General features: G+C 44.0%; 1 protein-coding gene across 4 annotated transcripts; it reads right to left on the reverse strand.

The window, feature by feature from the left end:
- Positions 1-40433: 40433 nt before the first annotated feature.
- C1H12orf75 (chromosome 1 C12orf75 homolog) lies at positions 40434-60103 on the reverse strand. Of its 4 annotated transcripts, XR_008579762.1 has the most exons (7): positions 59956-60103; positions 53054-53078; positions 46733-46768; positions 45485-45574; positions 44659-44699; positions 42931-43338; positions 40434-41176 (listed from the first exon to the last, which is right to left on the reverse strand). XR_008579762.1 is itself a non-coding variant. In XM_054846580.1 (6 exons), the coding sequence occupies exons 1-6, from the start codon at positions 59996-59998 to the stop codon at positions 43328-43330; spliced, it is 231 nt and encodes a 76-aa protein (XP_054702555.1). In that variant the 5' UTR covers positions 59999-60103; the 3' UTR covers positions 42583-43327. The 4 variants fall into 4 exon arrangements, 3 of the variants coding, with proteins under 3 accessions (XP_054702555.1, XP_054702565.1, XP_054702547.1); XM_054846580.1 differs by lacking the exon at positions 40434-41176 and having other exon boundaries at positions 42583-43338; positions 44659-44694; positions 45495-45574; XM_054846590.1 differs by lacking the exon at positions 40434-41176 and having other exon boundaries at positions 42583-43338; positions 45495-45574.
- Between the last annotated feature and the right edge of the window lie 845 nt (positions 60104-60948).

The raw sequence follows: 60948 nt of genomic DNA on the forward strand, positions 1-60948 counted from the left end.
TGCTGTCTTCTCTGCGGTATGTTATGTCTGGCAAGAGTGCGAATGATGGAACTGAGGCTTGGAGCACCTTCTATCTTCACAGTGGGGAGGCTGAATTACTGCTAAAAGGAAAGCCTTTATTCATTTATTCATGTATTTTTGTCAGCTACAGCCAACCACAACTTGTCTTCTTAGACACGTACATGTGGAAATACTCTGTGCTCTGAATAGGCTTTCACATAACGTGTAAGTAACCCTGCACAAGTCCTAATAACCCAACCAGGAACCGGCTCCTACTTGCAGGTCTCTTTGGAAGGCCAGTTGCTGGTGTATGTTTTAATGCAATTTTCCCATTTACCAAGGGCGTTAAATAGAAAACTAATGTGTTGTAGCACTGAAAAGCCCAGGCTTCGATTTTTATGGTCCATCGGGCAGAGTATGGATTTGAGAAAGGAAATTGGTTTCAGCCAATTTCTCCTTTGACTGCAGACAGCTCCCTTGCTTCTCAGTCTCCGTGGGTTTAAATTGCAGATAATGAGTTGGTGAAGTTTTTTGATGCCATAGCATTTATGGTCAAGTTTGAAATGAGGGGTCAAGTCAAATGTCAGATTGGGTCAAAGTCAAGTTTGGGTTGGAAGGGACCTCAAAGATCATCTAGTTCCAACCCCCCTGCCATGGCGAGGGACACCCTCCACTAGATGATGTTGCCCAAAGCCCCATCCAACCTGGCCTTGAACATTTTCAGGGAGGGGGCCTCCACAACTTCTCTGGGCAACCTGATACAGTGTCTCACCACCCTCACAGTGAAGAATTTCTTCCTAATATCTAATCTAAACCTACGCTCCTTCAGCTTAAAGTCATTACCCCTTATACTATCACTCCATGCCCTTGTAAACAGTCCCTTTCCAGCTTTCCTGCAGGCCCCCTTTAGGTACTGGAAGGCTGCAGTAAGATCTCCCCGGAGCCTTCTCTTCTCCACTCTGAACAACCCCAACTCTGTCAGCTTGTCCTCATAGGAGAGGTGCTCCAGCCCTCTGATCAGCTTTGTGGCCCTCCTCTGGACTATCTCCAACAGTTCGATGTCTCTCTTGTACTGGGGATGCCAGTACTGCTGGATGCGGTACTCCAGGTGGGATCCCACAAAAGCAGAGTACAGGAGAAGAATCACCTCCCTCAACCTGCTAGTCATGCTTCTTTTGAAGGACACAGATTGAGAGTCAAAGATCAGAGAGTCAAGGGGCAAAGGTCATGGGTTTGTGTCAAAAGATCAAAGGTCATGGATCAGGATGAAAAAGATCAAAGGTCATGGATCATGTAGCGGTCAAAGGTCAGGGGTTGGGGGTAAGGGTCAAATGTTATGTATGGCCAAAGCTCACTGATCAAGTGCCAAAGGTTGCTGATAAGTAGTCAAAGGTAAAATTTCAGAGATTTGAGCCAAAAGTTGGGATACAGGTCAAAAGTCACAGATTGGGGTCAAAGGTTGTAATTAAAGTGAAAGGTTTGGGTCGGGTCAGGGGATGAAAGGTCATTAATGGGAGGGTCAAGAGGGTAAAGGTCAGGTTAAGGTCAACTACCACATGCTAGGTCAAAGGTCAGAGGTCATGGTTTGGGGTCAGGTGCTATGGGTCAGGGTCAGATTGGGGTTAACGGGTCAGGAGTCGGGGTCAGGGTCGGGGTCCGAGGCCTGGGGTAATGGGTCAGTCTTTTTTGGGGGGATCAAAGTTCAAGGTTAACATTTAGGGGTCAAGTGTTCAGTCAAAGGTCACAGGTAGGGCTCAGGGGTCAGGATCAAGGTCAAGGGTCAAGGGTTGGGGTACAATTGTCAGGGGTCAGGGTAACTGGTCAGGGGTCGGGGGGGGTTATGTCCTTGTGCAAAACTTCAAAGACACATTCTGATGGGTTTGCTGCTTGCCAGAACAATGATCGCTTTGCACAAAACGAAGGAAAGCCAGGCCAGACACTTTCTACTTTGACCAAAACTGTTGTTACAGGAGGACTGGCTTCTCAAGTGCTGTAAGGCAGCAAAGCTTTGCCGATATCTCCAAGAGTTGCTTTACTCCAGATGAGAATTTGGAGTAACATTTGGGAGCTAGAACATTTGGGGGCTTTCAGGTTGAGTTGGAAGAGTCTACCCGAGGAACAACCATCCATTTCATTAGCTATCAGTTTGATTAAACCCTCCAAAGACAGTCTGTTGGCCAGAAGTCTGACAGGAAGAGCTGAGTGAATGAAAAATCCACCAGAGCTGGAGAGCGAGAAGGGTTTTGTTCACTGGGATTTGCAAAGAAAGATTTAGAAAGAAACGTGGCTTGGGAAATTGCTCAGTAGAAAGTTAACTGCCTAGTGAAATCCATCTGAGAGACGTCTGTCACAGAGATCTAGAAGGATGTAAACCGAAAGTGAGAGAAAGAGATTAGGCCTAGAGATTCATCCCAAGTTCCATTTAAGTCAATGGAAAGACACACATTGGCTTCCCTGAGAGATGGCAAGAGCCCAAAGTATTTAAACATGACCAAGGGCTCTCAGCGGATAACCTTGGCTTTGGGACAAGCCTGGCTTCGGGACTGACTTCTCTGGCTCTGCCATGGTGCAGAGATCTCTTCCGTCGCACACACAGCCTGGGAGATCTGCTTACTCCTCTCGGCCTCCATGCGCTTGATCTAGTACTCGATGAGCACGCGAGCGTTAGGGACTCTGTGGTTGCTCCACCGAACGTTTGGCCCTCGACTGCTCCTTTCTCCTTCTCTTGAGCTTTTACATACAGGGTTCCAGCTCTCTCCTGCCCCTTCACAGCAAGACTCTACAGCGCTACAGGCTGATGATGGGAGCGCTTTGGTGGTCACCCTCTTTGGAGGCCAAATTCACTGTCTGTTTGTAAAACACTGCTGCGGCCAGTTGTGGAAACACAGCTTTTTATGATCCTTCTTCACTCCATTCCCCAGCCATCGATCAAGGGAGACTCAGTCTTTCTCTTTGCCTGTGCCATAGCTCCAGACAAAAGACTTGGAAATTTCCATCCATCTGCACTTGGAAATTGTGGAAATTGCCATTTTTGAAAGGGGTTAATAAAATCTCAAACAGAGAGTCCAGCAGAACATTTGGAACATTTGCCAAACCCTTGCAGGACGGCTGAAACACTAGCTGTCCCAGGGAAGTTTTTTTGCTGAATCTCTTCACGTCAAATAAAACACACCTCTGGGTAAGCTTGTGTTTCAGTATTTTTAATAAGAGAAGATATTATACCCCTGCTGAGGAAATAAGGATTTAGCGTTTCGGAACAGACTGCCAAAAAAAGGAAGGGTGGTATTAATAGAATCCTAGAATCCTCTTCAGGACAAAAACGAGGAGAACTTCATCAGAGTGAGAATTTTGGCAAATCTAGGAAAAGGACCGTCAGTCAGTAATGCGCATGGTTAGCTTGGGTGGCAGGAGTAGCAATGGTAGCCGAGCAAATTCCCATGAGGTTTGACTGGAATGAAAAGTTAGGAAAACATATTTAACTTGGCCTGAGCAATGATTTATTTTTTTCCCTGACTTGCTCATCCAGTTCCTCAAATGACTCTTGTCACCTTAACCAAAAGCGGAGGAGAAGGGAGCACCAGGAAAGCAGGGGCTGTGCCTTGGGATCTTTACATACAGAAAACCCTGAAAGCCTTACATCAGTCATCTTTTATTTGTCCTCCAGGGATCTTCTGGGGACTTCAGGTAGACTAATTGAACTGGCCTTATTCCCAAACCAGAATGGAGTCTCTGAACAGATCAGGTTGTGTCCGCCTGGGACGGGTGGAAAAAAGAGGGATGTGTGCAGGAAGACGTGGAAGGGCTGATGGTGTGGGTCTGCATTCCCACATCAGGGTGATAGGTGCCATTCTGAACAGAGGGCTAGGTGTGAAAAGGGGAAAGCCATCCTGGTCTGGGATGCAAGTAGAGTGTACGGAGAGCTGCTGGAACGTGCTCGAAGGTTAGATTTAAACAGTAAATCTGGGCGAAATGCTACCGTTCATGTTTCATCCTAAACGGCCTGCTTGAAGACCTTCAGGAGGTCACCAGTTTTGCCTCCTCTTCAAGCTACGCACCCATTGGACTCAAGACACAAATAAGCATCATCTGCTCCAGCTGAAATGCTGCCGTATGGGGTGTGCAAACACACTGTGCAAAGAGGCAATTTGCCCAACTGGTTCTGAAAACCCGCTCTATGAAGGCCGGGCCTCTGGGTCTGAATAAGCTGCACTTGAACTTGAGGGGCAAAATGATGGTTCTCCCGTGAAAAAGTGCCACGGGCCAGCAAGCCTCTCAGAGCATTTCAGAGAAGTCTTAGGGATTCTTGAGATTGTGCCTAAAAGCTTGTGGTTTTGCAAAGCCGTTGTAGGAGCCAGATACCACCGGAAGATGGAAGTGTGCTGGCCGCGGCCCTGTTCCTCCAGGAATTCCTCCTGGTCCAGCCACCCTGGCAGAGCCCCAGTGCCAGTGGGTCCTTGGGAAGTTGCACCAGCCTGGCCATGCAGAGAGCCTGTAAAATAAAGTGACAGCATTCCCAGCCATGGCAATGCCTTAGCAACACGTTTCAAGTATTTTCCAGTTCTTTCTACAGTTTTTCCTGAGACTGGAAACATTACAAATCTCCCTTTCAGATGCATTTTTCATGGCCGTGTGAAAAAAAATAATATCTAGTTAATGTGGTTTACATTTTTTTTTTTTTTTGTAATGAGCATACTACTGAGGTATGCATGTCTCAGAAGAGCATCGTGATCATCGGGGTTATTATTCAGAGACAGACAATAGCAATATTAATGAGGCTCAGACATCTGTCAAATTAATCTGTAGTTTAAAGTTCAGGAAACAAAGGCAGGATTTAGTTTTTGTAACTGTGATTTCCCATTTCTGTCAAAATCTGAGTGGCTCTGAGTTGCTGAAAAGAGATTAATTTGTATTTTTCAAGAGTTTATATAACCATAATAATGAGGAACTTAGAAAAGTTGATATAGTGGGTCTTTCGGGAAGACTCTCCCTGACCTTGCCACTTCGGCACACGTGAAATCCAGAGTGGTTCAAACAACGCAAGCGTGCAGCAGAAACGGGGGAAGTTGATTCCAGGAGCATGCACTAGTGTGTAGAAGAACTCACGTGCATTCAAAGTCAAGGCATATCCCCTGTTCCTCTCCCAGAAACAGGGATTCGCTCTTGCCATGCTATCAGGGCTGTCACTCTGTCCTCTTGCCAGAGCTCAGATGGTTGTGAGGGGAGAAGAACAGCCTGCGACTGGTTTCATGGCGTAGAGCAGAAGGCAAAATGTTCACCCTGTTGAGGCTGAAGCAGGGCATCAGCATACCGGGGTATTTTCTTTTCTTCCTCACGCATTCTCCAAGGATTTCTTCTCTTCACCGAGTTTCTGTAACTCTGCATCCTGCATGAGGGAGGATAAAGTCAGTATGGCTGTAGAGTTTAGGCTGAGCATGTCCATCTCCAGGGCCAGGAGAGGCTGCTGCAATGCACGTTAGCACTGCCCAGAGCAGCCTGGGGCTGCTGGAGCCGAGGGGATGCTCCTCTGATCCCCCAGCAGCCTTCTCACAGCCTCCTGGTGAAGTGGCTAAACGTGCCGTAAATGTACGCACTAGTCCCGTCCCACCGGAGCATTTAGGACAGATGGCTTGGAAACACGTTGCGTGCATAGAGCAGGTCCCATGCTTTGCCTGGAAGATTTGGGGCTGCCATTTGTTTGCAGTTTCCTCAGCAGGGTCTGCCCAGTGAGAGAGAAGCACAGGCCAAGCATCCCTTCTGAGAGGTGAAAGCTCATGGTGGGTGGGTCAGAGGCAGCGTGCCCAGTGTAAACAGTGTCCTGCTTTGCCCAGGACTAACGCTAAGTCAAAGCTGCCTGAGGGAATTCCCACTGGCTTTTGAAAGCTATCTCTTCGGTCTGGGTGAAAACAACTGGCCTACCTTAACCTCCAGATGTTTTGAAAAGATGATGCCATGAACAGGTTATTGGGATCATGGAAGAGAAGAAACCCACAGACTCTTTGCACAAAAAGTGCCTTCGTCTCCAACTCCTCTTTCATCCAGTGCTGCGTACCTGAAACAGCGGAATGCCGTAAGTCAATGAGCCTTTGAAAACTCTCCCGTTGCTGAGAGAAGAGTTTCCACCAGAGTACCTACCTCCATTACCACCAGTGAAATGCTGCCCACTTGAGCGTTGCGTCCTTTCAGCCTATTACAAGGATTTATGGGATTTGTGCTCTTTGATGGCGGCTGTCATTCTCTACATTCACTGCATGATGTAATTAATCTAGCTTTTTCATTTGTCTCCAATAAAAATAAGTGAAAAACCAAAGAGGTTCAAACGCAGCAAGTCAGAAAATCCTCGAGAGATTTCTTCAACAGCTGTGTCTTTCACAGGGTTGAGAGTCTGGTCACCAGAAGCGCTGTGGAAGAGTCTATGCAGACAATCAGCTCACAGGTATCACAGGTCTGGCACGCCTTTGGGATCAGTTTGAGCTTGCAGGGCATGTCTGCAGCCTGGCTGGGCTTTGGGCTTGAGCTCATTGGGAACACAGAAGAGGTTCTTCCAGCACTACGTGCAGTGCTCTGCCTCCAAAACAGGCCGTGGGCTGAGACGGCAGTGAGGCTTGCTGGAAAAGGCAATAAAATCGGTGCGTTGGGTTCTACACCCATCTTGTAGATTTTTCCTTTGGCATAGTGCAGGAGAATGGCTCCCCGTCTCGAGGAATGCAGTTGCTTGTACAGCCCTGGTTTGTGCGGCGTTGGCTTCTGCATTCAGTGTGGGCTGTTTGCTGTTGGGATATATTGCCACGAGCATCCATCAGACTGCCCGAGGCATTGAGGGAGAACGGAGATCGGTCACCGGGGCGGTCGGGCTGTAGCCAGGTGCTACCAGTGCCTCTCGCTGTGCTGTACAACACGAGTTTCTGGGAGCTTTCTAGCACATCTACTCATATGTCAGAAGATACAGGCTTATTGAAACAGTTTTGTTCACAGGGAAGACTTTCACAAGCAAAGCTCTTCTGGGGTTTAGGAATGGATTTTTACTCAAAAATCAGCAGCATGTTTTTTACTGGATAGTTAGCTGTTACCTCTTTAAGAAGCCAGATTTACCTGCTCGTCAGCAAAAAAAGATTTTTGAAAAATTGTGTCATCCACTTGGAAGAGTCTCAGGGGATTTTAAACTCTTCTTTACCTTCATTAATCTCTGCTAGCCATGCTCTTCATGTTGGCCATTTGGTTGCTGCTTATGTTCACAGGTGCATTCCTTGAATTATTATCAGACTTTTGCTAAGATTACCTGAAGAGATACAAGAAGTTGTAACTCTTCTGTAGTTTACATTTGGAGTATCTTTGAATTTGAAGCAAGATCCACTCAATCTACTTACAGATGTGGTTTCTCCTACGAAAAAGAACTGTGAAATCGAGTTCGAAGTACTGCTCGTAGTTCTGGAGTTCAGACTTCTGGAAATAAAGATAGTCCTGCTACGTCTCCTGCCATGGGAGAGCCGCTGTGGTGGACGAGTTTGGATAGAAATATTCTGAGAAGTTCAGGTCCTGTGTCCAGTGAACGTGTGGGGTTATATGGTAATGAGCACATTACTCTGACCGGCATTATTTTAGTGACGTAAGCTCAAGTACTTTGAGATCCCCTACTGACTTCCGAGTTGAGCAGCAGTAAGACAGCTGTCAGAAAGGGACGCCCGCTAGCTGCCATCATCCGCTCAACACTAGCCACCTAGAAGAGGAGATATCTGTGCTCCACTACTCATCAGCTCATTTTATTGGCCTTTTGTGGGTTTTTCAATTGTGTGGTACAAGTGAAGGAATAACAAAGAGCTTTGCCTAGCAGTCTCAACACAGAAGTTGGCAGCCAAGAGCTCTTGGGCTCTAGTCCCTCATCTGACACCCAGTGCATTTCTGTTTGAGCAAGTCACTCAGCTTCTTTGTGTGATGATTTCCCCTTCTGTGCAGCTCTGTGCACGAACGGGCTGGTTTATTAGTCATCTCCTATGGATGTTGGGAGGATTAGACTCATTTAGAGAAGAAATAGCTGAGCGGGGAAAATGCCTTCCTACTGCTGAACTTGATTAAAACTTTATTAGTCTATAAATTTTGTACAATTAGGAATATAGTATTCAGAAAGAGATACATCCCTCTTTCTTCTCTCTTTCTAAATTCTACAGGGAACAGTCCAATAGTAGCCACTTTTCTTGCTAAGCTGAACAAGCAAGTGCATTTTTTGAACATTGCTAAACAGTTTTTTCATACGTTCTGTCCTGCTTACCTTTGCTTATCATGGGTATATCATGGAAAAGAGCTAAGTTCGATGTTTAGAACAACTAGCATCAAAAAAGATGCTAATTGTAGATTCCAAATATTTCTCCAGTTAGGAAAATAAACAATCGTAAAGACGTGGTTGTATGTGAAGGAAACAATGAGACGGAAGAGGTGACTTGGAATTCAATAGTGTCTGAACGCAAGAAGTTACAGGAGTGGGAAAGGGTTTGGGAGTAGATGAATGCGTAATGGTCAATGCTTGGGAGAACAGAATTTGCAGCCATTTAAAGGGCCTATTGCAGTTAGGAACTTGCAGGGTGTTGTTAATTTTTCTGTTCTACAGTCTGCAGTTTGCACGGACAACACAGTGACTAAGTGACACACACTGTTTGTAAGCGTTCCTAAGCGGCCGTAGTGTCGATGAGGGTGGGTCAGATTTTGACAGGAATTTGAGTGCCTAAGATGCTGACAGGCACTTAATGCAGGACAAATATCAACACTGACTAGACCCCTGACTTACCTCAGAAGTGGATAGGTACGCATCAGTCAACAACTGGTGCGAATAGGCCTTGTTTTGATATCTCACGGTAAGGATTTCCACACTGGAATTTCTACCGCTGCACTCCATGTTCAGCACTGGAGGAGTCCACCTTGCGTGCGCTAATTCCTCCAGCTTGTACCGAGACCATCCTCGGCAATATTGGAGGAACGATTTAACCTAAGGCCAGCTGTGATGACCGTCAGTGCGAGAGCTGCCTCTTTTTCAGCCCTGCTCCTGCTTTGGCTCAACTCATAACGTCTATGGAGTACAGTGGATCACCCCAGGCCACAAGAGCATTTTGTAGATACAAGGAATTCTGCAAAAAAAATTTGTCAAGTTGATTCCAAACTAATTCGAAAGAACATACAAACAATCTAATAGTTATAGGAGTTGGAGGACTGCAATATTTGCAGTCAGACACAGTATCACCAGTTGAAAATAAATTCATTCCTTTTCTTAGTTTTCAGGCGCTCTTCTACACCAAGATCATCTGCCCGATTTTAACGTGATTTACTGAAGAGGGACACCTCCTTTACACCTTTCCCAGCTCTAGAAACAGTTAAAACGTAGTCCTCCTGACGAGCCAAAAGAGATAAAGATAACTCCTCGCTTGCTGAGTTGTTGCCAGCAATCGGTAGCTTGCCTCGACTTGGCAGTCAATGCAATTGTTACCTCAGCCTCCTTTTTAGCACATCCCCAGCTCCAGCTTTACCCTGCTAATGACATTAGAAGGTTGCGTGCTTACCGTATTCTTCTTCACAGAAATTATCTTTCAAAGAACACTTCTAAGGAACTTTCACAGCCAGGACTGGTGGATCCATCCCTGCTATTGATCCAATTGCAAAACCAGTTAAATAAAGATCCAGGAAGTTAGCAGTACCAAGGGATCCTCTTAGAACAACACTTACATGACTGCCTTAGACTTGAAATCATAGCTGTTTCTGAAAGTTTTACCACAGAGGAGGAGTCATGCCCTGGATTCAAAGCTTCAGAAAGCAGGATCTGGGTTCACGTAACTTTCCTCAATTACTTTAGTGTCTCTGGAAATATGAACTAGAGAAGCCTACTTGTCAGTGGAGGCATTTTCAGCAGAATTCAAAACGGGACAGCAGCGTTTCTGCTCAGGTCAGTCTTTTCAGGCGGGAATATTGTGAGATGTCTCTGAAATAACAAGGTGGTTATTTTCCCAGAATAGTCACTGCAGGCCTTAAGCTTATTGTGGTTGGCATTTACAAAGACTTTATTTTTAAATCGGTGCCACGAGTTATTATATGCTCTCCTTGGGCTGTGGGCTGGGCTGTGCTAAAAAAAGGACCCATGTTAGTGATAAAGCAGTGACTGCATGTGCCAGTGGCTTAACCTTGTCATTACAAATGATACAGTCTTTTGTAAACTATTTAAAAGCAGCTGCGGGTTGGATGCTTCTCTCAAGTACACTGCTGCATTAGTCTGAAACTCTAAAAAAGAAGGACTAGCCTCTCTCCCTGACGTGAGGTTGGGACTGCAGTCAATCCCCTTTACAAGGTGCCTTTAGATTTCACTGATGCAAGTCAAAAGAAGAAAAAATCCTCTTTTCTTTTTTTTTTTTTTTTTAAAGTTTCAGCAGAAACTTTGTGTTTTGTCACAGTAGTGCCTGGGCGCGTTGCTGGACAGTGTGTAAACATGCAGCTAGGCTAAAGCCCCTGGGCTGGGGTAAGTATTGGTGACTGCCTGCATACGGTGTCCCAGCCAGCTAGAGTTGCTAGAGGCTTTCATTGCTCTCCTATGGCAAAGGTGACCTTGAAGTAGAGAGGAAGAAGGAGGGCTTCAGGATGGCTCAGCTGTTCCTGTGGAGGAGGTTGCAGGCATCAAGCATGTTCCTGTGGAGAGACAATTGGGCACAGTCTGGTTCGGTGTCCTGGTCACGTGGAGGAAACTACGAGACATTGGTAGTTTGCTGCTGGAGTAATTCCCAACACGGCTAGGTAGAGAAACAGGAAGAAGTAGGAAATAGCCAGCGAGTACCTAAAATACCTGGTGCCAAAGTACCGGCTCTAAATCAAGGACTGGCAGTGGCCATTTCAAAGAGGTCTGAGGCGAGGGTAGACCACGGCAGAAAAAAATGTAACTCTCATCACTGTGAGTATGGTTTTATATGGCACTAGATCAGAGAGACCTGAAGTGATGTGTCCAAGGGGAAGTAATGCATAAGTTACAGGAGTCATCAATAAATCTGGCAGACAAATTCAAAGTCATCTGAAAACCCAGTACGGAAAAATCACGCCTGCTGGAGAACTTTCTATCTACAGGTGCTCACGAAAGTGCCCAGTCAAGAAATTGTTTTTACGGTCGTTTGGGACAAAGAAGGTGTATTGCATTTTAAACCCACTTCCTTCTGCCAGGTTACCTGACATCCACGTGGAAATCTTGCCTCAGGCACAGCAGATGTATTAATCTGGGAGACTATTTTGCCAGTGTGCTACTTTACTTAAAGTACAGAGATGGTTCTTATGTTTTGAAATATTTAAATATTTTGATATTGTAGTGACAATGTTGGAGCCAAGACAATCTGAGGATATAAATAAGGAAGAGTTTGTAGGAAGGGACATTATTAATTGGGATGAGAAAAGCTATCGCCTCTCTCCGTGGACCTTGCTTTGTTGAACGGCTTTCACTTTTGAGTTGTTCCCATATAGATATCTCAGGCATGATCTGTCCTCAAAAACAAGTCTGTAGAGCTATCGAGTGACACAGCCAGAAGACTGCACTCATTTCCCTGCTGACCTAAACCATATCGTCTTCCACACCACTCTACAAAGGATCATCTGTGACTAGCTGCTTTTCTGCTACCAGCCTGTACCAAAAGGTTAAGAAGGTGGCATTAAAGTGCCTAGAGCCCTAAGGAAAACACTCCCAATGGAAGCAGCCCTGTAGGTATTTTAAATGTCAGACACACAGGTGTGAATTATTTTCCAGTATAACATGCTTTGTTTTCTCCATCCATGTTATTTCATTTTGGTGGAAATCAGTCTGCTTCTTTCCCCCTCCCATGACATGCGACTTATCGCTGGTTGGCACCTACATGCCACATATCTGTGTGGCACAGTGCAAGAGCTTTTTTTAAGCGACCAAGATCATAATTCCCCTCAGGGAGTTGCCTGCACGCAGGCAGTCATCAGCCAGCCATGCTGGAGGAACTGGACATGTGCAGTTATGCTGTACAGGGAACTTCTTGTTACCTGCACCATTCACGCAGATTCAAGGGACTTCATCATTTGGTCACCTGACAATCTGAGGATCAAAGGGGAAGACAGAGTTTTCCAATTCCATCTTTTTGTCCTCCTTTGTCCGTAACCAGAAAAATAACCTGGGATCCCAGCTCTTACGGACTTGCAACGAGGCTCGTGCCCTTGTGCCACTAAGGGGCAGATCCACCCAGAAAATGCTTTAGTGAATCTTGTTGCCAGTGAGTTTTGATACGTCTCCCTCCATCTGTGTCCTTCAGTAATCCTTGGACGTTTAAAAACCTAACTGGATCACGAGCTCTTTGGTATCATCTATCTTGCTAATTGCTGCGATGAGGTGTCCTCAACCTCACGCCCTGCTGTGACCTTCTCAGACGTGTCCCACAATCCCGCGGGCTGATTCCCACGGTGCTTCAAAGTAAACATGCGGGAATGGCTACAGTGATTTATAGAGTGCTGCTGGGATCGGAGGAGGACTACTGGCAAGTGACTCAGCAGGTCTGTTTCAGTGGGAGACCAGAGACAGTGAAAGGGAATAGGTTTTCGACCCTCGGGCAATGAGTCATGACCTGTACTTTAAGACCTTCTGGCTTAAAATATCACTGGAATGTACAAGGTCTCAGTAGGTATGTTAAGAGATCGAAGATAGGAACATGTTCGCAACCAGCAAAGCAGACATTATTTCACCCTGGAAAACACACTGAAAAGAGAGAATACAACGCCTATGTGCACTGGAACTACTTTTGCTTCTTGAACCTGTCCTCAAGACTTCTGTTGCCTTCAGTGAGCTTTGGATCAGCTTCTTAGATAAGGATGCAAATCACCAGAGCTCAACGAGAACAAAAAGGGAATATTAGGACATGTGACATTCCTAGAAGTTCAAATACTGCAAAGAAAACAAGCAAACAAAAAAATTAAAATTCTGCTGTTAGTGATTGCACTGATAGCAAACTGGAGGTGAGCCTTATCTAGAATAGCAGCTATGATTCCTCATTTGTATGTGCCTTCCTGAACCGTGGTATTGTCTGCGTCTAGCTTTGAGCTGGACAGCCCAGGTGAATTTCCTATTGCGGGGACCCAATGGTTACAGGAAAACATGTCCACATAGCGCTGAAAGTGGGGAGCAGAGCACACCTTCATCGCACTGATGTGGAGGATTGGAATGTGCATGGTGCCTCTGTGTGATAAATACATATGCAAGCAGCGTTTAGCCTAAGTGCATTGAGGGAATCCTGTGAGGTCGAGTTTTGCCATTAAAGACTATGACAGGTCTTTTTCCTGGTTTACCTTCTACATTCCTGTGTGTTTAAAATGGGGAGTCCAAGGGGAAAAAGGTCAGGGACCCACAGGTGACCACAATTTCTCTGTGCTGGCGAAAGGAAACTCTGGGTCTTGCAACCAGATGCAGTGGCCTCACGCTTGCTTGATGTTGCACCATGAAGTCAAGCCAACCTCGGAAGACCTGTCATCAGTAGAACAAGCAGGGTGAAGATACACGTACTGCGGAGATCCTCCATGCCGAAGCCTAGCTGATGAGTACCATGGCATTGTGCTTTACACACTGTAACAGTCAGTGAAAACACAGTGCAAAACACAGCAATGAAGAATGGGAGATCTTTGTACCATCCAACTTGTGCTCAGATCCACTTGCTTGCATGCAGTTAGGGGGGCTAATTTATACATGATTTGTTGACAAGCCTGGGCTTCACTGGGGAGAAAGGGGAAGGGTAATAAATGAGCTCCCTATTGACCCTAATACTCACGTAATGCTTAAAGCCTTCCCGTGTTGAAGAGAAGTCCAGAACACCTCAGCCAGAGGGAAGATACTGTTTTTCATCGTCTATGTTTTGAGAAGTATTTTCTTTCCTTTTGAAGTGAAAACAATTCTACAGTATTTTTGCAAAATAAAAAAGTCTGTCTTTTGTCAATGTTTTATTGCTGCTGGGACTAGGGTAGAATGTAGGATGTGCAACCTCCCATCGCTGCGGGGTCTGATGCAGACCAGAGCTCAACAGAACATGGGACAGGGACTGGCACCGCTGCCCAGGCAGGTGCCGAGGCCTGGTACCAGTCAGCAAGGCGTGTTTTGTTTCCTTTACCTGGCCAAAAGAATCCTCCTAGCAAAACATAATGGCGTTGTAATGGGAAAAGAAGTCTGGTGACAATATTTTGACAGTTCTGAAAAAGTTCCTCTGAACTTCCAGAGACAGTATTATAGTGACGCTGATTCCAATCTGTATTTTTGGTTCTATGTTTTCATATTACCAGCAGAGTAATTAGCGAGAGATGGGAGAAAAGTTCCTTGGGCTGTGAAAGACTGCATTAATCTTCCTTCTATTTACCTCTTGACAGACTGTAACATCCATATTCAATTGTGAAGTGTTAAAATGCTTTTGTAATTTCTTTGTAATTTCATTTTGGCTTTGTAACTCCTTTGTTTTAAATTATCTTCTGGCTCACGGAATTTGCATGTCTGCCATAGCTCTCTGTGCACGGCTAATAAGCGACCTCCAAGGAGCCACGAGAAATTCTGTGGAAATAGACAGGAGAAATGTACTGTGAATAACCAACTAAATTAACATTAATTAGACAGATTATAAGATATGTTTTATAATGGGTCTTCTTTGCATAGCTTAGTGAGGATGTCTCTAGCAGGTTTTAGTGGGTTTTGTGTTTTCCACGGCACATAATTTTTCAGCCTCTTGCAAACTTAATGGGAATTGAATTTTTCCATACATGAACAATGAGACTGAAGTAAGAATGCACAAATTCATATTTATTAAGGTTTCCCCAGCCATGAAGAAAAGCTCTGGTTACTGTCTGTTCACTGAGATGCATTTAGAGTCACTCTTTCTTGAAACAGAGCATCTGCATTGGGAGTATGACCTAATTTGAAGCTCATAGAGATTGAGGAACGGCTTCATTCACTAACATGGAGTTTGAACCAGCAGCCTCCACACCCTCTGCCCTCCTGTTCACTACTGATCTTATGCTGGATTTTCTTTTTGTGGAATCACCATCTCTGGTGTCTTCAAAACAGCCTTGACTGCAGGAAATTCCTTCAGCAATTGGCAAGGTACTCCAAATCCCTGCACAGGTCCGTTATTAGTAGACCTAAATTATGATCAGCTCAGCTCTTATCTTTCCAGACCATTTAGTTTGAATATTTTTATGCTCCAGCCTGCTCCTGCTGCTTGCTGGTTGTTTGTTTCAATGGTTACCTCTTCTGTTGTGTTATGAAAGGCTGAAGACAAACAAATAGGTTGTCTCTTGCTACGATACACTTTCTCCCACAGCTTGGGGAAAAGGTACTGCAGTCTGAAAGCAAAGACAGGTTAAGAGCATTCTGCCATAACCAGTCTCTGGTTTTTGACTTGATAGGAACAACCCATGCTGACCACACTGAAATCTGGTTTAAATCCATTTAGGTTTTTTTGAGAGAGATCAAGGGGGCACAGCCATGTCTGCTGCTTCAGGAGACAGAGGAAATGACCAGAACTCCAAGGATGCCACGTCTCCTCATGCAACTGATTGACAGGTCTGTTTTCTGCATTTCATACACTGTACAAACATTGTAGCAGACCTGGGACTCATTCTTGCACTGAAAAAGAATTATGAACACCATACAATTCATGCAGATTTTAAAAGGCATGACTGGCACCCTATTAGCTTCACTAGATTGTCTTTATCTTCACAGGAATGTTCAGTAATTAAATCTTAAAAATAGAGAGCAGAACAAACACAAAAACCTGAAACACAAATCAAAAATGCTGATTTGAGTCAGTCAAGTAGATGTCTAAGTCCATGGCAACTTCATTAGCTTGTTTTGACTGGAGAAAAGCAGTGGGAAAAAATTCTAATTTTTTTAGAAACCACATAGTGTGGTTCTACTTTAAAACAATGTTTCATTGCTAAATTAAATGGAATTTGGCAAATAAATGTAAAAGAACCAAAAATGAAGGAAAATAAAAAAGTTTTTCTTGACCCATGGTAAGATTTTTTTAATCTGCTTTTTGGTTCAGAAAATGAAATAGCGTTCACCCCAGAACTCGACTCAAGCCTCCTTCTCTGGCTGGGATACTTTGCAAGTCTCCGTTCTGCATAGGGGGAGAATGAATCACTAAGCATCTTGAGCTTTTGCAGCCTGGATGGCTGCATAAGTCCCCACCAGGAAAGACTCCATATGTCCTATCAAGGAGAGAGACTACCCTCAACAGAACGTTCCAAACATCTCTTCTCCTACTTCATTCTGATCAATAGACATAGCAGGAGTTGAACACTCCTGTGGCACTCTGTCAATACAGCAACAAAGTGTTCCCCAGCTGCATAAAGGTTTGGAAAGGTCAGGAATAAGTGAGGAAAATAGACACTGATGCTGTAGTGGCACACTTGATGCTTCACCACAGGACTTACTCCCGAGCCTGTAAAGAAATGCCACCACATGCCCACAATCACAAAAATGACCAGACAGAGCTAAAGCTGAAACATTTCCCAGCCCTGAACTTATTGCTATTCTGATACATGCTGCTCAAGCTGATCTCAGAGGAGCTCTAACCTGCAAGTGCAGCACAGTTTTTGACCCATTCCTTTTCTGACTAGTCCTTACTAATCACAGGTAAAAGATGTGCTTTCCTTCACAAACTTCGGTTGAGCAAAAGAGCACGTGAAAGGGGGTATTAAGACTGGAAATATCTTGTAACAGGAATGTAAAAAGTTGTAGCACCAAGCAGACTTGCAAATGAATGCCAGTAGTAATTACTCTATGGTTGCATAAAATAACAGGTAGCCAAGTAAAGAATAGCAGGCTGAGGTAACGGGATGTCTTCACTGGTAGAGGGGAACAACAATCCCAGGACACATTCATCTGTGATCTCTTTGCTGCTCGCATCTTGAGCAGTTTGGCCACCCTTGAGCTACCCTAAGACTTCACTGGTGTTTACATGAAGTCTTCTGGGCATGCCTCAGGACTTCTGATCAGCATATTTAATAATTATACAATGTGATGAAAGACAGTTTACTTATAACTTCCTTAGGAAGAGTACAATTTTCTTTCCCGTATAGACCAACTTGAAGTTAAGAATTGTTCTAAAACACTGTGGTATCAAAAAACTTCACCAACTCATTATCTGCAATTTAAACCCACGGAGACTGAGAAGCAAGGGAGCTGTCTGCAGTCAAAGGAGAAATTGGCTGAAACCAATTTCCTTTCTCAAATCCATACTCTGCCCGATGGACCATAAAAATCGAAGCCTGGGCTTTTCAGTGCTACAACACATTAGTTTTCTATTTAACGCCCTTGGTAAATGGGAAAATTGCATTAAAACATACACCAGCAACTGGCCTTCCAAAGAGACCTGCAAGTAGGAGCCGGTTCCTGGTTGGGTTATTAGGACTTGTGCAGGGTTACTTACACGTTATGTGAAAGCCTATTCAGAGCACAGAGTATTTCCACATGTACGTGTCTAAGAAGACAAGTTGTGGTTGGCTGTAGCTGACAAAAATACATGAATAAATGAATAAAGGCTTTCCTTTTAGCAGTAATTCAGCCTCCCCACTGTGAAGATAGAAGGTGCTCCAAGCCTCAGTTCCATCATTCGCACTCTTGCCAGACATAACATACCGCAGAGAAGACAGCAGTTGTGTTATACCAAAGAAAGCAAACTCCCGCTAGACTAAAAGATCGAGAACAAAAACCCCCACTGCAGCTCCTGATTGTTTAGCCATAAGAGGAATGGTGAATTTTTGGCTTCGGATTCACAAGATCACAGGACCCAGCACATTTCCTTTCTGGATAGACTCTGAAGACCAGCCACCAAACCCTGCCCCTACAAAGTCAACAAGAGCTTTGCCATGAACCTACAAGATACAGGGTTCAGTCCTGCAAGGCCTCTTCCCAAATCAGTTTGGAAAGATACCAGATTAGGCCTTGAAAAAGAAGAAGAGTGGGAGGGGGCTTAAGGCCAAAGCACCACATTTCTTTCCAGGCACTGGTGGTGATAACATGCGCTAAAACTTCTCTGCCCGTGCCACCATTTTAAAGTTAGTTCTGCAAGGTGCTGAACAAGCGGGCCGCGGGCCAGCAGGACACTTAAACATGTGCTCGGCTTTAAGGATACAAGTAAATCCTCTTGAATGCGGAATGTTATGCTTTCCTGAACTAGAGCCAAAGTGCTCCATCCCTCGCCAGCTCTCAGGGTTAGCATCAAACAAGTCCCTCCTGGTAATGCTAAATAAAGCCCTTCATAGGAGAATGCACATAGTTCCACCAACTATATATATTATCTCATTCTTCTACATAGACATGAATGGGTCAGTTCAGGATATTCTGTTTCAAGCTCCTTCTAGTTTATGCCTACGCTTTATGACTTTGATCCAAGCACTTTGTTGCACAGAGAAGGCAGGCATTCAAAATGAACAGCATTGAGGATTCATTACCCCTAGTAATAGTATTAACCCTGTAGCTATAGTATGTTGGCTTTAACATTATCCCCATTGTGTTCTCTGGCTGGCATTTTCTCTGATATGTTTTGGTTTTCAGGCCTCCGTCAATTCTCTCATCCAACTGGGATAGCTCTTCTCATCCAACTGGAACAGATGCCAAAATGGCTTAGAAAACACTGTTCAGGTTCCATACAATAAAGCGAACCGCAGGAATGGTCTATTAGCATTAAAATTACAGAATCAGTGAAACGCATTAAAGATAAACATGCCGTCAATGTGAGTCGAGCAAGCATACCACTGCAACATCACTTTTTAATAGCCCAAGTTCGTACATTACATACAAACCTTTGATTATGTACACCACGCAACATGCCATACTATATTATTTATTCAGTGCGGTTCCCCTTTCTCTATTCACTTCTATTTTATCCCTAAGGATGCACGGCACATTCCAACAAGACAAAGCAATTCAAGCTTCTCTCCCCAGGCTAAAAGAAGAACCAATAGCTCTCTGTCTACTTCAGTCTACCAAAACAGGAGAGTATTTCATTAATCCTCCAAGTGGGCACCACTCTGATTTCACCAGTTAACCAGCCATTTCTGTATGTTATGGGTTTTAGAAGTTTTTGTATTTCAAAGAGTGTCCAAGAGCAACTGACAGCGATCCAGTTCCTGATATTCCCCAGCGCCTTTTAAAAATTACATTGCCAGGTTCCTGCACTCTCGACTGCCGTTCAAGTGTCACAGCCAACACCATGAGAACTCAGAAGTCTGAGCGCCCAACAGCTGATGAACACACCCACTACCTCTGTGCCCTCAAACTGTGGATGTGCCTACAGGTCTAAAACAGGCTTGAGGGATCGATCTCAAGAGTACTTCTGTCCGTAGGATCAAGACCTTTCTGTCCCGATAAACACTTTTTGTCTGCCCCTCAGATGTCTTATCAGGGGAGCTGGGCGAAGAAAGTGAGAAAAGGTCGATGCACCGGCTTGGAAGTTAAGAGGAAGAATCATACGAGGCCCCAGATTCCGTGAGAAAGGGGGTGTTACAGTTTTATAAAACTCTGCTTTTCCGGCAATTCCAGAGAAACTAGCAGAAAGCAGTTTGTAAAGACCCTATGGACACAGAGCGAGATCTACTGACATCAGTAGCAACCTTTCCATCTGTTACAGCGCAGTTCTGAGTCACCCCCGTGATGAAAGGGGAAGCCATGCATGAAGGGGAGGGATGTTTTGGAGGAGAATACTTTTTTGGCTATCAGAAGAGGTATTCCCAGATTTTGGTGTATTTCCTTCCATTCCTCAGACCAGGCCATTTATATGCTGCTGGCAGTCTGAGGAGAATTTCCCCCTGTTACATCAGATTTAGCATGGCTTAACAGTATATATCACTTTTCCACATAAGGAGCAGCTGCACTTTCAGCAGGGAAGTTGCAAATACCTGGTATTTGGCCACACATTTTGCAATGTTTTGCAGACTCAATACATTTGAAGATATGGGCAGCAGGGCATCGTCATACAGAGGTCTGCCTTATCCAGAAGAAAAAGTGGCACTGGTAACTGAAGCCTGTACGAGGCTTACCTAAACTTGTCTCTCTCCCCTCGTGTCATCTCAGGCTCATTTGCTAGGACACAGTTTGGCCTGTATTTCATCCACTAAGGCCACACTGCCAAGGCTATTTAGAGTGCTGTCCTACCAAGAATGACATCCTTCAAGAGACTACTTGTTCTTGCTCTCTCTGGCCCCCTCAAGGAAATTAACTCCTTGCCATAAATCTTTTTATATCGACGACACTATAGTGACGGCCGTGCCAAACAGGGCACGCGAGACAGAAGGGCATTTCCTCTTTCCTTTCCGCAGTGGATACCTCTTCAAACCAAACGAGGGCATTCCCCAAAGAAGTCACAACACATCTTACTCTTCTTTTAACAGGTATTAATAATCCCATTTGAATAACTCAAAATACAATGCAATTTGAATAACTGATTTTATTTTTATGGATAAGTATTCAGAACAGATAGCTAGAGGTTGAAGTCCTTTTCCTGCACACAGCGTTAGCCTGCGTTTCACCAGTTCCACAGCATTTGCTCTCTACTTTGTCGTCTGAGAAGACTGATGTGAGTCAGACAGCCCCAGACTTTCTCCTTCCTTTGTTGGAAAATGTATATGGACAGCCCTGTCTTCTGATGGGAGGGACAACTAGCCAGTAAATGTCCTACAGACTATGGCTATAAGGAACTTTTTTTCAACACAGAGGTGTTTCAAGACTCAGTGGGATGAGCGATTGCTGTCATCCGTAACCCTGCAATTCCAGTATACACAGCTTTCCACACAGATTTTCAGTGGAACCAAATACTGTCCACTATTTTCAGCGACACCGTAAGGATGTGGAGTGGTTTGCCATTTAATCTACTTTCCAGAAAGCCTTCCACAGAAGCATTAGAGCTGGAGGGAAACCTCTCTGCAGTTCTTTATTCCACACCCTTGCAGAACAAGCCTGTTCACCCATATTAAACCCACACTATACCTTAAAGATGAGTATGTCCAATGATGGTGACGTCACCACCTTACTCAGCAGACTGTCCCCGTGCCCAGTGTTGGGTTTGGGTTTTACTTAGGTTATGCAATCACAGAAACACGCATGCACAAAGGCACGAGTACAAGCCACCTGGCTCCTGCTCCAGCCAGGGCACGGCTTTCACCACATCTTACTGAAACGTAAAAATAAATGCAAGCAATTCATAAATGCATAAACTCCCAGCGGACAGCATTTTCAAAACTCTGTAAGCTAGTTAGCTTTGTTTTTAATGCTGGAGATGTATATGCTGGAGATATCCTCTGTTACTGATGCCTTTGAAAGGGCGGCAGGCAGTTCAGACAGGTCCAGCTGACTTCCAGGTTGCTCAGTCCTAGAAGATGAATCCCATGGAGTAAAAAAAGACTCCTTGGGAAGCACAGCTAAACTCACAGTGTCTACACCAGGCAAAATAGAAGCAAGCCGGGTCTGTAGAGGCATCAGTAGCAATTGAGCCACACTTTCTAGGACATGTATGATTCCAAAAACAACTCTAGCCTACCCTTTTTGAAGCTGAATCCTTGGAAAGACTTCAAAGCACCCACAGAGAGCAACCTTCAATGCTGGCCGGCCAAGTTGATCCGTCTCTATGGTTTCCCAAACCTGGTGAAGCTCTGAGCTCATGCAGCGAAGCATGCGGCAGCTGACTGCGTACCAAGCTATCTGAAAAGAGAGGAAAGCATCACCTAACTTTCAACACTCAGCTCCGTGCTTAGCAAACTGGTTGCCATTTGCCCCTTGAAGAAGGCAGGTTGCTCTGAGAGACTGATCCAGCACAGGAATCGTTCAGGAGCTTCAGCTCTCCCTCTCTGCAGACCCCTTTGCCCCTCACGTTTTAAGAGCCCCGAGGCATTAGCTTGCTCACTTCATTCTTAAAGACAGGCAATGTGTGTTTTTCTCTTAACAGCCCCAAGATAAGCAGTCAACGGAAGGGCTGTAAAATCAGCATCATATTGAACCAATCTTTATATTTTGTATAACTTTCCTTTATATATATATTTACAGAGAGGTTTGTCTCGCTGCTGGCTTCTTATCAATAGGGGGAAGCTCCCAGCTCTCTATACCTCAAATCTACTGGTTTTAATTATGAAAGCTTTTATTATTTTTACGGCTCTCCTCTGCATTCCCCCCCAATTTGTCAGCTTTGCTTTCGTAACATTTGTGGTTGCAGATGACCAGCACCACAGTAACTCCCGCTTGCAGTTTCCTTCCAAAAAGACCAGTCCCGAGACCTGAACAAGTTGAATGTACTGACACGTATCTGCTTGCACAATGCCCAGCTTCAGGAAAGCCAAAGCTGTCAGGACACATTGCCACCGCAATGTGGACCAAGTGTCAAAAGATCAGATCCGTGTATGTCACAGCCCTTTGGGTGGCCTTCCAGTGTGACAGATCCCGGAGAGGATCCATTTCAAAACAAACAACAAAGGGAAGAGGTAGATGGGAGTTCAAGGCTTTGAAATAAAAGCCATGCAGCCACCAATGGGTCACAGGATTTGTGAGCTATTTTACCTCTCAACCCTTGCCTGCAAGGGAACATACATGTACGCTGTACGAAGACCCGGAGCACTGGGAGCCTGAAGGCACAGTAGGAACCCCAAAGTCAGATGAATACAGCAGCTTTGAGAAAGATGTGAGAAATCCAAACATGGAATAAACAAAGAAAGCCTCCGATTACGGTCCAGGTACAGCTGGAAGGCTACTGCTTGAAACCCTTACATTCTTGCCTGGAAAACATGAAGAGAACTTGAAAGAAAAGGCATCTCTTTTCTGAGGCTATGGTGTTTCTAATATTCAGGCAGAGAAAGATTCAAATGGGAAAACCGTGGCTAATTAGCTGAGCCACATCCTGAGGATGTATAAAAATATAAATCTACCTTATCTGTGCCCCAACTCAGGTGTCCACCCACATTTCCAAAGCTGCGCTCACTGAACAACACAGAAGAAAAACAGAGCCTCATCAGCGCTCTTCCCCTTCCTTTTGAGGGGCCACATACCCAGATGTGCCTCTCCGGGAACCAGGGAGCATTAGCAAAGGTACCAGCAATAATTAGCAAGTCAGCCAGTATCGAGGTAAAGAGGAGAATCTGCAAGGATGAAAGAGGCGACTGGTGACTTATGGGGCTGCAGACCAGAGTTTCGGGGAGGTATTTAGGTTTGGGTTTGTTCTAGCCCTCCCTTCCTCCCCCTTCCTTCCAAATCTGGAAACATCAGACTACAGGGACAAGCAAGTCACCTTGGAGACGCCTCACATCTAGCTCTGACCTCAGAGCTTTGCTGCACAGGGGAACGCAGAACTCTAGCCATGAGCAGGCCCAGGGAGAACAAGTGGCCTTGAAGAGCTCTCGCAGAGCAGATCGCTCGCTGCTTTTCTTCTTCCCCATGGCACAAGCCTTTCTAGTAGATCTGATAGCTTACCTATTTAACCAGTCTCACAACCACAGATGCAAGGGAAGCAAAAGTGAGTCTGTGATGCTGGGCTGTCCTTTTGACTACAGAACTTAATGCAGAAAGGAACAGAGGTGTCCTGGGTAATTGCACATTACTGTCACAGAACACTTTCTCAAAGGAAATCTGCGCATCTGCAAAGACCTGTTACCACAGCAGATTTGTACCAGGGCTGGAGAACTGACATTTTAGATGCTCTCATCTAACATTGCACAGAGCTGGCTTTCTTGACACCATCCTTGAATAGAGAGACTTTCCGGGACCCACCAACAGTCTGTTTGGAATTGGTCCCAGACCAACAGGATTGAAGAAGTGCCAATAGACATAGGAATTTCTTGCAAAGTATTCTGAGTTCTTTCTAGAGTAGTTGTGAGGAAGACTGTCATGTAAAGACCTGATCTGAGACGGCAAAAATGTTCAGCTATGTCTCAATTCAAGCCAACAGCAACACTGACTGAAAGCACTTCTGAGTGAGGTCTGCACCTGAACAGAGTTTAGCACAGAGTTGTACTCTTTGGCTTGACTTGACTATCCACCAGCTGCAAGATGGAGGTAGAGGCCTTTGCTTGCACAGACTGGTGTCGTGATTTAGACTGGTGTCATGATTTAGACTGGTGTCGTGATTTAGCCCCAGCTGGCAACTAAGCACTGTGCAGCCACTCACTCACTCACTCCTCCCCTAACCCCCGTGGGATGGGGAGGAGAATTGGAAGAAAAAGATAAAACTTATGGATTGGGATAAGGACAGTTTAATAGGAGAGCAAAGGAAGAGGAAAATAACAACAACACTACTAATAAAAGAATATACAAAGCAGGTGATACACAATGTAATTTGCTCACTGCTGAGAACCCGATGTCCAGCCCATCCCTGAGCAGCTCCCCCACGTATACTGGGCATGATGTCATATGGTATGGAATATACCTTTGGCTAGTTTGGGTCAGCTGTGCTGGCTGTGTCCCCTCCCAGCTTCTTGTAAAAATTAACTCTATCCCAGCTGAAAACCAGGACAACTGGGTAAATCCATACCATGCAACACAGTGCTGTCCAGGCATGCCAACCTGGGCCTACAATGATGTATTCGTGGAACAGAAATCCCTGTGCCATGTTGCTTAGCATAGCTGATCTGGGATTAACTTTTGTGCAGACCTGGCCCAGAGGACTCGACATTGCTCTCCCTAGCTCTGGTGGTAGTTCACACACAACCACTTGAAACAGTTCTGCTCCTGGGACATAGCATACAAAGTCTCAGGTAGTCTCTGTCACTGTGCAGGTAGTTCATAACAAAACAAGATGTTTTCAGAGGTATGATAGGACTCTTCCTCCTGTACTGTATAGGTCTCAAATAGTAAATATTAGGGGTGACATTTCAGGGCACCAATATCTTGTCACTATAGACAAGTAAAGGTAGCAAGATTCACAAGCCTTGAATATCGATTGCTTAGGTATATGCAAATGGCTAAGCTATACATGTGGTTACATTAATTGGAACCCAAATTCAAACACCTCTATGGACTTGTTAACATTTAACTTGTGTCAGAGCACAAAAAGCTGTGATGTTCCCTTTGCAGCATCAAATCAGGCCCATTAATTAGTCCTTATTAATACACAATCCCTGGGTGTCATTAGCATATTTCTATTGGCAATTTATTCACAGCAAAAGTTCACTTATTCTAATTGCTCAAGTTGTCTTTGTCAGAAATCTAACAGTTGCTTTTGGGTAGAAATAGTAGTCCAAAACCACAAGTAAATAAAATAAAAAATATACCAGCTTTAGCACAGAACTTGGAGTGTGATCCAAAGGTCATGGAAGTCAGGAAACCACTACAATTGTGTTCCATGGGCTTTGGATCAGGCTCCTGAAGAACAAATTTTTGCTACAGTTTCAGCCTTTTAGAGGGTTTGCTCAGCTACTTCATGTCCACTCTAATTTAACATACATAGAGAGCAATTCTCCAGTCCTTTCTTGCATGAAACAGCTTGGTCCCATTAATTGGAATAGTTCTCACCAGCAAGTGCTCCTTTCTACACAGGCTACATACCAAAGTCAGCAGTGTCTAAACAACAGCTCAGGAAGAGGGAAGAAGTAATTTCTAATAAGGACACTTCCCCCTAAAGCTACACCCAGTTAGACCACATTGGTGCCAGTATTTCATATTCTGTTATCATCTCCATCTCTCTCTTTTTTCACTTCTTCTAAAAATGCTTCTCTGTTCAATTTCTTGCAGATGCCTGCAAGAACAATGGGAGGAACCGTGGCCCTGATTTTTCCTTATTACGTTTCAGAAAGTTTTACCCTTCCAAGGTTAAATACCGAGAGATCTGCCTACTAAGAGATAACAGTGGCAACACCCTCCCATGTACGGAGGAGAGGGAAGGTTTCTCACATGTTTCTCTGGCTCAGCAGCACAGCACTCTCAAAGACAATTGGCTCTACAGACAGAGAAGCAATGTCAGACTCAGCACAATTTTGCTGCCATCTGCAAAGCAGTTCATTTCATGAGGGCGGAATCTGGTCTACAGATTGTAAAATGCTGCAGTAGCTTAATTTACAAAAGTCGTGGTGATGAGCAGTCCGACTTGGAAAACAGGCAGCAAATGCAGTAAGCATGACTGCACCTCCACAAACACAGGAGAATTATTCTCAAGCCCCCCAAAAGAACCCAAATAAGATCACAATGATTCGAAAAAAGGCTAGGCCTATTAATCAAGCCTTAATTTAAAATCAGCAAAATTACATCACTCACTGGCACGTTAATGAATTCATTTCCCAAGGTTTTACGCTACATGCTCTTTCATGACCCTGAATCTCTCCCATTCAGCACACTGCATGTTTTTTAAGACCTCTTCATAAAAATACAACATATACCTGACGATCGAAAGAGAGGGGAGCACTCTCTTTCCTGAAGGAATAGCACAACACTAGTCAGCAGCCAAGGAACTTTTAAAAAGCCAAGATTTTATTCAAAGTTGTTACTGAAATTCAGGGTGGTCCCCCTTGACCAAATTTTTCCCATTTTAGCTCCAGTCTAGTGTGCTCACGATATTCTGCAGACCAACAGCAACATGGGAATGGTTAGACAGAGTCACACTGCTGCTTTAGCATCCCGTCTCTGAAGGAGACAAGGCCCAGCTGCTTTCAGGAAATGGCATACAGCTCCTAATGACTTTGCTTTATTTTAAGTGCATTTAGCACAAGTTTCAAACTAATTTAGAAGCCTACTCATCAGCGACCCCTGAGAAGAGCACACCAAAGCAGAACCGCTAAAGCTACCATGGCAGAGGCTGGAGACCATCCATTTCCACCTGCAGCAGCTCCGGACCTCTCAGCAGCATAGACTTCATCACCTCACGGACGGGGCCAGGAGACTTTCCCACAGCGACAAAAACACAGCAAGGGGCAAAGGAACGGCACGAGGGCAGCTCAGAGGGACTGGAAGGAGGGAGGGCAGGATCCGCTGCTGTGAAGGACCACCCGTCCCCCGGCCAAGCAGCGCTGCTCTACAGTCACTTCCATCTCTGCCGTAGCACCAGGCTTGGCTCTCCAGGAGTCTGGAAATAGCACATGAGGCCATAGCCTTGCATACCCAGGTTGCTTCCAAGTTTCACAGTGAGCAAGAGCAATGTTGCCGAGGGCTTGAGCCAAACCTAGCAAAATCCATTTAAAAAAAAAAAAAAAAAATGAGCTGCATCAATTTTAATAGGCTTTGCAACAGGTCTCAGCTATTTCAAGGGTAACAGTGCTCCATCCCTACAGCCACAGCATTGGCAGGAGGAGGACAGCACGTTGGCCAAATGGCAGGAAGGTGTAGGGCCCTGCCCCGGGGAGTGACCAGTGGATCTCAGCAGGAATTCCTCATTCCGGTAGTTAAAACTGAGCTACTGCTGCAGCGTGCAGCCTGTCAGCAGGGGAATTATCACTGTCGTGACACCAGAGCTGTTATCTCAGTTGGATTTTAGAGAGTGGAGTAGCTTACGTGGTACAGGCTCAGAGTCACTAGGCACAGAGCCGTTGCTATTTCCCTCAGGACTGGTGTAGCACGAATGCATTTCATTTCCACAGTTCCGTAAGGGGTGGGGGGGCAGGGAGAAGTAGGGGGGAAGTCTAAGAACCAAGTCTTTGGTGATCATTGATCATATCCCAGGTTATCAGAGGGGGAAAGACCTTCTTAATCCTTCTTCCCCGTTGTCCCTCTGCGGCTGTAGTAGCAGCCCTTCCTTCATTAGACAGCAGACATCTACATGGGACACAGCCACTGCTAATGTCACAGGCATGAGAAAAGCTCCAAGCAGGTTTCATGTCTTATTAGGAAGCGAAAAAACCCAGAGGCACAAACTCAGAGGAGATTGAGCATCCCTGAAATATGCTGCTCCCCAGAGGAACTGGCTGCTGGTGTGGAATTCTCCTGCTGGTGTATTTATTTTTCCTAATACCACTAAATACATACGGAAAACTGACTATATACTGAAACCTGGCTGAAACAACCCAGCTTCCTGAAGAGACTAGATGTCAGAGGCGATGGGAAGTGTCAGAAGGAGGAACACTCCTTGGGCTACCAAGCAGAGCTGAGTGGGGGTCAGAGAGCCAAGGCTGTCGGGTTCTTTTGCTTCAAGATGCCATTTCAAGTCTAGCCCAAATGAAGAACGAGCCTTAATAACTGTCCGTGAGAAATGAGCTGGCAACGTGCACTAGCTAATAGCTGAGAGGTGCTTACAGCACAAAGCACATGACAGTTTACATTGATTTGTAACTTTTCTGTCTTCCAGCAGGCAAAAATGGGTCTGCTGCCAAAACACCACACTCATGAGCACATCTGGTTTTCCCAGTGCTCTGCTACCTTGCTGCTGGCCTGATTAACAAATCCACTGGTTCTGGCAATCCAGGACATTGCCTAAGGAAGTGCTACTATGAGGTAAGGCAGGGCAACAAAAGTACTAGCTCCCATCCCAAACACTACAGCCTGACCCATCACTCGGTTGTACCAAGGACCGCAGAGCCCAAAATTCAAAGTGCCACTTCGGAACAGGACCGATTCCTCAAGAGCGCTCAGCTCCATGCACAAGAAGAGGACAACAACATGATTTTCATCCCTTCCCCACTGGCAGAAGGTTCATATTTCAGCAGGTATAATTGGTGCAGACATTTCAGAGCTGCAAAAGAGCAGGGAAACGTCAGCAGAGAAGCCCCAACAAGCCAGCAGGGAGATGCACCATGCGGACATCAGTGGGACACAGGCTGGCCAAAGGCAGCACCCTGCCAGGGAGCCACACAGGGCTGCCACAGGAGCGAGGACGAGCTGGACATCAAGGGTGGCCCTGTGCAGGCTGGTCCCTCACAGAGGGCTGCAGCCCCAAAGGGCTGAACATGGATGCAAGGCTGGTAAGATGGTCCTTTGACAGCACTGCAAGGGGCAAGCCTGAAATTGGATCCCAAGTCCATGGTGCGGCTGGGGGGCCCAGGCAGAGCCAGCCAGGGCCATTAAGACCCACTAGTGCCCTCAGGGTCCCCCTCAGGTCTTTTTTGTGGTTGCTTCTGACTGCGGTGGGTAACTGGGCTCCAGTGCACGTCTCACCAGCGGGCCATGCAGCAGAAAAGCAGTCATACAGCCCTTCAGGCTGACCACCCTCTGACAGTAGCGGGGCTGCCCCAAAGGGACCGATCCTGCCCTAGGAGACAGTTCTTGCTTTTCTCCCCACAGCAAAAAAAAAACCCCACAAAAAACCCACCCAACCAGCCAACAAACCCAAAATCAGCTCTGCCTGACATTTCAGCCTCTGGAGGAGAGGGAAGCATGGGCTGTGAAGGAAACATTGACTGTGCACTCACTGAGCATACCTTCACTGGCCCCTTGGGAAAAGTAACTTTGCCAGTTCACAGCATGTGGGATCAGCAGCCAGCTTAAAGCAGGTCCAGTTCAGACTCACTCTGACCAACCACATGGTCTCAAGGCCTTTTGCTGGCCAGGCTCTGAAATAGCACTCCCTTTGGGTGGGTTACCTCCATTTGAGCCCTTAATTGGAGGCAGCAGGTCATGCCAGTCTCAGTGACCCTGACCCCAGCTGGGCTCAATTACATTTGTAGGTGACCTGCACCTCTGATGGTCAGGCCCAAGTGCCTACATTAGGCATTGAAATGAGTACATCCCACTGCTTGCAGGACTACAAGTTTTAAATCTTCTGACAGAAAGCCCACGAGATAATGAAGTCTAATTTTCCCATGCTGTGGGTGACCCTAGAATGAAAGAAGCTCTGACCTTCACGAGTGAGTTTGCTTTACGCTTCCCCTCCCTTGCACACAGACCGAGAGCTTTGCATTCTTGCTATAGATTGTCTTTTCTGCCGTTAAATGCTCTCCATACAGCGGATTTTTTGAACTTTGCCGTTCCGCGGCCGCCCTGAGAAAACGGGTGCTCCGTGTGGTGGTTCCCCCGCAGCCCCGCCGCCCCTCACCGCAGCCCCGCAGCGCTGCCAGCGCCGCGTCCCGCAGCCAGAACCCAACGGGACCGCTCAGTGCTGGAGCAACGCTGCTCTCTGCTGGGGAGCCGATGACGTGCATGCCGCTGCCTTCGCAGCGTCATCCTGCTGCGCTTTGGTTGTTGGGTCGGAAGAGCGTACCTAGCCCGGGCCAATCCCTTTTTTACGTTTACCAAGTCAAGTCGTGCTCGTCTGTAAGGGGCAACCGGACACAGAGCGTTCGTACAAACATACGTACGTGCACAATCACCTTGCAACCCTTGCGCGCTGGGCAGGAGAGATCAAGCGCAGTTTTCCCCACGTAGAGACGTTCACCCTTTAATACAGCTCCAGCGTGCCGCTGGTTTGCCTCCCACGCATGTACACACAGAGGAGACAAATGGCCCGAGCCTCCTTCCTTGCCCCAAGGGCTTTATTCACTTGTTCTCAGAGTCTTCATCCCCCCTGTGGCTCCCATTACAAGCAGGACCAGGTCTCTAACTTCCTCCCAGCTGGATTTCTGCTCCATCTGGACAGCCTTTGGCCCACCTCGTCCTCCAACAGCTCCCACTATCTCTTTGGGTTTTGGCATTTTAGTACAAAGTAGTGTCCTGAGGCAAGGCAGGAGCCCCCAGACCTTTCTCACTCTACTGCTCATCAGCCCTGGGCACCTACGATGGTCTCCGGGAGGGGGTCAACTTCACAGGCACCCACCGTTACTTGCAGTGCGTTATGCAGTTACAGTTGGATCTGGTCCCCGAATAGGATGTGTCCCTTTCAAGCACCTCAGGCCTTTCATGGTTTCTCCACATCCCAGCAAAACTCTTCAGTTTTCCCCTAACTGCTAGTTTCAGTAGGTACCCCTGGAGGTCTGAATTTTTCCCATTTTTCCCAGCAATTCCCTGGATGAGGTACATACAGGCCACATCCAGGAGTCAGTAAGATTTCCATGTCTTCATGGCAAGAGTCTTGTGACTCTTGCTCTGACCCTCACCTCTGCTTTCACTGCACAGGAAACCCGCCTGCAGCCAGTCCCTGTGCAGTGAGGGGGTCTACAGCACAGAGGCCCCACTTCCCGTCTCTAGTTCCTTTTCCCTGGCCAGAAAGCCGCTCTGATACCATATCCTCTGTCAGCTGCCATCCCCTGAATCCCCTGCTCCGTACACCTGTAATGTGTCCCCTGTAGAACCAAGTCCAGGATTTTGCTGACAAAGATCAATGTCAAAGCATGAAGTTGCAGAGCCTGCAAACATCCTGAGGTGAAAGCCGCTTAAATTGTTTTTTCCACAATGTCTGTCCCAGGTCCCTTCCCTGGCATCTGCACCTAAAACCCTGCTGCAGGTTTCTGGTTCCCTTTTACAAATTCAGATGGCCACAGCGTGCCCCTGATTTTCCCATTTCCCCTCACAGGCCATGAACTCAGCCACATACCTTCAAACTGCCTGATGCTCTCTGGTGTTTGCTTGCCACCTTTCTACTGCCACGTACTCTCTGCCTCCTCATGTGGTGCTTTTCCCCCACGCCCCCAACACCTTTCTCAGGGGGGGTCCCCAGGAGAGGAGAGAGCTGGCTTTGTCTCTCCAATCTTCGTGCTGTGCCATGTGCTGACCCCAACTGTCCAGTCTTTGGGGAATGCCACAGCATCCTCCCCTTTCGAGTACTTTGGGAAAGGAAATCTTTCCAGGCAGTAATGGCCTCATCAAGGCTGGTCATCATGGGTGACTTCATGAAAAGGTTTTGGCTCCTACTGCTCAGCTGCTGTTCAACAAGCCATGGTCCCACACTGGAGTCTGATGGGTCCCATAAAAAAAACACAGTGTGGGAGCACACTGGGATCTCTCCTGTCTTTGCCACCTCTGTGGAAGAGCTTCTCCTGCCCAAGGCTGCAGCTGCATGCAGTAGGGGAGTTTGGGCCCTGGAGAGAGGACTGCTCCCGGTGCCCCGGGGAAGCCCAGTTCCACCACCTCCTCAAGCGTCTTCAGGGCCCTGAGACAAGCAAGAGCTGGTGGCTCCCTTGCAGCAGTGACACCTGCAATTTTATCAGCTGGAGGGTGTGAATGCAAGAAGAAAAACCTCTAATGCTAAATCGAGGACCAAAGTGATCCCAGGCTGGACATAAGGGAAACACTGAAATACCTCTTTCTTACCTCTACCATTGATCCTTTCCCCGGTCACAGTGGAGAGTAAACATGATTTTTGTCCAAATTTCTCTTCTGAACAAAAGCTGGTCACAAAATTGACACATTTTCTTGGGCAAAACAAGGTTAAATCTAGCTTTTTGTGTCTCTAGAGGTTTTTTTCTCAGGCTGGACCTCTGCAGAGCTGTCCGGTCTGTCCAAACAGTTTGGGAGCAATGACGAGTTTAACACTTGCCTGTAGAGTCAGAAGAGACTCATGTGTCACTCGGAAGTACATCTAATATGGGGGGCAGTGACATTCTCAGACGAGATAAAAATAGCTGTTTATCAGTCATATCTCAGTGTGTGAAAAACTCACTCCGGGTCCTTGCAATGTTTGGATCTTTGCCTAAAGCCATAGGGAGAAGATGCGAGCGTGCTGCTGCCAGGGCTTTCTGTACAGGTGCACTGGTGGCTGTTTAACCCAGAGAGTGGGCGCCGTCGGAATGAACGCTGACAGATGAAAAGAAACACACAAACACAGAGACATCCTCCCCCGAGCCAAAAAAGCATTGTCCACAATTCGGGGCTCCTGCACGAGGTGCAGGTCAGCTTGCACAGTTTGCAGTGCCTGCTGCTCTGACCCCAGCCAAGCTGTGAACATGGTGGGAGAATTCATGAGAGGATCCATACTGTTGCATCTGAGCAGGGAATGAAATCAGGGATTATTTGGTTTTCCTACTTTAAAAAAAAAAAAAATCTCATTTCCAAGCTATTACTAGAAACAGTAACAGGTTCTGAGGCTTTTAAAGAGAAAACAAGACAGAACAAAAAGCTGTTTTGCTAACATGAGTAATGTTTTTCGGCATTTGTAATGAAGTTAAGCTACTGATTGTTTCTCCATCTAGAAAAGAGTAATTTCCTCTGAAGAAGTGCAGGGAGCAGCATTTCAACAAACAGCAATTCATCAACATCACTAACATGCTCTTGCCTTTCTCCTCACCTCCGAACCCCCTTCTCCTTCCTTCATCGCACGCGTCAGCGGTGCTAAATCCTTATTCTCCAGCTGCTGTAAAACCCGTTGGGGCTGCGTTTCTCAGGCAGAGAAACTTCTGCGAGGTGGCAGAAAGGAAGGAGAGGGCAGAGAGGGAGATTGAGCCCCCCGCTAGCCTGCCTGCTGGCAACGTGCGGGCTCCTCATGGCGTCACCCAGCCTCGACGGCGGTCCCAAGAGCCTCAGAAAAACACGCTCACCACTACAAACTCCTCGCAGCTCTCCCTGGAGGAGTGCCGAGGTGTTATGAGAACAAAAGCCCTTTGCTTGGGCATTGAAGTCTAAAAACTGTTTCTGAAGGATTCCACCGAAGGGGTTTAGCCAAGAGTAATAAGCGCGTGGCGTAAGGAAGGCTGGAGGTTCTGATTCCCGGCCCCTCGTGTCTATTTTTAGCTCTGAAATCAGATAAACAATGAAAATCAAAACTGACCAGGCAAACAGACAACCTGCTGAAAAATAGCAGTTGTGTGCTTTTGGCTTTCTTCCACAGGTAACTAGCTTTAAATGATAAAAATAATGTAAAGACACAGAGAGAAAAAAATGAGTGAGTAACTGTTTTTACAGGCTCAGCATCTGGGTGGTTAGGAAAACTTTACACTTTTGCATCATGCTCCCAAAGAGTGACTCTCCACCCAAAGGCAGGGGCTGGGCTTTCTTTTCAGATGCCTCTTATCCCTTGCTGTACCTACACTAGTTTTCAAGAAACAGAAAGTGTACCAGCCCACTTGTTCTTTTGAAGTTTATTTGAACCCATTCAGCAACACGATGAAAACTTTTGACTTCCCAGTAAATTACTGTAAAGGCAAAACAAAATAATTTGGAATTTATCGAGCTGAAAGTTTGACATTTTTATTCTGAAATTTAAACAGCAAGTGACAATCCTTAGCAGGTGTTGCCCTTGGTAATAAGACTACCTTTGGGTAGCCAAGAACCAGCTTTCAGTAGTTCAAAGAGAAGTGCTTACCTTGAATGAGAGAAAAGTTTATATTTTTATTGTCTAACTTGCGCAGGCAGTACAAGAAAGCATATTCCTGAGCAACAAATTGGCCCAAAGGAATGATAAAACAATGATAAAATGAATAAACAAATATTTGCAAAATTTCAAGGGAAAGTATACTTTTTCATACATATCTAATTAGGTTAGTCTATTTTAGCATGTATGCCGTAAAAAAATAATATTTGATCAAATGGTCAAAAAAATGCATCATAATGCAAATGTATCAAGAAGCTTAATTTTGGCATTCTTTAATTTTTTAATGTTTGAGTATTTTAGGTTTTTGACCATGAGAGAGTGAATGTTTTGATCTTATTTATAGTTTAGTAGTACCCAAAGTGCACTGGAGGTCATAAAAACACAGCAAGATGCAAACATTTATTTTAAGCTATCTTGCTTTTAAAACTTTACAGAGCACCCAGAAATGGCTGGTTGCCGTTTTTTTCATTGCAGAATAATAGTAGCATCAGCAGAGAGGCTAGAACAGAGCTAAAATGAATCACCTTGAAACTGGACAACAGCAGATTTCATTATAGAAAAAACCTCAGAGACATATTTTTATGGCTTAGAGGGCAATCTGAAGTAGCCCAGATGCAACGTTTTTTACAGAGTCCATTATCTTTCAGACTTGACCTAAAAGCTCCATAAGAAGCACAGCTATTTAAATTAATTTGATTTTTAAATTACGTCCATAAACTCTAACTTTGCCACAGGCGGTGGCAAAGTGACAAGCAATACTGTTAGCACTGTCATTGCTAAATAGTTTGTAAAATGAGGTAACTCCTCATCTTAATACCAGCGCTTGAGTCCATATATTAAAACTAAACCCTAGAGTGAAAAATAAATAGCCACAAGCTGTAGAACTGATTACTTAATTGGGGCAATTTCCTGGATAACAGAATGATATACATAGAGTAACTTTTTTCAAAATTTGAAATAAGTGTTTTGAAAAAGGTAAACTTTTAACTGCTCAAATTATATGCATAGATACTATGAAATCAAAGCTTAAGACATTTGTGGCTTTTAAGGAGAAATCAGTTGAATGTAACAGAAATGAGAGCAGCCGAGGTGTATCAAAGCTCTTCACAGAAGATCCTTATGCATTTTTAGGTTGGGTTGTTTTTTTTTTCAACAAGTGTTTGAGATTCTTTCTCTTCAGAACATTTTTTCTCTTAAGTTTGCCAGAGGGTTCAGGCTCCAGGGAAGCGGTGTTGCCATCCGGGTCTGTAGGATTCTTTCCCACGAAAGACATTTGAAGAAAACGATCCCCAGCAATACCAAGAAAGAAATTTGCTGTCTCTGAACAAAGCCATTTCTGGAGGCCGGGCAGGGTTTGCTGACCTACTTTGGACAAGGATTTATTCCAACATCCCAAGCTACAGCCCGCCTCCTCTGAGGCTGCCGGGAGAGCCCGACATGCAGCTGCCGATGGGACAGTGATTAATTTGATTGTCACCAGCACAGCTCTGAACGTAAGGCTTGTTCAGGAGGCACATAAAAGGCAACTCAGCGCAGTCACTTGGGTTTTGCTGCTAGGGGAGCGATGGAAGCAGAAAAAACAAATCCCAGCTCTATTTAAGATTTCAACCAGCCGACGACAAGGCCAACCCCTCCAGCACAGCAGTGTTACTTGCACTGGTCTGCTGTCATGGGGTGGCTATGGCATGGTACAGCTGGCCTGGGGAGCATCACTGATAATACATGGTTGGTCCTTCAGTGGGTGTGAAGCCACCATAGCTCACTCAGAGGACCAAAAAAACAGTAGGATTAACAGAGGGAGTATGTCATGGAGGTGTCCTCCTGCCCCACCAGTCTACCAGCTGGTTCTTCAAACCACTTTTGACTATTTACACTGGTAGACACCATGAAGGTGCGCTGCAGAGCCGCGTGGCAAAACCAGCAGGCTGCAAAGTCGGAGTTTTCTGATTATGATGAGCTACACTCTGCACATCAGCCAGACTCTGTGACCTAGGCGAGAAAACCTATGGGTCAAATGGTCAGCCACTCTCAACTCGATGTGCAGGTGAAATTATGACAAGACTGCAACTACTTTGTGGCAACCACGATGACAGTGCAAGGGATACCACTATAACTTGTAACATCTACTACAGGCATTTGATATTGAATCACAGGACCTGATTCCTTATGTCGTTTTTCCAAGATGCTCCAAAGAGACTGTGCAATGTTGCAAAGTCATCTCTCCAGCTAATTTACCGGTAATGTTTACTCTTGTTTTGCACATCGCTGCTCAAACCGGAATGTGATGGAGACACTTTAACATCACTCTGTGCCTTCCACCTGTGTAGCACAAAGCTGCTTGTCCACAGATGTATCTGAAGGAGATGTCATGCAGGAGGTAAGATGAAGTTTCAAGACCCTACAGTGAGGAGTGGAAGACTCCTATAACCGTGTCAGTCCAAATTCAAAGATGATACAGTCACATGTGCAGTAAACGCTCCTCCTGGAGAACAATCAGGCAACATTATCCATGTTTCAACTGAAGTTGAAAAAACCAGCTGAGTAGAAAGTGTTCAGAATAAAATGTCCTTTAGTGGTACCTACTTGGAGTGCTCACTTGAGCAAAGGTGTGAACCTAGCCCTTTGGGTAAAACCTAGTCTGTGGCAGAGTTTTATGCCAGAGAGTGTATTCGAGATAAAAATGGGAAATAGTGCAAGAAGTTTTGAAAATTATAACAAAGTACACATTCTTATAACAAATATAGAATAAATACTTTTGCCAGGGATTATTTCAGCCAAAAGGAAAAAATAAAGGAATAATATAATGTTTCAGTAAAAATGCCTGAAAGGAGGAAACATGAAATCAAGTCCAATGTAATTTGTTAAAGATTGGGATTAATTTCAAGTGTGTGAACATATATGTCTCTATGATAGAGCTAGTTAATACCATTTATCTTTTTTCCTGTACTCTGAATGAGAATTGCCTGCACTTGTTTGCAGGCAAGGAGAGGTTGACTGTTTACCTTACTGGTTCAGATGAGAATTTGGCTTCCTCTTAAAATTCAAAGGGAAAATTATAATGCTGCTTTTGACAAATTATTATCAGAAATCAAAAATTATTTTCCAAGTAGTGATTTTCAGGGTTCTTTTCACTGGAAATCTCGGGTTTCTCAAGAAGCAATTGTTACACAAGCAATGATGTCTTGAACAAAGACCCTTTAATAGTGCTGTCTAAGTTCTCCAACCATTATTCAATCTATTAAAAAGAATTTGGAATTTATAGAAGCTCCATCTCCCCTGGCTGGCACAGTTTCCTTATTACAAATTAATTCCTTGCCAAAAATGGTTTGTTTTTATCTGATGATCCAAACCAGTTTCTTTGATAGAATGGTAAAAAAAAATTAATCGTTTATTTATTAAAGTAACCCACAATTTGGAAGAAGAAAAAGAAGTAGGCAACTGGTTTCTTGTGAGATTAAGTACATTGTTATAATAACCAGATACTTGGAATTTGCTCAACTGATACTATTTATACATTAAGATCTAATTAAATCTTTTAATTTTAAAGAAAATCTCTTGGCTGAGCATGTAAGGCTCCTATGGACAAACCAGGTAATGGAAATCCTTTCAAGATTTTTCCTTACAGCAAAATCATTTTGGGAATGCAAACCTAGCTGTGGAAAAATATTCACAAAGTTATGGTCAGTGTCCAGGAATATATAGCCATAAATGTGATGTTAGATATAAGCTGAAAGCTGTGCATTACCTCCCTGATTTTATTTATTTATGCACGTGGTGTTATGTTTGTGTTCTGTCAAGTAGAGTTTGGTAGTGATGCAATGTGGACTGTCTCCAAAGTCTGAATACCTCCCTAACTCCAATAAACACTCTTACATTTTCCTGCAGTCTGGTATCCCCCACAGAACAGCTATTGAATATGACTTGCCTCCAATTAACGTGTCGCTCTGCATCATAGCCTCACAGTAAGAATCCCGTGAGCTCAGCTTTTATGGAGCTGAAGCCATCCTGCAGACAACACTGAGATCTGGCCAACATAAAAAGGGGGCAATGAAGGCTAAGGGTGGAATTGCGTATTTCACATTACTGCCATCTCCTATAACGTCAGAATCAAAGACTATAAACAAAACGCTGTAAGTGGACTGCTAATTCCCAGAGCACCGATAAGGGTGCTGTGATCCAAACTAATGACTTGCACAGTGACCCATTAGTTATGAGAAATGTAAAATAGATGGCATAAGTAAACCAAAGCTTTGGGTCTAACTCTACTCTGTTTTTCAGATTAAGCTCTTGCTTCCTTTTCGCACGTTCTATAACCTTTCCTCGTACTGTGCCTGTTAATGATTTTTACATCTTGTGTATTTTCCAGTCTACTAAATTGTTTTTCAAGCATGATGTAAACTTCCAAAGTAATTAGAAGTTTCAGTCTGCATAGAGAGACATAAACAAAGGGAACACCAACACACTTTGAAAGAGAAGGCAGGGTATTTATATATCCTGGTAACACCCAAAAGGACATATAAGGTTCATGGGCTCATTACACTGAGCATTAAGCAAATAAAAATGAGATAAGTTGTCTCCCAAAAGGTTTGCGATCTCAAACATCTGAGGGGTGGAATGAACCAATAAGCCAATCCCCATTTCTCTGCAGTCTTGGCAGTGGTCTACTTCTTGCTCTATTTTCGAGAGATTAGAATCACAGAGAAATGGAGCAGATACTTAATTAAACTATTTCATTTTTATGTCATTTTCAGTTCCTAACCTCCTTCTGCATCTATCTTTACTGCATAGTATCATAATCCTCATTCTCCTACATATTTCCTCCTTTCTGGCACACGAAGTCCCTTTCATCCAGGCTCCATCCCATAGTATCTTTCTAATTCTTTCTCAGTACAGTTCAGCTAATGAGTTTCACCGCACTTCATGGAGAGCAGGGTCCTATCTTCAGCTATAGGTATTTTAATAATGACCAGGTAAGTGCCCACTACACAGAAGTTCCCACAAGAAGGATGACAGCCATTCTAAGCACCCACAAGCACGGTTCTGCTGGCTGGGAAATACTCCTATGTTTGAAAACCCGAGGGTTACAGTAAAAATTGTCAGATTATGTAAAATGAAATCATTCCTATTATGATAAATCTAAGTTCTGTGCACGTCTGTTATTAAAACAAGGGTTGAATCATTTAGCCCAGGCTCAAAAGATTTCCCGCAATACTGGCACACCATTGCTCTATGGAAAGCTTACAGAGCTGTTATTTTCTTGTTTTTTTCTAAATGCATTGCACAAAAAAACCCCCCCAAAACCAACAACACTCCACAAATCACCCTCCTCCAGCGTGTTCTCCACAAAGCCAATTCATCTGAAGTGTTCAAATTGCTGTCCATAGGAAGGGATGACGATGTACTGCAAAACTGCAAGGAACTATAACTAGATAGGAGCTTCTTTTAGTGGGTACACGCAACTGAGGAACTGTAGTAGCAGTCTGTAATAATTGTCACTTCTGATCACCATGGGAACCAAACGGAGGTCTACTTTGCAGAAAACAGATCAGCAGTGACTCACCGACTGCTTGGGAAGCATGATTATTGAGAATCACTAGACTTGTGTGGGTGATGGGGAACAATACGCTAGTGATGCCATTTCAACCATAGTCCGATACAGCAGAGACTCCTCTGCTAGACATGCAGGATGAAATCAAGTAAATTAATACTTTGCCTTTGTGTTCATTAGAGATAAACTTCGCCTTTATGTTCTTCTGCAGCTTCAGCCTTGTGTGGACTCTTTGCTGTGAGAGGATTTCACTTCTAGTGAATGAAGTCCTGACTGAGCTTACACCAGGCTTTACCAGGTCTTCTGCAACCCTCTTAGTGACAGATTTAACCCTTAAGTGACACAGAGGTTTAAAGCTATGTTATATCCTCTGAACTGCACTGCGATGTGGTTAGCACACATGAGATGGGCAGTATCTCTGTCTGGACTACCCAGATACCAAGAAGTCGGGTCCTTACAACTAAGCTCCAAGTTCTGCATTAAGAAGAAAGCAAAATAAATGCACTGTCTCATCAGTGTAATCCAAAGGAGCAGCTGTCTTCAAGGTGAAATAGGTTGTACAACTAGAACAAAATTTGCAACCCAACAAGATACTTGGATTGTTTTTCAGCTAATCACAAACTGTAATTACAGTCCTATGCTTTGATACTCCAGAATTTTTCAAGATTCAGTTGTCTGTTATGTGAATTCAAACACAGTATTTCTGAGCTGTCAAAGAATTCCAAATTGGAGATTCTGAGATTATAAAGTCTGAATCCACTGTCTTTGCTAAACTGTTTTAACTGTCTCCTCTGCTCTGGCTGGAGAAAGAGTGACTACTGCAAAGGAGATGGTATCACAGCTCCAAGATTTCAGTGCTGCTTCTTTACAAATGTTAATTCAAGATGTTTTGACAAAACCAAAGTATATCTCTTAATAACAACTCTGCCATTCAATGGCTTCTTGTGTTCTGTTGTCAATTCTCACACTGAACCATCATTTGAGTGCCTAAATATCCTCCGAGGATGCCATCAAATGCACAGCCGGCATCTGGCATACAGGGCTTCTTTTGTGTTCCTCCTCCTAACAGAAATATCCATAGATTCTAAGTTTTGAAAGAGCAGATATACCCATTTCTCCACGAAATGTCATGTGCGTTTATTACCAGAGGCTTAAGAAATGCTACTCACCATAGGGGAATTTTGATGAGCAGAAAATCGGTTCCCTAAGGGGAATTTGGCCAAGACTGCATGCAGTGTCCTGTCACACAGTTTCTAGACCTGTGGGTCCTTGGGAAACCACAAGACAAGTGTCTGCAAATCTAAGACAAGGACATGGCCCTAGCTCTTCTGTTTGATGGGTACAGACTCGTGTGGCATAAATGAATGTGTATCTACTGCAGAGGCTCCGGCCCATGACACTGAAACGTTTGTCAGTTGATCAGTGAGCTTTTGAGATTAAAAGATGCAGAGGAACAAAAATATTAAGAAACCACCATACCTCCCACACATTCAGAGGATGAATCATTAAGAGGCCAATTCTGCAAAGTGCTCCACACTTCTCTGCAGCTCTGCACGGGAAAAATTAAGCAATGATGTAAAACAAGAAAAAGTACCCTTTGCAACTGTCCCACCACCAACTGCTAGGAGCTATTTAGTAACGATCACCTCCTCCTTTCCTCAGCCCATGGGGGTTCAGATGTCAGTAGCAGAACAAGTGATGTTCGAATTTAGCCCTGTCCACATCTTTGATGATTCTTCCTAGCAACTGAGGGATGGAAGTGGACAAATACCTGGGGAGATTACTGGCATCTGCTGTTGGCTTTTCAAGCACTAGCCAAACTACGATGTATCCTAGGATGACCAGTGTTTTTTCTGCTTTGGGAAAGGTAATCATGATCAGGTCAGGCATGGGCCTACTTGCTGTGTACTAAATAAACGTGCTGTGCAAACTGTTTAGACCATTTGTGGAACATGTGATGTGGATACTATACTCGTATGCTATGGGAAGCAACCCTGCATGTTTATTGCTCACTACTATTTGAGTTATCAGCCTGGCATGCAAGAACAAGGCTTTGCAGATGTAACCCCCACACATTCATTCATACTGAGATATTTTAACACTGCCTCTTAATCTTCAAGCTTATTTCATCTCAGTTTGAGGTTGAAGGGGTCAAGCATGAGATGTATATTTGTATTCAGGAGCTGGAAGCCTGAAATCATTGATATCCCAAGTAGCAGATTTCTAGAGAATAGCCATAAATAATGTCAGAAATACTTGAAAGAGGACAAGAAATATTTTTAAATTCTTTTACAGGCCTCACACCAAACAAACTACCACTTATTTTAAAGCCAGAGCTGCAAGTTTCTGGAAATCATAGTCAATAGTTGCTCATTGGTCTTAATAGATATTGGTGAAATGGACAGTAATTTCAGGGTTCACAGTATTTCACTTCATGTCCAAATTTTATGTTTTCCTTTTTTCTTTTAATTTTAAAAGTGGTCACTGATCTACAGTAGTTCATTAATGTGCTGTGGATTGGGGGGGGTTGGTTTGTTTGTTTGTTTAAAGTATATGGAATATTGTATCCTATTAAAAAAGTTTGACTGAAGTATTATGCAAAAGGCTTTAATAGTTTAAATACTTGTTCAGCCATATGGAAACGTACAATCTGTTTTATGTTCTGTGAGAAACCTACAGCTGCTATAAACTTAACGTATTTTAAAACCTCCCATCCGTTATTTAAGACAACAATTTGCTAAAGTAATAATAATACTCGTTGTGTTACAATTTGCCAAACTGGAGATGCTTAGAGATGAGTCAGGGATACAAAACTCTAACAGTGATCAAAAATCATCTGCAGTTTAGGAGGATGCAGCACTGGAGTTTAGTCCCACTATCTCTGAAAATACTAATCACTTCATTCTTACTTGAGGAAATGTCATTGTAATATTCCACAGAACGGAAGACATAACATAATAGTTTGGTTCATTAGTATTTTTTTCCATGTAATGCTTTATAAAAGAAATAAAGCTGAAGAAAATAAAACCAGACATGTAAATATTACAATTAAGTACATTGTTCTTATTTAAATAAATTTCCTTGAGCAGTATCTTCTTAAAAGGTGAAAATTAACCACTAACATTTGTCTCACTGTATAAAAGTGATGGTAGTAATTATAAAGAACCCGATGGTCTTATGCTTATTTCATCCTATTAAGTTTTCACAGCAAAAATATTAAAATTTGCAATATTACCAAAAAGATGCAAACCTCTCAAATATATTACTCTGAAGTAAATTAACAATTAATTTATAGGAACCTACCATAGGAACTATTAAGTGGACAGTAGTAATGGTTTTCTATATAAAATCTATCAAAAATTGTTGGAGAAAATATACGAAGCGTAGCTGATAGCTGATGAAATCTGCAATATGGCCACAGAGAAATAAGTTGCAGATCATCAAAGTTAGCTCTTGTGCAGAAACATCCACGATGAGTTCATTAATTTCACTTTTCACTGGAGAAGAGCAGGAGGTTTCCATAATGCAACCATTGTAGGAAACTGATTCAATGCTGTACTTTAAGCTTTACCCGTAGTTGGAACTTGCAACAGTTTAGATCTTTTGGTGCTCTGATCTCTCTTGCTCTCCAGAAGGCTACGTAAATATAAAAATCTTCAGCAGAAAGACAACTCTCTCTCTAAAGCACTGGCAAGTGGTCTCAGTAGAAGACTGTTCAAAAAAAGAAAGAACAAAACAGACTTAGCTGGACTGGTAAAGCAATATCAGTAAAGCAATACAGTAACACTCTATACATAAACCACCAAACTAGGTCATCGTTAGAAACCGAGAGATTTGTGGTCTATGCCCTCCAGACGCACATGCCCATGAACTCGTGGAGCTCAGAGGACCCTTTGCAAATTTAAAGGTGCTCATCTGTCTAAGCGTTTTTCAGCTGTAGTCAGCAGCCACGCCCTGATCTTGCAACAGTGAAGGCAAAGTGCACTTTCAACTATTTTGAATATCAAAAACGTCAAGTGATTGATTCTACCCAACCTCAGGCATTTAACTAAAGCACCTAGACAAGGACCTAATTAACCCAGGCTCTGGTCATCAACTGCAGATGGAAAGCTGCAACCTCAGGAAGGTGTTTCAGTCTTGCCCAGGTCAAGCATGATGGTCTTCCTAGCTTAGACATCTCAGCCAGGTTATTGAAATTAGATGTGATGACCAACTGCAGGTGTCCCTGTATATAACCAGTGTATGTGTGTTCTGCTTTAGTGGGCCTGCGTTCAGTACCAGGACTAGCCAGAACTGTTTCTGGCTCTTCAACAAAATTGCTAAACACCAAAACTGTTCCCTTTTGAAATTTGTCAATGTTTATTCAGTTCAAATTCTGAACAGAAACTTAGCTTGGTTTATTTTTCTTCAGACATGAATTTGTAAAAGACTTTTTTTTTTTTTTTTTCTTAGTTAGTTGAGACTCTTAAGTCAGGATTATAAATTTTCATTGTCCTATTCTGGCTGGTGGAGAACGAAGCCCCACAGATTCTCCCATAGCATGAGGAAAGCTCCATTAATTTACTTAGTGGGTACCTCACTTTGGTCCTCAAGGTCCTCCCCAAAATGGAGATGTTTTCTAACCAAAACCTACTTATTCCTGGGAAAAGCTTTGTCTCTACAGATGTTGGTCTACGTACTGCTGATACACCTCACCTCTCATGGGAGGTCTTAGTACTACTGCATGATTAGCTGTGGTGTGGTTGAAGGTAAATACAAGGACATTTTATTTTTATTCATTCCCAAACAGGGTAATATGGAGTTTCCTTGCTTCTCCCTTCTCACCAAGAAGGTGACTTTACCCTGTTTTAATTTACATCTGCACCACTGAGAACTGGCCCTTGGTCCAACCTTTGGAAGAGTTATGCTGCAGCTGGAGAAGTAACTGGACGATTCCCAGATCACCTGAGAGCAGCACAGGGAGCATTGCCACCCTGTTTCCATTCAACAAATGCATGCCAAGCACATAACATTAATTAAGACATACTGTACCTCCAGCTGCTTGGATCTTGATGTGTTTATTTCCTTCTAATCTTAATTAGAAAACAAAAGGTAAAGATGGTTAAAACGTAACATATCACTAGATTACTGGTTAAAAAAAGCATGCAACAAAGGTACTACTGTTCAAAAACCAGCTACTATTATTATGGTTAATAGTGTTATTTTTCTTCATTTTTCTCGTTTTGTGGTAAATTTTGGAAGCACCAGTCAGTGACTAAACTCTGTGGTGTATGTATGTGACAGCAGCATTTTGTTGTACTAAATCTAAACAATTGTTACATGATTTCATAAATATATGTTTATAACTTGTCTATTAAATACCTATAAACCAAATGCTTTTTCCCACTGTTCAAAAACATCACATGGAAAAGAAACAGTTTGCACTGGGTTTCATATAAGAACAGAAATAAACCTGAAAGCAAGCACTTACTAACTGTTATTACTGGAATTCACCATGATGCAAGTAAACACCTTCAAAACTAAAAATAGCGCTGAGGCTCTGCAAGTGCATCTATCACAGCCTCTTAGTCCTAACAGGGTTTTGTTTTCTTTGAATTTGCAGAGCACTCAGAGAGTGGAGAAGCTGTTCAGAAGACAATGTACCATGTTGTCAGCATCTGCTCTAGGATCCTTCTGCAAAAGTGCGTTAAGATTTAAATAAACGGGAACAATCACTTTAACGATTATAAATAGCCCCCACTGCCTTAAGAGGCTCCAAGGCTAGCCAGTCTGTCTGAAATAATAATTGATTTTTAAAGGAAATACATCCTACTAGATAAAATTAAACTGAGAAAGCAAGAGAAATGCAATACACAACCTTCCGATACCTTTCGGTGCAGCTTTCGTCTGACTGGAAACCATGGCAGCCGCGTCCGACGGCAGGCCAACGTACACGCCGCCATAGTTCCTGATTTAAAGAAACAATTAAAGAGACATCAGAGTTTAATGGAAACACTTCTCCCTATAATGTCGACATCACGCAGCAGCACCACAAAGACCACGGATGGTCAGAGAGGAGGGCACCTCTGCACCAGCGCCCTCGGAGGAGCCCTCCCTTCCAACAGCTATGGGAAAAGTCCATATGAAGCACCACGTGCTTGCTAATACGGTGCCAGGCAAAAAAACCTTGAGGCTGACTGTTACTCTTAAGTGGGGCCCAAGCCTGTGAAAGGAGCTATTTTTCACTCAAGTTCCTAATATTTCTCATTAAATCCCAGCTGCATTGTGACAATAAACCCCACCTGCCCAGCTTCTAGACACCGAATATATCCAACTGAGGACAGAGCCAACCTGATAGTAATGTTTGACACTGGGACCACTGAAGGACCTCACTTCAAACAACGCACGCCAATTAAACAGCACTTTGACCTCTGCTTGTTAACAATTAGGACATGCATCCTCCTGCTTAGGGCCACACTTGGAGAAAACTTAGTAGGAAGGAGCACAAGGTTGTTAGGTACTTTCATATCCCAACCCTCTCCCCGTCATGGCCTTGCAGAGTGTTTTTTCTGGCTCCAAGGCCTGTATGAAAAGCAGGGACTGATGCGAGGAGGTGAAAAACTGGGACCTTAAGAGCCTTTGCTATGCCTGGAGCTATTTGCAGACGCTCCCATTACACTGCTCTGTCCCATCAGGTGCCAAATTAATCACACCTTGTCCAGCCCCTGGGGCCCTGAGTTGATTTCTGATTTGTTTGATGATAGTCACACTTCCTTCGTTTTCCAGCCCAGCGGAGATCTCCCACAAGTGCTAATGCCATTGTCTGTGGTTGGGGCTGGTGTGAAGGCAGAGGTCACTGGCCCTTATTGAGCACATCACCTACAGCTGTGAGGTAATGCACTCTTCTTGCTGCAAAGTTCCCCCCTCCCCAGGTCACTAATGGGGCGATGGACTCATCAATACTGGGCTCTGTGAGTGATTTCCTACTCTCTTTTTTTTTTTTTTTTCTTCCCTCTGCTTTGGTGGTGTTGGTGGCAGTCAGGAAGAGGAAAGGAAGGATGTACATCTGGTGGCAGAACTCACTGCAGCCTATTGCAAACAAAGCCAGTCCCAGTAGAGCACCTACCTCCTTTTGTCATCATCTGATACGGATTCTTCTGCTCTGTAACGTCAAAAGATATAAAGCACATTAGCAGATTGTGTCTTTCAGATACTCCATTACCATCTGGGTAGATTCAGGAGCAAGGGAAGAGGGGGATTATTACTGATCCCAGTTTAATTCAGGTCATCCACAAATCAATAAAGTATTCAAACAGGCACAAAAAGAGTGACAATTTTCCAATCTAATGTACAGAAGAAAGAAAAGGATTGAGAATAAATGCAGCTTAGTTTTCATGACCCCTGCCAGTGATGCCTGAAAGTAGGTTTGGGAGCTGACACGGGTAAATTAACACTTTTTCTGAGTGAATGCCCACACTGCTCCACACATAACAGGAACGTAAAGGCTCTGCACATAACAGGAACAAGTCTGGGCTGCTATTCCACCCAAAGAGGACTGGAAGGGACTGGACATCCATGCTAGTATGGGAATGAGGATGAAGAAAGAAAAACTTTCGCAGCAGCTGTGCCAAAAGATGTTACAGAGCCTCTCCGTAAAATGAGGTGCTGCAATTCCTGAAGCCAGAGTTGTTTGCAAACCAAATAACTGTTACTAATCCTTTACAAATGGGCAATTACTTCTTTTTTACCTTTAGGGTAAAATCACAGGTCAGTCTGTAGGTCAATAGGGAGTCACTGAGGTTTGACTGAAATACTCTCCAGTGTAGCAGGGGGGTAAAGCAATCGTCATCCATGTGAAGACAAATGTAGTACAGAAAAGATAAAAATTTTATTCTTAATCCCTGAGGGTATAGTGCCTGTGCTGCAGTCTCAGTCCATGCCCCAGCGTCAGCCTTCACACAAATCACTCACCCACCTTTGATTAAATATTTGGACTTTGAGCTCTGCTTGCATGGCACGGATCAGGGCAGCAGCTGCACTTTAGCTTGGTCTGCAACCTACCAACCTAGCAATAAAAACAGAGGCAAGATAGCTTGAGTGCTGTTAAATCCACAGACGTCCTTCACCCCTTCCCTGGGGGGCAACTGTGACAACTGCCCGAGAAGGAGTCCCGCACCGTTTGGAAGGTTGCAGACAGCGAAGGGGGCACCATGACCCAAGGAGGGCTCCGCTGTGAAAAATGTTCATGCACAGACTGTTCACTCATATATCCTCACCTGAATATTCCCATTGAAGGACCAATTGCCTGGACGATGGGGGCAACACAAAGATATTCCCCATCATGAGCTGATCCATGAATTTTGGATCTGCTCCCTAGGTGATATAACTGAGAGCTGGCCTTTACCCAGTGTTAGGGCTAAATCCATTCTGTAGCCTTGAAAGGCTTTCCTGAACTATGATATTTAACAATAACATATGACATTTCTTATTGTAATTTATTTATTCTAAGAGGTAGATGTGCCCACTGTTTAATCGTGAGGGCTGCATGCCATTACTGATCCCTCAAGTCAACGGCATTTTGGCCCAAAGTGCAGAGAGCTCATAGCAAGATGCAGCTTTAAACGCTGGAAAACACCCCTTAAACCTCAGGCAGCACTCTCCTGGGAGGGTAGCAAATGCCTTAAAAATACTGCTACAATTTGGAAATTATCCTACACTTACCTTCTTTCTAAGTGGTGGAACGTTACAAACTATCCTTTCTGCGTCACCCCGGTGAATATGGGTATACAGGTCCTTTTAATAGTAGGGGTTTGGGGTAAATTTACGTATGCTGCAGTTTTACTAAATGATATTCACGCAGGGCATAGCACTGAGTGGGGTGAGCCTCCTCATCTGCTGTCTTTGCCTACGTTTTACCACTCAAGAGAGATGGAGCAATAAACTCCTCATTCCCTGGCCCTCCTGCCACTCCTCCCCAGAGGAGCAAGGGCCATTTCAGAAGGCATCTCCCGCCTCCTCTGACCCCACATAGCCTAAGCCACCTTGCAGTCCTCATGCACATGGCCAGAAAAATGCCCAGACAGCTTTCCTCGGGGACTGTGAAGCTGCTCTGTGCTCGTGTGAGCCAGTTCCAGCTGAAGAAAGTGGAAATCCTGTGTATACCAATCAGTAGAAATGAGCCCTGTATTTTTAGCAAAAAAAAATGACAACACTTTAAGAAAGGGACTTTGGGTGCCAAAAGACCACAAACAATCATTTCTGTTGAACCAACTGAATGTGTCACAGGACTGATTTTCTCAAAGAGCTGGAAACATTTTCTATAATCCAGATTAACCATTATCCAGCAAAAAGAATCCTTTAAAAGCACTGGCAACTTCATGCGCAGCTCAAAGACTCTAAAATAGACAATATTGATTATTATTCTTACAACTCCAACAGGAAATTAATGTCAATGTTTAAAAAAAAAAAAAGCCTCTACTAGGCAACAGGGCTATTTTCTTCTGTCCTAGAACAGTTTTGTAACGGGGCATCACTGGACCATTATTGTCATTCTCTTACCAAAACAAATTATCCAGGTCTATGATTAAGCAGGCTAGAGTTTTTAAACATTTTGCTTTCTTCCTTTCCTCTTAATAGCTACAATTCAAAGTCTAATTTTGCAGTACCTTTCCCCTTAAATGTGCAATAGCCAATATAATCTGGGATTGTACTGGCCACAGCTCTTGGGCTGGGTAATGACTGGGTGCACTCTGTTGTAGTCCTGCTAGGAAAGAGGAGGTGAGCAGGGACAGGAGGAATGTGGAAGCATGAGAAGGGAGAAGAAAAAAAAATTTTAAAATTCTAGTGATGGCACTTAAGGAAGAAGCCATTTTCCACGCTGTTCTGGGGACTCCTTTCTAAGCAGCATGGGAAGGAGTGCTACTCCAGTTCATGCATTAAGCACATTTGCACACCTCTTGCCCTCACACACTGTAGCTTAAGGCCCCATTTTGAAAGGCGTCCACTAATTTCACATGTTCAAATTCCCAGCCGAGCCGTTGTGGTAGGTGCTGCTTCCGTGCCCGGGCCAGGTGAACACAGGTGGCTCCGGGGAGCAGGGCTGCGACAGCAACGCTCGAGTGCGTGGAAATGAGAATGGGAAGAAGCTCCTTTGGTTTCGGCAGTGCTCCCATTGCCACATGTCTCAGACTCACAGGGAGGGTATGGGGATACAGGAGTGCAGCACGTCCTTTCTCTCTCCCTCTCTAGCTTCTTCTTATCTCAGGGATGAAGGAAGAACCTAGCATAAAAAATATCTTTAAATATCTCTATTTACAGAGTCCTCCTGGAAGAGCAAGCTGGGATAAGCTTTTCTGCACCAGGAATAGAAGGCAAAAGGAACTTGGCAGTCTGCTGTGCTTTGCACTGATCTGCTGCTGTGTTGCTGCACCTCAGATGGTGTTGACATCTCCTGCAGAGGAACCGGGAGCAGATTTTTCAGCAGGTAGCGTAGGTGGAGTCCTGTAGCCGGTAGGCGGATTTAACAGCAAATGTACATAATGGCATTCTATTTTCAGCTAGAATAAATGTTTCTTTTGGTAAGGATTTGTCTGTCCCAAGAGGCTTCCTGTCACCCTCCTAAGTCTGAAAAATACACTTGCTTCAACTGTCAGTTTTTACATCCATCAGTCCTATGTCCATTTGATGGTAAAAGCAGCTGTCATTTTTCACACAGTATCGTAAATATCAAATGACAGGCATTCACATTAATTCATTACATCTACATTTTTCTTACCTCAGCTTTTACTACTCTGTTCATGCCAAGCATTATACAGACTCTTTCTAGCCGTGCTCAGTAGTTCCACCACAAATGATTCACTAAACTTTGCACAAGTGGCAGACTACTACTCCTCAGTTTCTCAGCGTTTCTTGGGAACAAGGGCCTGTCATTTGTATTTGATGGATTTCCTCCCAATATTTTGAAACAGGCTTCAACTGCTGCATCCTTTCCTTCCTATGGATACTAATCTTCCTTTGAACTTTTAGCCACATTCTGAACATCACAGGCACTGCATTACTTTCTAGCATATACGTTACTCCTCCTATATCTAAGCTTTTCCAGCTCGCAGTGACATACTTCTCTTTATTAGTGGGGCAGGAGCATTGGCTGAGGCTGGCCGACAGATTCACCATTGATTTGAGGGTCGGAGTACACAGGGAGAGACCTTCCCAGACCACACGTCCTTCTTGTCACCACGTAGCCCTCAGTCTCACAGCACTTTGTGTAGGAAGATCATATCATCATCCCTATCTTACTGGTGGAGAAACTTAAGGCCCAGAGGACAAAGCAGTTTCCCTGTCATCACCTGGGAGAGCTCAGAGCAGGATCCAGCCCTTCTTCCTTCCACCTGGCTGCTCAGCTCAGGAGATGCTGGTGCCTTGGCAATGAGTCACAGTCAAGAAATGAGAAATCTCTTCAGTTAGAATAACTGTATTCTGTATCAAAAACCATGAGGTAAGTAAGGACACACCTAAATGCTTCTCTGGACCAGAGTCAATACAACTGAAATTTAATGGGGAAAAGAAAAAAAAAAAAAAAAAAGGTTTTCTTACAGAGATTTTTTTTTTTATCTTTTAACTGATAAAAGTGAAAAGGTAAAAAATAAAAGCTTGTGTGGATCTATAATGTTAGTTAATATAAACCTGTTCAGTTCCACAAAACTAAAATAGTTCTTCTGGTATTTTACTTCCTTTGTAAATATCTGCTGTTGAATATTAGGATGATTGATTTAGGACTTTTTGGGTCATTGCTGCCATTCCTCATTAAGAGATCTGTGTTTCTAATGTCTGACGAGAAGGCTCAACCATGCTATTACTCAGGTTGTTCTTATCTGAATGAGTAATCGTTCCAGGATTGACCCTTTCACTTTGTTGAAGTCTGCACTAGTAATTAGTTTTTTCTAAGTTATCTCGATACTTTGTGAAACATGACAGATGATCTAACATCTAATAGGTAGGATGTTCCCAGTTTAACTTCTAAAGCCTGACCCTACAAATGCTTAGTCACACATAAACACAGTTCTACATATACCCATACCTTTAAGCTCAGAAACGTGCCTACTAAATTCATAATTTAACAGTGCTTGCAATTTTGAAATATAAAACTACCAAAGAGCAAAGAGAGAGATGCAGTTCTAAGTCAGTCACTTAAATTATCTAAAATGAACAACAAAAAAAGGCCCTAATATAAATTAAAAACAGTGGGTTTGTATATATAGAAGTGCTGAGGGCATAGATGCTGCAGGCTACTGTATCAAGAAGAGGTTCCTCATAAGCTTGCCTTCTGTAATTTATTTATTGTCTGCCACTGCAAACCCAGAAGACAGACTAGATGGGTAACACAGATCTCAAGAGTATCTGTGACAACAGTGTTCATCTGCCAAGTGAGACCTGTCGTTAGCTCTCAGCCGTGCTCTGTAATAGCAAGGACAAGCCTGTTGTTAAGCTCTTGTCTCCACTTGCTTATCTGACTTGGCAGCCCTCATTTCCACACCAGGATTCCTCTGTCTAATTAAAGTAGTTATTCTAAATGAAGTAAATAAAGCTGAAGAATGTTCCTATTGCATAACATGAAAATCTTTCCCAGGTCCCTCAGTCTCAAACTCTAGTGGAAAATACCAATTGCGTGAAATAGAAGGCGGCAAGACCTGGGGAGGACTTCTTTAATGTTTCCTTTGATAGGAAAATAAATTTATGGCTGAATAAAGCTGTTCCTGCACATTTCTGCAACAGCAAATGAAAAATGGGCTGAGAAAGGCTGATCTTTTGCTGCTGCTTTTCTGAAAACCAGAAGTTGGCACGAGGCAACAGGACAATACAGGGTCAGACCTTCCACATTTAGAGAAAAACAGGATGGGTAGGGCTGCCCTCTGCCACTCAGCATCAAAGATAAGGGAGACAAAGAGGAGCTGAGAGATACTATCTTCAGTGTGGAGAATATCTAGAGAAGGTGGGTACCTTGAAAAGGAAGTCTGGATGGGTTACTGGGTCTCCTGCAATGGGAGGAAATTTGCCTCAGCGGGTCTTTAAATCTCTCACAGTGCTCAGTGGAAATTTATGTGGTCACTTCATACAATGGCATGGCCTTTGGAAAAAGGTGTACTGCTGGGTGACAGGGAAGAGTCATCTGAAGTAACGTGACCACCTCTGCGAGACAACTCTCTCAACAGAAGCAGAGAAAAGACATTTCTGTCTGAGAAATAACAAGGGAAGGAATCCGTAGAAAAGTAAACAAGACGTGAAGTTGTTTTGTGGAGATGGAAGCTGTCACTAAAGACAATAAACACCTGGTGGTGTTGATTACACATTAGGAGCCAGATGAATCATGTATGACTAAATCGAGTATACGGCTAGTAGACTGAAGGTAAGTCCAGGGTTACATATTTGAAAGAGTAGAGTAAGTACTTACACATCTTTAGTAGTCCCTGTGGCACCTAGAATGAAAAAAGAAAGTGCATGTTTACAACATAATGGCATAATCCTCTAAACCAACCGATAGTACAGTAAGCATTTTTCTGCCTTTCTGTCCTAAACAACACAGAAATAGCAACAGGAATTTTCTGTTGTCAGAGAACAGGTTTCTCATGATTGTCTAGATTATCCTTAATGATTACCTATATTATCCCTTAAGTCTGTCACACTTAGATCTGGGCCAGATTCTCAGTGGGTGAAAATGATGCTGCTGTGGACCAGTGCCCAGGTGCAGTCACTCTGGATGGGAACAACATAAAATAAAATCCATCTTTCTGAATTTTATATGCTTCACTTTGCTCAGTCTTCTGGTGGTTTTGTCTGCTACAAAGTCACCACAACTAACTACGCAGTTACTCCTGAATGCCTGTTTATTTTGCCATTTCATTCAGTTGTAGGCTTGGCACTACATGTGTAAAATGCTGCTCCGTTCTTCCTGCCAGATAAAAAAAGTTTTATAAAACAACTAGACAGAGCTAATATAAACATTGGGACACAATACATCCAAAGCCTGAGACATCTAAAGAGATCAACCACCCGTTAATTCATCTTGCTATTTAACAAAAAAGCAAAAAGACAAAAGCTACCACCTGGCTGCCTGATCTCAGTGATTGATTTTTTTTTCAGTGACTCAGATGCTTCTTGCTGGGAGAGGAACATTCACTCAAGTACAAACTCTTTCCTGTTCCTCCCAAGTTATTCATGCCATGTTGCTGTTGCTGGTATATCATTCACCTGAGTAACCAGCAAATTATCCCTTCTATTAATTACACAAGCTAGAGTAAACATTAGAAAACCTTTCACTTCTTTTCCTCTTAGTACTCAGTTGGAGGAGGTCAGCTGAGCTCACTGTGAAGAAACTACAGTTGTCAATCCAAAAGATTTTATGGGTTTGGAAGTAGGTTGGGGGTTTTTTCAGCCACAGTGCTTCATTTCTTGAAAAATGTTATTTTTGCTGCTGAAAAATATCCATAAATAGCAAGCAGCTTTCATCTCACACATGCACAGTAAGCTTGGGTCCTCACTTTAAAACTTTATTCTGTTAGGCAGCTTTCTGAGACTTTTTGGCTTTATAGGCATGTCTACATAGTACTACATATAAACCCTCCAAATTAATTGTGTCCAGATTGAAGGTTGGCATTGCAGCACTGCATGCAAGCTCGATCTCAGCTGACGTAGGGAGGCATTTTCTGCTACCAAGGCTAGTTCATCCGGAGTCAGCTCAGCTACATACCTTCAGGGCACCACCCTGCACATCTGGACGGATGCCTGGGCATCAGCAACACCTCAGACAACATATGTTTTGAAAAGCCTAGTTCCATTGCTGCAGCTAGCAGGATTTTTTTTTTTTTAAGAAACAATTCATGTGCTGTGCCTGCTCTGCACCAGAACGACTTTCTCATTTTCTCAACCTAAGCTCACTGCAAACTCAGTTTCTCCAAAAAGGTTAATGGTCCTTTGTGAGGCCTTTGCCGAGCCTTTTCTGAGGCTGATCTGAGGTCTCAGTGCTTTGGATCCTCATTTGAAAAACGCCTTCCTTGCAGGAAGCATACCAAAAGTAAAAAGTGTTTAATACACAAACAGAAACCTTAGCTGAGAAGAACTGTGTGCCTACAGTACTGCTATGTTTCCCAGTGGAGATACTCAAGTTCCAGTCAATCACCAGGCACACTTCAATGCCATGCCCGTGTTCAATGCCATACCTGTCTTCAAGGCATTATGGTACACGTACATTCACACTCTGGGGACAGGAGCTGTTTCTCAGACCCATCAACTTGTGCTTCGTGTAGAGCTATACAGCTATGAACCCAGGTTTGGGAACAGAGATGTGGCACTAGCATTCACACCTAGCAGCACTTGTTTCCTTTGAATATCAGAGAGGGTACCACTGCTGAAAAACAACTGCAGCATTTTCAAATATACGTCACACAAAAACATTGAGAACTAAGGATGATAAAAACAAATTCACTTTTTAAGAGATAATTTTTACTATTTATAATAAATAAATACATACATATAATAAATAAGCAAACAAAAAGTTTGTTTTCTATTGTTTTTATAAGCACAAAGAACCAGGTTATCCTCACTTCCATTGATGAGATTACATTGATTTCAGTGGTGTTATTTCTCATTTTCACTAGCAAAAGTGAAACAAGAGTTTGGTCCAAATTCACTTGAGTACCACTAAAATACCTGAATATAGATTTGGAAGTATTTCCAGTTCACAAAGTAGTTTTCTTCCTGGAAGAGTTCTGAGCTTGCGAACGAACATCACTTCAGTTAAGTAAGTGGCCCATAACTATGTAAAAACTCATAAAGGGGAGCCTGAACATTTCTCATACATAGATTTTATTTCACAAATAACCCAATAACATCTCAATTTGTACAGACATGTTTGTTTTTAAAGTCCAATCCATTCACCCTCACCCATGTTACTTCACTGGCACATTTCTCTAACTCTTCCATGTTTAGTGAGTGACACATTATTTTATAGCTACTCAAGTTCCTCCTGCCAGCAGCTCAGCCAAAGAATCTTGTTTACTATCGATTCACAAACAGTGCATAGCTGTGCCACAGCAGCAAGGCATAGTGCTCTTGTAGCCATGATGTTTTAGAAATATGACTTGAGAAAAGGCTCACATATTTGAAAGCTTGTCCGTTTTTTCCCACTCTATCAGCTTGGCCTAAAAAAAGGCACCTCTTGATCCTACAAACCTTGTCTCGATAGGATCATGTTGGTTTGGTTTTCCAAAACCTGCCTAACCTCAGCAACAGACTGAGGGGTAGCCAGGAAGCTGCATCCACAAAAAATAGGCAGTACTGAGTTGTCCTGAATGACCTCTCTGCTCACACTATCTACATAGTAGGACCATGGGTGCATTTTGGAATTTTAGAGCCGCAGGAGGAAGAGGAAGAGTACAGCCTGCGGAATAAATGAGGCTCATTCAGCCACACATGGGTCTGAGCCCAAGTGATTACAGAAGAAAAACATTCTATCTAGAGTAGTAGAGCTGTGATCCCTCAAAAAAACCCCATAGCATTTAAACAGTCACAAATGAAGAACGACAAAAGTGTATCCCAAAGCATCTTCCATTCAGTGAGAAGGGGTTTGGCACTTTCAAAACAACAGAGGCTTGTTACTGGCGACCCTGCAGGATGTCGGTAATAGCAGGACAAATGCAAAAGATGGTTGAAAGAAACTGATAGCCACAGAGGATGTTCCTCTATCCTGAGAAATGCATCATGAGTGAACGTGGAAGACAAAAACTTCAGAAGAACATAAAAAGGATGAGAGGCAACCGCTTACATGAATAAAAACATGGATACAAAAAATGCCTGTATCTGACTTTAGAGCAGATTATGAAACATTTTTCCTCCAATATTTTATTGCAAATACTTCGAATTGTTACAAAAAGCAAATAAAAACCTCAAAATTACGCATACATGCACGCAATAGTTAAGATTACAAATGAGTTTTCTATTGTATGCTACTTTCTGATTTGCTCCAAAAGACAGCAATATGGAACCAAATTCTAACATTAATGAATCTATTCTATTTATACCTCAGTGTAACCACAGACAGAATTATATCAATTTACTTCAAATTGATTACTTCTTCAACTCATCAGGTGGCAGCTTCGTACATAGACTTGACCTGACCAACATCAATTTTAAAAATTAGTTGTATTTTAAACAGAATGGGCAGCATGGTTTCCTGGGCATTCCACCAAACTTGAAGTTAATAAATCTGCTTAAACGTGGTGTGAAAGTTCTCCTTTGTCAGAATTTAGCTGTATTTGAAGCTCTCCACAGACTAACAGCTTCTCTGTATATTTAAATTAAGGGTAGACTGCCAGCCTCCACCGAGTGCCATAATTCAAGGTGCTGTCATTGCTACTACAATTGATATAGAAAGGAGGAGGCAGTCAAAAATTGTTAGTGAAGCAACACTAGAATGAAGGGAAATTCCTTAACTCAGAAGAAAGAGTAAAGTGATGTTTAAGGGCATATGTTTAAAAGACAAAAAAAAAAAAAAGAAAAAAACCCAAACAACTATTTTGGAGCTTCTAAAACACCAGGAAATACAGCACGGAAGAAGGATCTGTAAAGCGAGCAAACAAAACATCAGGAAAATAGCAATTTGGTAATAAAAATTCCTCTGGGTAATGGGAAATATTTAAAAAAATATATATAATCCATAGTTAACACATAAAATAGCTGGGTGATTTAAGAAGGATGTGTATACATCAGTTTACTCAGATAACAGAAGATGCCGTTTCTCAACTGAGGAGCCCTTTGCCAGTGTCTGATGCCCTGGAAGGAAAATTTAAACTCTGTGAGCTATATTGGTGTTCTGGAGTACTGCACCACAGACAGAAATGCTATTCTAGATCATGTCTATTAGTTTAGATCTTGCAGACCATAGGGCTGATAGCTCCTCTGATGTCATTCCAGCCGTGCAACAGAAGATAATATCATTAGCTGAACTATCATTACATATACGTCTGCTTAGGAAAAATCAAGTTAGGCAACAATAGAAATTTCACCAGAGTAAGAAAATGGGGACTAGCATAACACGTCTAATGTATTCTGTGAAGTATGCTACAATATTATCCTTAGTCATATAATATGACAGAGAGTGTTACAGGTTAATTGTATGTTATGTACCTCTAGCTTTGACATTACTGACTGTAGAATAGTCATAACTTTAGCATTAAACATGTAGTCATGCTGTGCAAGCCACAAAATTAATTTGTATTTACACGGTATTCACATCTTTTGGGAAAATATTGAGAGTTACACTTTCTTGAAGAGTTCTAGAATTCTGATTAAAAATGGTATGTCTTCTCCTTCCTCTACACAGAACAATTTTATTTTTATTAGACACACTTCATAAGGAATGCTAAATGGAAAAAAATAAATAGTAGACATGTGACTTCGTAGAGTTATTCCTGACTGACAGTGGTGAAAGTTAGAAGAGAACTGGATCTTTCAGAGCTGTATTTGATTTGGAAAGGTCTATTAGGGCAACAGTAATAATTTCATTATACTAATTATGTGTTTTACATGGCATTGTTGGGTTTTACCTGCACTAAGCCATTGGAGATCTATGGACTATTTCTAAAGAGTATGGACAAGGCTGCCACAAAATGCAAGTTCAAATGTATTATGAATAACAGTACAGGTAAGAGAAACTACTGAAGGGGCTGTACCTTCAGTAAAAATAATTTATGAATCTACAAGCCCAACGTTGTTGAAAATAGCTTCCTTTAATGCAACAGTGGACACATTTATTTAAACAAACGAACAAACTTTTAGTTCAATATAATTCACTAAATACTACTGCTGTCAGAGTTAGTCTATTTGTCATTTACCCATTTGAGTCCTGGTACGAGTTCCACAGGGTGGCCAGATCAACATTAATCAAGAAGCTACCACAAAGGGACTAATAATCAACTCAAAATTTTCCTCTGAACTTCTCTGATACTTGCTTTGGTGCTTTTACCCAGCAAACAGAAATGGGATGTGAACAAGCATCACCCCAGCCATTTGAAGCTACAGGGGTCATATACTGAAATAACTTCCAGTCACAGCAATGCAGGAATCAACTAATGGGAGACAATTAATGTGTGCAAACAGGACAGCTCTAATAGGAGTGCTGGAAGTTCAAGCAAATTCATACAGTGCATTCTTTATGGTTGAGAGAGGCCTCTGACAGACAAAAACCCCACATTTATAATCATTTAACAGAAATCCAATAAGCAATGGCAGAAAAGCCTCCCGTTCCCTTGTGAATGTGAAGTGCAGAGTTTAGTGGGGAGACCAGCAACATCCTACACAAACATACACACACGTACAACTTGGAGAAGTCATCATTCACGCTCAAAGATAATGCCCAGTTCTGCAAATCAGGACTAGGACCACCAGAGGCACCACTGAAGTTCTGGGCAAAGTCAGTCAAAGTGGTGAGAGATGGAGACCCAGTGATTCCAGCTGGTCCAACCACTATTTTGCTGTGTATTTTCGAGAGGTTACGAAGCTAACAAATGTATCTGAAACACTTAATACAGGTACTGAAACAGGTGGCAATGTTTGCCAAGTGCAGTTACGATGAAAAATGACTCATAAATGCTCATATTTAAACTTACATGGTGAAGGTCCACTTATCAATTTCCATATACTTCCCTTTTTTTGTGGGGCTGGGGGGAGGAAGAGCACAACAGCACCATCTTCCCAGATCTTATCTCTTTTGAAAATAACAATGAACAAATAAGGGAGCCAGCTGGATGCACCAGCCAGCGGTACGCATTAACATGCAAGAAACCTCAATCTTGGAATATCCTCCAACTTCTCCAGCAAGCAGAGGAGAAGAAGTGGCACAAATTCATTTCAGAAGTGGCATTCGTGGCCTTATAGGGAAGCAAAGAGGATGGAGCTTACACTCCTGGCGGGATCTGTACATCCAGCTCCTGGCCCGGGCTCGGACAGCTACTGTTGGAGGCGGTGACCCTAACGACAACCCGGGCACCGGAAAGCCTCCGGTGCCCCCCGGCGGGCCACGTCACCCTCTCTCCCCTGGGCAAGTGGATCAGCCTCGGGAAAGGAAGATGCTCTTGCAGGAGCGCGGGCAAGCAATTCCCGCGGCTCCGACGGGCATCCCCCAAACCGGGGGGGATGCGGCCCCGCCGGGGTGGGTGTGTGTCCGCCACAGCCCCCCGACCCGCAGCCCCCCCGGCAGGGCTGCCCGCGGGGGATGCTGACACCGCCGCTCACCCAGCCCAGCCCAGCCCGGCCCGGCCCCGCGTCGCCCGCCCGCACCGCGCCGCGCCGCCGCCCTACCTCGCCCGCCCGCGCCGCTGGCCGTGGAGTTGCCGCAGCCCATGGGCGCTGCCCTGCCCGGCGCTGCGCCCGGCCGTGCGGAGCGGTGCGGTGCGGTGCGGAGCGGCGCGGCAACGGCAGGCAGCCGGCGGCGGGCGGAGCTGGGTGGGAGATAAAGCCGCGGGGACCCCTCCTCCTCCTCCTCTTCCTCCTCCTCCTTCTCTCCCCACCCACCGCCCGGGAAACCGCCGGCCCCGAGCGCCGCCGCCCGGCACCGGCACCAGCCCCGGCCCCTCACTGCACCCACCGTCCATCCCCGAGGAAAAGCACCCCCCTACCTTCCCGGGCTTTCCCCTAGTCCCCCCGGGCTGGAGCTGTTAAGCCGGAGATAAGGCTCGACACAGACATAAGCCTGCAGGACGCCTAACGACCGCCACAGGCAGGCAGCGAGCGCGCAGCTTCCCCGGGCAGTGAGGATGCCCGTGGCCTCTCACGGCAGCTTTGGGACACCCCTCATTCACCGCGGAGGAAACCCTTGGAACCACAGGTCCAGGCTGCGAACCCTACATCTGCTATCTGTAACATCCAGTTCGCTATTTTAAGCAAATATTTATTGGTTGCTTTCAGTATTTCTCTTCTTACAGAAACACGATGGTGAAACTGAAGACCCACTGAGTTGGTAAGAGCTACAGCTAAGCTTTTCCCAATTAATGTCAACGGCACAGAGAAATGTGCAAGATGAGCTTACAAAGTCTGCAAGCAATCTTTTTTTTTTTCTATTCAAAATATGTATCATTGTCCCTAAAAGAATTTGACTTATTTTCTGCTAACCCAAACCTTTCTTCCACACAGAGAAGTAAAATACTTCCAAACCTTGATGGTTTACTCTTGCTCAGTCCTCTCAAATGACCAGGGAGCCGAAATTCAATGGATACAGCCGGATGCGACCACAAATACTCTAGATAGATAGATATTACTGCTACAACAAATCTGTTTAAGGGCTCAGAAAGATAT

This window comes from Grus americana, chromosome 1 (assembly GCF_028858705.1).
Source record: "Grus americana isolate bGruAme1 chromosome 1, bGruAme1.mat, whole genome shotgun sequence".
Lineage (NCBI taxonomy): Eukaryota > Metazoa > Chordata > Aves > Gruiformes > Gruidae > Grus > Grus americana.

What these genes read in the sequence shown, in the direction of transcription:
- C1H12orf75 (XM_054846572.1), bottom strand. Translation starts at nt 59,998, where the DNA reads ATGGGCTGCGGCAACTCCACGGCCAGCGGCGCGGGCGGGCGAG. An exon ending in ACAGGGACTACTAAAGATGT is followed by an intron (nt 46,769 to 53,053) that starts GTAAGTACTTAC and finishes TTGACGTTACAG; the next exon opens with AGCAGAAGAATCCGTATCAG. An exon ending in TCAGATGATGACAAAAGGAG is followed by an intron (nt 45,575 to 46,732) that starts GTAGGTGCTCTA and finishes TCTTTAAATCAG; the next exon opens with GAACTATGGCGGCGTGTACG.